The 72089-nt window shown below is 27.8% G+C and overlaps 3 protein-coding genes across 4 annotated transcripts; all 3 read left to right on the top strand.

Moving 5' to 3' along the window:
- Positions 1-12318: 12318 nt before the first annotated feature.
- On the top strand, positions 12319-14074 carry LOC112595735. Its single transcript, XM_025341035.1, has 5 exons — positions 12319-12340; positions 12965-13137; positions 13213-13570; positions 13636-13954; positions 14023-14074. The coding sequence occupies exons 1-5, from the start codon at positions 12319-12321 to the stop codon at positions 14072-14074; spliced, it is 924 nt and encodes a 307-aa protein (XP_025196820.1).
- Positions 14075-22161: 8087 nt separating this feature from the next.
- Positions 22162-33398, top strand: LOC112595725. Its single transcript, XM_025341025.1, has 12 exons — positions 22162-22490; positions 26780-27013; positions 27331-27420; positions 27542-28133; positions 28278-28405; positions 28469-28627; positions 28695-29210; positions 29807-30077; positions 30330-30955; positions 31202-31387; positions 31457-31975; positions 32860-33398. The coding sequence occupies exons 1-12, from the start codon at positions 22473-22475 to the stop codon at positions 33346-33348; spliced, it is 3828 nt and encodes a 1275-aa protein (XP_025196810.1). The 5' UTR covers positions 22162-22472; the 3' UTR covers positions 33349-33398.
- A 10468-nt stretch (positions 33399-43866) lies between these two features.
- On the top strand, positions 43867-66144 carry LOC112595747 (trichohyalin-like). 2 transcript variants are annotated; one of them, XM_025341046.1, is made up of 6 exons: positions 43867-44823; positions 58622-59420; positions 59500-60471; positions 63317-63578; positions 63689-64298; positions 65545-66144. In XM_025341046.1, exons 1-6 carry the CDS (start codon positions 44372-44374, stop codon positions 66047-66049), a joined length of 3600 nt encoding a protein of 1199 aa, XP_025196831.1. In that variant the 5' UTR covers positions 43867-44371; the 3' UTR covers positions 66050-66144. The 2 variants fall into 2 exon arrangements, with proteins under 2 accessions (XP_025196831.1, XP_025196832.1); XM_025341047.1 differs by lacking the exon at positions 43867-44823 and adding an exon at positions 56170-56251.
- The last annotated feature ends 5945 nt before the right edge of the window (positions 66145-72089 follow it).

The raw sequence follows: 72089 nt of genomic DNA, 5'->3' as shown, positions 1-72089 counted from the left end.
TATAATGTAAAAATTATTCATGAAGATTTGGAAACCTCTCCAAATAATTCCTATAGACGTTTTTATGAAATGTAGCATCCGCACATTGGCAGATCTTAAATTCATTCCGTTTTATATCGTGTACACAAATTACTAATTCATTATTTCATAAACTGTTGTTACAGAGAAAACAATTATTTTGTTAATAGGTAGTTTAATAAATAATGAAAACTACTATTTACAAACACCAAAAATACCGAAATTCATTTAAAATTAGGTAATACTTTTCATAACAACTACAACTGTAAACTATAATATTTATTCAATTAAAATTATTTGTTAAGATTTCTTCCACCTTCTATATATTATTATGTCATATAACAAAAATGATTCATATACTCAAAAAAATTATAAAATCTTAATTTAAAAAAAATAGGATTTTTTTATTCATCCTTAATCCTTAGATCAAAAAAGTAAACATTTATCATAATTTTTTTATTCAAAAGATATTAATGAAGATAACTGCCAATTATTTTACAGCAAAATAAAATACATGCCTACGATACACGTTACGTCATAACTATTGATCTGCTTAAATCAGAAGCTCGAATAGGTACGGCGATGAAGATATTATTAAGCTTTTAATCATTTAATAAATTACCAAAATATATAATGATAATAATGTACATATTTTTGAATGTATATAACATTCAATGTTTATAAGTTTTAATTAAACAAGTAAATATCAGAATTTTTCATTTAATTTAATTAATAATGACATACAAAATTGTATTATCTTCTATCTACACTAATTATATAAAGTTCTAAGCACATTTTTTATGTGAAGTAAACTCGATAACTAACGATTCAATTTTGATCGGATTTTTTTTTATTTGTTCCTTAAGATCACGCTAATGTTATATAAATAAATGTAGTCTGATAAAGATAGTAAATAATTATTATTAATAATAAAAATAAACGTATAAACTGTATACCTATATATATATACGTATGGTACTGCGACCAGCGGGTTTCTTGCTACCTGCATTCTGACATTTTTGTCCGTCAAATTATATGTTAATAACATTTGCGTATAGATCTCAATTGTTCCAAGAAATTTATCAATAACATAATATTTATAAATGGAGAAATATAAATCTGTGTTACGCATGTTTTCTAAAACAACTTATCCAATTAATTTGATTTTTTTTTTAAAGAATGAATACATCACGGTGCAAATTTTAAGCATACCTATTTCTAATTTTATAAATTAATTTTTAAGTAATCGGCAAAAACTCACGTATATATATATTTTTTTTTTCATCCGTGTTACCAATTATTAGTTATTATTAGAAATTAGTACTTAAGTAGTGAATAATTTATGTAGTACAACAGAACAAAACGTTTTCATTGTTTTTGGTTAACATTATTGGAACTTTATAAGTTGTTGATTTTGGGTCCAGAATGAAAAGAAAATACGTAAAATTAGAGTTGTTCAATAAAAAAAAAAAAAATGAAAAATAATTTTAAAGAAAAATACTTCTGTTAAATGATAAAAAAACCGACGCTGGATGAATAGTTGTGTAAAGTTGATATGTCGGAAATATCATCAATAAAATTAATCAGAAGACCAAAAATATTATTTATCCCACACATTACACCAAATTTAATACTAGCATTTTATAATGTGGCAACAAAAATTAACACTGACTCATTTTGTACGGGCAACAAAGTGCACGGGGATAGCTAGTGATACCATAATAATTATAATGATTTGTAAGTCATTATACATGGTATTATCGATTTTCTTTAAATAATTAATTGAACTAATTAATAACCTGATAACTTGTTATTTATTTCAAAGAATAATCTGACGTGATAACATCGAGTGAAACTCGTTGCGACTATAATATTATATATTATTATATATTACTATATCATTACTATAATACTGTAATATTAAATATTTGGTCGACAATAGCCAATCTCTCGCTGCACGTTATAAAGAACATTCTTGAACAAATATTAAGCCGGAATCCGACAAACACTAAATTCCATTCGAAATATCGATATATAATGCACAGTGCACACAATATCTTCCCTACCGCCTTCACGCCTCATCGAGGTACAATGTCACTAATGCCAGTAAAGAATTTTTATTCACAAAAGACGACCGTCCGATAAAACACAATATCTATTCTAACCGTTGCACCCTTGGGTATACCTAAGAAAGTTATTGTGTACAGACGAACAAACAGCTAAATTCCGTCCGAAATACATGTGTATATAATATATAGTTAGTACCCTGCTGGGCCTGCTGTTACACAAATTCAACATACGATGTTTTCAAAGAATGTTCTAGAACGATAATATTATATTATAATTTATAGCCACCCAGCAACAAAAACTCCATCTGCACAGCAGATATCGTTTAGATTTCTTATTTATTTATTCATTTATTTATTTATTTATTTATTCTTATCTACGTTTTTAATAACGAACAAACATATTTTTTGATTAAATATTTATTACTAACGTACAACTCGTATGTGATAATTATTTAGTTCTCAAACACTGCTGATCAATATAATATATATATACATATTATATTAATATAAATTAAGTGGTATTGAACCCAGCTTATAATGTGTAATAGCAACAGCTACAATCAGGCAATTTCGATGAACTGTATATTATTTTAAATACGTTTATAATAATAATATTTAATATGAACGATAAATGAACCTTGTTCATGAAATATTTTATTTAAAAACTTAAATTGCTTATAAAAATAACTAGTATGTAAAAATGTTCAATGTTTGTGGATTAAACAATACACATTAATATACAAAAAACCTGATATTTTTAATTTTTAAGTGATTGGAAATGATGGATGATGGTGATTTATTGTTTAATATCCATCGTGACTTATTCAATTTATTATAAAAGTTAAGAAATAAATACAAAAATCAAAAATGTTGGTTGATTTATTTTCAGAGGACTCGCGTCACCGAAAGGTGTTCACGTGCGATATCCCAGAGATAGCGTTGTGCGTTGTATCGACGGCGCCAACAGTAGCTTGTTTCCGCGCGTCACAATTTTTGGAGGTCAATTTGGTAATCGCTTAGGAACATTTATTATTATTTAATTATTTAATGATCCGTCAAACTAGGCGATTGTTCGAATTTCGTTTACTGCAATATGTTAATTTATCAGTACGCACCCAAAACAGTTAATTTAATTTAATTTTAACTGCTGAATTAAATATAAATATGCCAATATATATTATAGAATATACAAATATCATAAAAAATAATACAACATGAATATTATAAAAATATTATTATAATACCTATAATATAATTAAGTACTCGACCATATTGTTGTCTACTGTATTATAATTTAATTTAATAGTAAATAAATACACCACTATTCAATTATATAAATTGTTCGTGCTGCGTCTTTTACTTAAAAATTATAGTATTCTACTATTCTAAACATAGATTTTTTATAGGATAATGCTAATATTTTTTATTTTTTTTTAATGATAACTTTTATAGTACTTATGTTATTAACTACTTTCTTTTTAAAATTGATAATGTTCTAGAATCAATATTTAGCGCCTTTGTTTAAAGATCAAGTCTTATCACTACCCATATCTACTCTAGAGTTACGTATTCACTGAAATTAAAAGTAATTCAACAAGAAAATAATTTTTAATAAAATACTTTTATAAAATATGTACTAATTCAAAATGTATAATTGTATACATAAATAAATATAACATTAATCATGAAAATGACATCTTATGATTGCTTTTATATTCGATTAAGTGCCGTGTATGAATAGTTAAGATTGTTTATTAATTATTAAGCTATAGCCTATTTCAGCATTATCTGACAAAACATTCATTACCGATTGTTTTAATATAGAGTAACTGGATATTTAATATTTATTGTGTAAAGCCGAAAGAGAAAAACTGATTTTCATCTAAGCATAAATGCGTAGTACCTACTATATAATAAATAATAATACAAGTGTGTAATGTTTTCACACGCGGAGCGTTGGTATGAATAACGTGTATTTAAGACTATTTTAAATCATAAAGTGTAATTTTGTACTTTCATATTCTAATAACATGGTTTCTGGTAGATAATTTTATAATATAAACACCTATATTATAACAATTATAGATAGTAGAGAATTTTGTGTAGAACTATAACTTTATGATCTCCCATCAAACAAAATCTAAATAATTGATATAAAATATGATTGTAAATATATTTACAAATGCATTTGACAAAGATGTTACATAGTTTTATAGAAATACGTTATAATATAGAATAGGTACACAATACTAGCTAAATTACCCGACTTCATTCGTGTGTCAGTATGTGGTTTGTACTTTCTCAAAATGACTGTAATGAGGAATAAAATTAAATTGTGAATAAAAGATCACTTGTAGGAGTATTTGATATAACTTAGTGAAAAAAAATAATTGGAAAAATGTTAAATATTGTCGTCATAAAATGGGAACATAAAAAACGCCTATTCATTCATATATATACAATAAGGATATGGAGTATTGAAATATTGTAAAATTTAATTACATGTTTAGTGAAATATTTTAAAACTTTTAAATAATCATTAGTAGGAAGATATAAATAATATGTATTTTACTTATTCACTCAATAGCTATCATATTCAATTTTTTCTTCCTGACCTAATGAAGACAATAATTTTAAATATTTAAAAATTTTAAATAAATAGGCGTACTTATATACAATTTATTTCTAAAAAGAAATTTCATGCTGCCATTAAAATTGAAAATTGAAAATTTTTTAATACTTTTAGATTATGGATAATATGTATATACAATGTATATTATACAATACATATAATATAAATATAATAATTCTGATCTAGTATTTACTGATACTGTGTCCAATAATAATACGAATTATCTTTGAAAATGTATAGCAATTAAGATAAATGATTTCAAATTAATGACTTCTGCGTAGTTATGAATTATAATAACATTGACTAATATTAAAAAATGTTATATAATCGTTGTTCATATTCAAACTTTCAGTTTTTCTAACAATCAATAAAATACGTCCTTGTTTGAAACGACGAAAACTTAAAAAAAAAAAAAATTCAATATTACTCATATTAGTCTTTAAGTGGTTTTGTTTGCAATTTTATATTATAATGAAATTTATTATTTTAATTCGTATAATAATTAAAAATTAAAAAATGAATTACTTATTAATATTATACATTTCATTACTTACCTTTTTAATGAAGTATAAATAATATGACAGTCTAATTAAATGACTAAATAAGTAGGTATACACTATATAGTATAATAGAGTGTTAATTTACAAACTATGCAAAATGACATGTGTTATCTTTATATATAAATCAATAAATGTATTGTAATAATGTAACTTTCACCAAAATTATTTTATGGTTGCACCACTAATTATTTACATTGAATTATCAAACTATCAAAGTACTTAAATATTGAAAATAGACAAGTGAAAACAATACATTATTAAGAGGACATCGCACCCGCATGTGTCTTACATACATACAACATAGCAAATTTTCGTCAGCAGAATTCATTTTATGTTGTTAGCTTTAACATTAGAGTAAATTTACCTATAATCAGATTTAAAGATAAGAATTTTATCTAGGCAATGCCATAGGCTTTTGTTAATATTATAATTTTAAAGTGAGTTATGAGCATTTTAAAGTTTCAATATCTTATATGGCTATAACTCAGCTTAAAATTAAAATATCAATAAAATCCTATGTCATTGCTAGATAAAATTCTTATCTTTAAATCTGATTATAGGTAAATTTACTCTAATGTTAAAGCTAACTATATAAAATGGATTCTGCTGAACGAAAATTTGCTATGTTGTATGTACGTATGTAAGACTGAGACAACACATGCGGGTGCGGCGTCCTCTTAACGCTTAAAAAATGAATGCAATGATTCCACAATTACTGTTCAATTCAGGCTATTATATGATTACAAGATTAAATTTGATATACTTACCGACTTAAGGATGTTCAATATAAGCAATTTTCTAGTGTGCGTATTGGCACATATTCTGTACTTGTTTAGATATGTACATAGTACATGATTATTTGTACGTTTGACAAGTGTTCAAAAAACCGGAGCTTCACTACATACATACACCTATCAACAATGTGCTGACAAGCACAAAAATAAATTTTGTTATTTTTGTCTAAAACTTTTAATAATAGGTAGAGTCTACCTGGTAGACACACAGTAACAATTACGAAACTTAATTTAAATTTGCCATGAAGCTTAATTGAAAACAATTTTCTTACATTTTTAAAAACAAGTTTTTAAATAATTAACATTTTAAACCGTTTAAGAATTCTAATTAATAAAATGGTAAAAAAAAGTTTTCGAATTAGTTTTATGTCGACTTAAATTAGGTTTCAAAAGTTTAATCCAATAACTAATTGAGGATAATCGGTAGAATTGTGGTTTAATTTAATAGAAAAATACTGCCGGGATCAAGTTACCTTAAATATGAGGTGTAATATTGTTTACAAAATCACTATAAAAATGAACAAGGAACTTGTGAAGAAATATTAAGAAGTTGATTATATAAAAAACAAATATGTTTTATATTGAAAATATTAAATAATATAATAATATATATCATTATAGAAATATTAAGAAGTTAGCTACCTAAAAAATAGATATGTTTTTAATTTTAATTTTTTTTAGTTGTTTGTTTGTTAATACACCCCAATGTGCTATATGGGTAAACATGAATTTATAACATTATTCATATATCGTACATAATGTCACGCGACCAGTATGACATTCGCAGTATTCGCACACATTTGTCGGGGAACATATAGACTGTAGAATATAGGTACTTAAATTTTAAGAGCTGCTAAAATATGCTCTTTAAACATTTTTAAGTATTAGTACAGCAGTTTTATATTTTATTAAGTGAAACATGTTAGAATATCATGGAAGATAACAGCTAGGTAGCATAATTTATTATTTTTCTCATTCTACTACCCTAAGTCTCCTCCCACGTTCTCAAACAATATTATATCCAGCAGAGAAGACTACCTACTCTTAAAGAAACGAAAAAGCGGATGGGTCTACAGATGAATGTCGTTCAACCACCCTCTCACACGATTATTAATGATCGATCCTGAACAACTGCAGGTAGTCCAACGTCGTTTCCAACACAGAAGTATATAACATAATATTTTTGAGGTAAATATTTAAATTATAATTTTTACTAATATTATACATTATTTGTATTACCAATGCATTTTTAAATATTCACCAATATGCTTTGAACTCTTTGAATATTAAAATAAATATAAAAGAACATAATATTAAATCAATAATTATAATCAGGGTTAAGAATTATATATATTTGAATATTTATCTTTATAGCTCATATTACAAATTTTCCAATAAAAATATAATACATTTCAGTATATTTATAGTTTTCCTAAAATATTTTAATTAATTTTTTCTTATATTTTCAGTTATTTAACATATAGTTAACGTAAATTTATAAAAAATTAAATGAATAAACATCTTAGCTGCCTAATATACTCCATATTTAATTATCTGCTATATGATAAACTTACATTTCATTACATGAATTTATTTTTAAAATCTTTTAAAGAAATTGAACATACGTAAAAAATTATTATTCATACTTTAATGGTTTAAATTAGAACGAAAATATTTATGTTTTCATCATTAATAACGACCATTATATAGAACATATTTAATTATAAAAAATAGGTATTATACCAGTAATATTTTAAAGTAGGTACCTAATGTGATTTAAATTTGTAATTTATATGTCTATACCAGTGTATCTCAATCTTTGTATTATTAGACATAGTATTAAAATATTTAATTTTAATTGATAATGTAAAATAAAAAAATAAAAATACATTTAATAAACGCATAAATTATTTTTAGTCATTATTATATATCAAATACCAATAACTTTTTATAAATTGTATCAAAAATGTTTGTATATTTTACGTCATATTTTATGCTGGACTTACTTGACGATACACTGGTCTATAGCAATGAGTAAAAATAAATCAACTATACGTACTGTATATTTCCTGAGATCTTTTTATAACTTTGAAAAATAATTATTTTATGATTTTATAATAAATGCACTTTTAGTTGTATTGATTAATACCGAGAAAAATTTTCTTTTAGTTTAAATATTTTTAAAATTTTAGAGAATTTGAATATATTTTTTCATAAGCTAATACAATGTTGGCTGTAACTTTATAAGCGTTAATTGGATAAGACAAAGATACTAATAAAGACCGTATTTAGGATAATAAATAATAATTGTTATTTCCAATATTATTACGACTGCAATTCCGCAATTCGTCTATCGCAACCGTAACTCAGACACTTCACGTTTTTCTTAAATATTTCAAATACAGGCATTTTTGAACTAAAAAAGGTTAGGTGACGTGTATACGTGTATAAGCAATTCAATCATTATTTTTAATTACACATTATCATGCGCTATACCTAACCTCTTAATTACTTCAAAAAATAGTATAATAATTATAATTATTTAGAACATAAAATATTGGATTTATTTAATCTATTCAACAAGATTTTCTATCAACCAACTTATAAAATAACATCACAAATATTATAACCGATGGTCTATAGTAGAGGTCCTGCTACGTAGCCCGCGGGATACGGCTCTTTAACAAATTTTGTGCGGTTCGCACTAAAATTAAATTGTACAATATTTTAAACTTATTTTGTAATTTTAATTATTATTATTATTATTATAATTATTATGTATACGATAAAATGATAAAATTATATCGAGCACCACGGCGGTCGTCATTACCGCACATATTTATTATATTGTTAAAAAGGTAAATTTGAAAGGTTGATAGTTCAAAACCGCACTAATTTGATTGACAGTTAAAAATTAAGCATATTTTATTATAAAAAAAAATAATTTAGTATAAATTAATAATAATTTTATATATAATTAAATTGAAATAAATTTACGCCCTAATGTTTTTAAATAATCAATTAAATTTATTTCCTTGGTCATGAAACGATTATATAACTTTAAAATATATTTTTCTTTTTCTCAAAATACTTTACGTGTACGATTTACGTTGTCATTTCGTATGAGTCTAAATTTGGTTTCAGATTTTGTGATCTTGATTAAATATAGTGTGCGGTACTGAATGATAAAGTTATTTTAGATAAATGTATATGCTATTAAAATATATTGATGTTTGCGGTATTAAACGGTTTAATTTGAGGAAAATATGCGAGATTAAGATATAAAAGTGTGTAGTTTGGTTCTAGGTCACTTTGTACGGTCAGGCATTAAAAGTGCGAAACGCGGACACTTTTTACGGTCGGGTAAAAAGGTACTTTGCAGAACGCGGACACTTATTACTATTATATACATAAAGTGTATATTATAAATAATATAAGTTTTATACATAAGTAGTAACTAATAATTATGTATAGTGTTAATTATTAAAATAGAAAAAATAAAAATAAAATTTTTATAAAATATTGATTGTATAATAATAATAATAATAATCTAAATAAACAAATAATCAATAATATCATTCAAACTACCTGTAAAATTGTGTACAATATAAATATCAAAAAAAACAAAAAAAAAATGTCAAAAAGTAGTATAATATATAAAATAAATAGTATTTAGATGTTATGATTTTTAGATTATTAGCAAATAAAAAATATTATAATCTATATTAAATATGAATGTCAAATGACAATATAAATATTAATATTTGACATATTTCCATATTATACTGTTTTTATTTTTATTAGCTAATATTCTAAAAATTTGTAATAGTAATAACTATTACAGCTAAATATTATTTTTATATTATACTATCTTTTGACATAATATTTATATTGTCATTTGACATTCATATTTAATATAGATTATAATATTTTTTATTAGTTAATAATCTAAAAATCATAACATCTAAATACTATTTATATATTATACTACTTTTTTTTATTTTTTTGATATTTATATTGTACACAATTTAACATGTAGTTTGAATGATATTATTGATTATTTGTTTATTTAGATTATTATTATTTTAATAATAAAAAAAAGTTGTTTTATAACAACTTTATTTTTATTTTTTCTATTTTAATAATTAACACTATACATAATTATTAGTTACTACTTATACATAAAACTTATATTTATAATATACACTTTATGTATATAAAAGTACAAAGTTTCCGCGTTTTGCAATGTACTTTTTACCAGACCGTACAGTGTCCGCGTTCTGCATTTTATACAATGGACAGTACTAAGTGACCGTTTACCGTGCAGTTTTGAACAACCTTTTTTTAAAAGTGTGCGGTTATGAACGACGCCCGAGCACTGCTGTCGCTTTTTATCTTATCTTATTATTTTTATTTATTATCATTAAACATGTATGAGGCCTGCAAGTCGTTTTCAAAAATTACATTTGACCCTTTCTGAAATCCTAGCGAGGACCAGCGATTTACAATAATCTCTAGTGCTTTGTTCTCTAGCGTATAAATGTGGTAAACGATATTTTATAAACTATTCAGTTAGCGTGAAAGGCATTCACATTCAAATATTTACAGTATATATTTCAAACAACAAGTCAAAAAATAAAATTAAAATAACAATTAAGTCAATTATAAACTGTGCACGTGTAATTTAATACGTACACAACACAAAAAATATATTGAGTAAAATATAAAAATAATTTTAAACAATAAAAAATTATCAAACACTTTGAGACAAATGCCCTCGTATAAATTATATGGAGATATAAATAGTCTTCATGAAGGCTAAAAAGAAGTAATAGATTGGATGTCTAATATTAATATCCGTGTTTGCCTTTAAATATAATTTTTCTATATTGTCATTATTTTTATTTATTTTAGTTTGATTTTTAATTTTTTTTTTTTTTTTTTTTAATTTAATTTAATTTAATAATTAATGATTCTATTTTACACTAATATTTAAACTATCGAAATAATAAAAAAAAAACTACTTATTTCAACTCAAAAATATTACTTATTAGATGAATATGCTAGACCAGCGTTTCTTAAACTTTTTTATCCATGGAACCGTTTTTGATATCCTTTTTTATCGTGGAACCCATGTACTTTTGGTTCCGTGGAATACAGTTTAAGAAACGCTGTGCAAGACTACAATATAACGTGTTATAAGACGTACTTTATATCATTAAATTTTTATACTATTGCTATAACACTTAAAACTAAATTTTTAATACATATTTAAATTATGAAATAGTAATTTTACCAAAATTTAGACAATATTTATATGATGAATTATAGTCTAAATACCTAATAATTGATTTAGTGTATGATTTTATTATTATTTGTAAAGATCTACTTACGAACAAAGCATTTTCATCAGTAACATTTTATTTAGTATTTTACAATAAATGGTATATAAATAAATTATTTTATTAATTTTTGTTTAGGTTTTTAGTAAACATCTTTGATGATTAACATTAGAAAAACATCAAATATTCTTTCAAGATTAATACTATAGATAATTACATAATGTATTAAGCTTAAAAATCCCACAAAAAAATCATTTCGGACCATTAATATATATTAGTAGTATATAATTTAAATTCCACTAAAGAAGAGTTTTAATTACAATTTTATTAATACAATATTTGATACGGAAGGGAATTTAGGCTTTTAAATACTTACAACTCTCAATTTTAAAATTAAAACAATTATTTGTATATAACTTTTAATATATTTATACCTAACTGATTAAGTATATTAAATACTACGATAAAATTTAAATGTTGATTCAAAAATTGATTTTCATAAATTCAATATTAGAAACTATTTGAGCGATTCCGTAGACAGGAATTTTATATGAAGGAAGGGCCCTTCCCTTCCAAGGGGGTTATTATAATAATAACATAATATTATTAATAAAAAAAAAAATAATACATTATTTATATTTTTATTAAGTAAAAATTTCACTGCTAGCACCTCTAACATCGGTAACTTAGGTAAAATAATTTTTTATGACGCGGTTTTTTGTTTTTTCGTTAGAATGCATTTTATTTTCCATTTTTTTTTATTCACCTTTTAAACGAGTTCAAAGAATTAACACAAGTTTTCGTTGAAGTTTTCACGTAGTCAAATGATATTTTGTTAATAGTTTTAAAGGTAAAATTGATTTAGTTCAGTGATTATGCGACATAATTTAATTAATTATCACCATGGGCCATGATTGGTATAACAGTTTAAAATATACTATAATAAATACATTTTAAGTCGCACTCTAATCAGTTGTTACCGTTACATAACAATTACTGTGATGATGATTTATAAGCGCGACTTTGGACGGTACACGAAATACCTTACTTATAAGTTATAAGTTATCACAGATATCTATTACTATTATTAATAAAAATTTAAAAATATATAAAATATATTAGTATTTAAATGTTTAAAATACATTTGCATACTTTCCACGTTTGTAAAGGGGGTGTGAACCCCCCCCCCCCCCGTATCAACGGCTCTGTTTTAGAGTTTGGTCTATTAATAAACTTAGTTTTAACTTAAATGTATCATAATAATTTTAAAACTAAAAATTAACAATTTTATTATTTTAGAGATTGAGTAATTATGGATTCTACGAAGCCACCACCGTTAATTAAAAAAATTCGAAGATCGTTTAAAATTGAAAAACAATATAGTTCTTTGAAGGAAAAATATACCACAAGATTATATCAATTAGTATATGATGCCGATATGCAATTTACAAATAATGGAAAAGATTTTGTTTTAGGTATTTATAGTATTAATAAAAAATTTAATTAACAATTAATAATTACAGAAAATGTGTTAATAATATCATTTTAGGGTATGGAGGTTTTGAAGACAGAGTTATACTACTTGGAACAGGTTATTTTTTACAAAAATTATGTTCTGCGAACGCAGTGTTTTTGAGCGGTTTCGAAATAAATTTAGAATCCAAATTATTCAGGCATTTTTATACTATCCATTGCTTTGTAGAAGAAAAAATAATAACAACGGTAAATATAATTTATTCAAATACTAATTTGCTTTTTAACTATGTTAAATAACTAAAAGATAATTTTAATTTGTAGGCATATGCACTGTTATATAATAATAGTAAGGAAGCATACTCGAAAATGTTAAAAATGATTAAAAATTCTGTTAAAAGAAAAAGATTGGATTTTAAACCTAGTACCTTTTACATTGATGTGGATATAAACCTCATGTCTTCTATTGAAGAAATATTTGGGAAGGAAGTAACCATTAAATTATCTTTATACGACTATGCAAATTCTGTATGGTTTAAAGTTAAAAGCTTAGGGCTAGCACAAAGTGATGATAGAAATGTAGAAAAAGCAATACGTCGTATGTGTTGTCTTGCTATTATCCCTGTTGATCAAATTGAAGACGCCTGGATTAAAATTAAAGAAGAAGCCCCACAGAACGAAAGTAATAAAAACAATTTTATAATTAATTTAACTAATATTTTATTAATATATTTAATTAAAATTTAGATTTATTGGAACTCATAAGCTATATTAATGAAGCATTTATGATTTCAAAAGACGGTCATAAGTTTGATAAAAATACATGGAATCACTACGACACAGACAATATAAAAATGATAAACCATCTAGAGGGATGGAGCGATTTTATTGACGAAGACAATAAAAAAACGGATCTGAGCGTTAAAAATTTCATTATTAAATTGAAAAAAAAACAAGGAGACTTCGAAAAAGAAATTTTTGTGAATCAAAAAAAATCTAATGAAATTTCAAAGATTCCAAAAAAATACAAGGCCTTAGAAGAAAAATTTAAACATGCAAAAGAAAGGTAATTAATAATTAAACATTTTATAACAAATTTAATTGTTTTTAATAATCTTTAAATTATACTCGTAGGCTTGAAAATGGGAAAATTTCTGTAATAGAATACCTGGATGAAATAATTTAAAATTTCCTGTTCATTGAAAACAGAAGCAGTCCAAAAGGCGGTTTGGCAATTAGTTTTATAAATACATTCATGTACCTATTATTTTTTTTTTGTAACATCAATAAACTCTATCTTTTTATACCATGAACCAATTCATACTGTTATACGGTAAGATAATATTGACTTAAAAGTTAATAAAAAATAACAATAATATATTATAATATAAATATATATTATGATAATAATTGAATACTAATTATAATAAATGCAATTTTTACTGAATAAAATTAAATCAACATACCGCGATAACGATAGTAAAATAAATTCGAAACCCTCAATCATTCAATCACACAATAATGTCATGAAAAACAGTACACAATACACTTCGCAATACACATTAATTAAATCGATGATTGTAAAAACGACACAGGTCACATTTTTTGTAAAACTTCATGAGTCAGAAAACTTTGAAAGTCAATAATAAAAAAACATCATAATATTATACACAAATTATGTATAATCAATGAATAAAATATTTCTAGGTACAAGTATTCATTTTTAAAAAAAAATTTTTTTCAGAATTATTTAAATTATACACTTTTTATCAATTATCCAAAAGTCAATTATTATACGGGTTATATTGGCTAACTTTTACTTTTATTATGAATAAAGTAACTTATAAAAAATCTATTATTCAATTTTCAAATTTTAGATATAGAAAGAAATTTTCTTATAAATTTCTAACTACAAAATAATTACTTTACAAATTTTCGAGATTTTATGAATTTGGTCAAAAGTTTTAAATTTAAGCACTTATAAATAAATATTAAAATTTATAACATTGTATTTTTCATATTTTTCAAATGGTAAAATAATTATTAAATGAAAAATTTACGAAGAGCTTTGTATTCAATCTTTAAGCATTTTAATTTTATAAAAAAAAATATCGAGTTTGAAAAAAAAAACTAAAAATAATGAAAAATTTAAAATTTCTATAAATTAACTAAAAAAGAAAAACAAAATATTTTGAAAATTATTTTAAGTATAAAAATGATCATACAAATATTTAGTGAAAATTTCATTTATTTATAATTATTCGTTTGTGAGTTAAGTCAAAAAAACTAAATCAAATTTGTCATTTTCCATTTTCTTAATTATTTTGGAAAACACGAGGAATTTTTAATTTTGATCTATAAATCATGAACACAATATATCAATACATTTATTATCGCTTCGCTTGGAATCTAAAATTATTCACTTCAATTTTTTTAAGTTTATTTAATAAAAACTCATAAGGAAACTTTATTTAATGTTCAATCCTTGGCTATTAACATTAAAAATCTAATTAATTTTTATTTAAAAAACAATTTACATGTGTTAGTAATTTTGACGATTTTTGAAACAAAATTTAAACTTTAAATAAAAAATTTAAAAATCTGTACCTATGTAATTTCAATATTTTAATAATACAGTAGGTTAGGTAAGTTATAAATTATAATACTTTTAAAATGTAGCTTTCTCAATCAATGATTCGCCCCTACATCACATCAACAGCTTCATAATACGATCAAATTCAATAAGCCGTAAAACGGCGTTAATTAGTTTTACATACAGAGCATATAAACAAAGTAATTAAACAATAAGCCACTTGTCTTAGGTACCGAACAATAAGTATATCATCATGAGATTGCGACGACGTGCAATGAACGACGATGGCTGACGACTTACTACTAAAGACTTGAAAAATAACTTATTAATTTTCAACTAATATAGATATTTGGATAATCATTTACGCGCGCTAACTTTGTTTTTCATATACAAACTATGCTTACGTGTACATTTTATCCCGATAAAAGAGGGCCTTGAGCTCTAGCAATACAAAAATATAAAAATGAGATCCACTCACCTATAATATAATATAAAAGCTGTTAGCGTCGATCAGCTGGTTTTTGTCGGCGCGAATTTGGTTTTCGTTCCTTGACGTCGCGGTCTAAGCTGTGATACTCGCACTCGAGAGCCTCGTCGTCCGTGTCGCTGCAGGTCGGGCTGCAGGTCAAAGCTAATTTGACGATGAATGCGGTGAGCGCAGTAGCCAGGATTAGAGTCACAGAGAGCAACAACAACACGAATGCACCGGGCGACAGAGCTGTCAGCACCATGTCACCTGTGAAACGCTCATAGACCTTATACCTTAGTATTAGGTCTATGGAAACGCCGGTAGTCTATGGCGTAATCGTGGTGAAGATGACTTTGGGAGAAACAAAGACTGAAGGGTCTGGCGACGTAGGCGGTCTATGACAGTGGACTCAGCTTCAAAAGCTCGATGAGCCGTTGGTTGCCGATAGCGCTTAAATGTCTCACGACAAGAGTCGGCGGATGAAGTTGAACGCCGCGGAAAATGCCTCGCCGATGTGCGCTCGTGTGCCTGGTCGGTTGCCGTCGTTTCAGCCGTAAACCTTCGTATATATCAATTATTTTAGAATACAGTCGCAACGCTCTCGACCGGAATAATAATAATCAGAAAATTATTATCATTGTTGGGAGTGATAACAGATGACAACGCCACAATCGAAAACGCTGATAGTACCTACACTATCGCTGCCGCCGCCGCTACTACTCATCGCGTCCTTGCATACAGCTCTTTACGACCGCCATTTTTATAATCAAATAATAATATTATTATTAATTTCTGATGTCTCGTTTTAGCCAAGTAACAACTAACAATATGACATCAGCTTACTAGACTTTTCATTAATTAAAAATTGCAATCGTTTGGCTCACAGCTGCAATATCGTGGACGATAGTGCTTAACAAAACGAACAGGTATCGATATCGGTGGTATACTGGTATGATACGAGATAAGTGATACCGATAAAATATAGTATATACGCATTAACGCATTTATTATTCAAGTTTATTACATCAAATATAATATAATAAAATAATATTTTTTGAAATATTATTTACGAAATCAAAACGACAGAAATCATAATAAATGTCAATCATAATGATAATTATTATCAAAATACATTTTTACATTAAAGCAAAAAGTTGATAAATTGAGACAATTGAGATAATTTTTTCAAATATAACTCCAAGTGTGGAGGAGAGACCGAAATTTAGTAACATGTCTCAAAATAATATGCAAACAAATAGTATCGCTTTGTAATTTGCTACCTACAAAGGTGTATATATAACATTTTAGTATAAAGCCACACTACATTTTTATCGGCATAACAGTTAAAATGATGACAATATTCTATTATATTCGCATGTTTAAAACAACAATTTATTCTCAAAATTATTTTTGATAAGTTGATTGTAAGTTAAAAAATATTAATCATAAAAATGAAATTTTCAAAACAATAAGACTTATTTTTGAGCATTAGAAATCTTTTAAAACGTTAAGGCTCCATAAAAAAAGTTTTAAAATTGAATGTCAGATTTCTAATAAATTGTACCTATACTGATTTAAAACATCAAAAATATACAACCAATATTTATTATTTTATATATAGATATAAGCGTTTAAATTATGAATCTTGAAAGAATTGGATATTTAAACAGAAAATAACAATTTTAATGATTTTGTTCTATATGAAAATATTAATATAACTTATCTATTATTAATAGAAAAATATATAAAATATTTTTAGAAATATAGACTGACAAATTATTAACAATATACAATTTGTATTATAACATATATAAATATATATATATATACAATGGTAATATTTATTTATAGATCATTGAATTCAAATTTAACATAATATCCATAATTCATGGTATAGTGGTTAGTGACCTACTCTGTAATCACAAAATTAATTTTTAGCATATTTTAAAATTAATCTACTTACATATTTTAAAAACATCATTACTTATAGTAAAATATATAATCAAAGTATAAATTATTTAAGTCCCCATGAATAATGTATTTGAATCATAGCAAAAATAATCGTTATTTGGTAATTTCTTCCAAACTTGAACTTCAAATGTGTATAAAAAATAATTATGATTAAGTATATTTTTTAAGATTTTAAGTTTCAGTATGAATTCCTTATGAGAAACATTCTATTAAATTATCAAACCTTAGGTAGTTATAATTTATAACCAGTGTTTGGAAGTTATAGAACTAAAAAGTACACTTTTAGCGCTTTAATATACATTTTAAAACACTAATTAAACGCAAAAAATAACGCTAAAAATTGGTAAATATGCAAAACAAAATTGTAATAACATTTTTAGATTTTTTTTACGATATAAATTTTATATTTTTTATAGAATGTTGTAGTAATTTTTAGAAACAATTGGTCAGATTTGAAACATAAATACAACAAATCCGATAATTGCAGTAACAATGTGTCTAAGAACATTTTTTTTTTAAATAACCAAATTATTAGAAATTAATGGAATAAATTGTCTTATGGCATATATTTTGATCTTATATCAACCGATAATGTATCTACTATTTAAAAATCAAAGTAAATATGTTTTTTTTCGCATGTTTATATATTTTACTAGAGTTTAATGTCTATTTTCTATATTACCTATATACAAATATCCCTATAAATATCAATTAAAACTCTAAATTAGCTAAATAGCACTATAAACTGTAAATATTGCATAAATTATCAAAATAAAATTTCTTATACGACATTAGAAAAGTGTAAAACAAATTTATATTTTATTTTCATTGTTCTATGACTTACCAAAAAAAAAAAAATATTCATTTGCTAGAACTTTAGAGCCCTGTGAACTAAAAGTTATAAAATTAGCTATAGTTTATAACTTAAAAACTCAAAAATTTTATAATTTTTTAATAACTACAAAATATTAGTAGTTGGTAAATTTTTATAATTTTGACAACATTTGAACCACTAATGCACTAATGCTTACAAAAAAAAAAAAAAAAAATGTGCCTATATCTAACTATTTTTAAACATTTTCAATATATATTATTATTAATAATTATTAACAATAATTAAATTAAATTAATACACTTATATTCAGTGAGTAATTATTATTTGGGTATAAATTTTAATCTCAAAGTTTTCACATTTAATTATTTTACGTTAAGGTCACGTGAGGATAAAATATTATAATATTATAAAAAAATTATTGCGGTTAATATTTATCAATATACTATACAGTACAAATGCATTATATTTAGATTACTGCGTTTCACTTACGTGTATTCTGTTGACATTTTAAAAATTATACATTTTAACAAAATATTAAGTCCAGTATATACATTATATTATTTTAATAGAATAAAATACAAATGTAAGTTTGTAAAAACCAAGATCAGTATTTTGATTTTTGAAATAGTATGAATTTCCTTCTCTTTCAAAAAAAAAATAAATATACAGATCCTCGAGTTTGAAAGTATTTTTTATTATAGTTATAAACTTATAACAATGCAATATCAGAGTGATTCTGCATTTTCATTTTGATAAAATATTTAAATGGTAGGTACAATATATATTAAAATTGTTAAATGTGTATATTTATTATTAAAATTATCTATACGAAACTGCTTAAACTCCTTAAAAACAGACGTGTAATATCATATTAAATTATATATTTAGGTATATAATTTAAAAATAAATTAATCATATACAATAATATTCAATGAGTATATGAACAAAATATTTTTCATAACATAATGATCACAAAATTTCAGTTAAAAAAATTGTTCAATAAGTATGATATTTACATAGATTACCCCTAGAAATAATTTTTAAACTACAAACAGCTGTATAGTATGCCTCTAACTATTAAATTAATATTACAAGCTACGGCCTACTGCTTTCAAATGACAATTTGTTTTCTTTTTGTTCTTTTAAAAATAAAACAAGTGATAACAATATTAATTAGTATAGTAACTATTAACTAGCATTTTGTATTTATTTTAATTTATATATATTTTGATAATTTTGTTTACTCAGCAGTTAGTATAATGTATCGATATATCTATTATATCTTGTTTCATATTATATATTTGTATACTTTATGTTTAATCTAATATTTATCTTGATGATTAATGGCCAATGTCCAATCAATTTATTAAAGTGTTTTTAATGAGTAATAAGTTACTAATGTCTAATGGCTATTATTATGTTGTTATTTGATTATAATATAGAAATGGAATACAATAAAACTGATCAAATAAATAGGTACCACATTTCTTAAACTACTAATCGCCATTGATGTTTCTTTTATTAGATATTAATACAGCTATTGCATATTTTTCAACATTTTTAATTTAACGCTTAAATAATTATTTTGTTTTACTAAAAGTGTGATACTTAACTAGGTTTTTTTTTAATTTAAACTATAATTTTAAACTTTGAATTAGCTCAACAGCTAAAATTATTAAGATTAGACAACATTGTAATTTGTAATTACAAATTACTAGGGCCCGGAATATAATACACTAAAAACGTACTAAATGTGCATACATTTATGCACTGGTTATCATTCAATTATGCACTTTAAAAATGCAAAAATATGCAAAAAACCTAATTAAAGAAAAATCTTTTATTTTCATTAAGTATAAATAAAAAGATTGAATAAAAGTTATGCACACACGGATCATGACAAACACGACGAATGTATGATTCACTAAAATCTACTCAATCACAGATTACTTCTTGTCCCGATAGGTCTCGGATAAGATAAGAAAACAACTGTCAAATTACATGAACTGTAAATATAATAATAAATACATTAATTTTTTTAATTAAAATAAGCAAAATATTACATCCTATGTATTTAAAAACCGTATATATGCAATAAAAAAATATCGTAAAATACAGAAATATGCAAAAAAAAACTTAGTAATTAGGATCTATTGACTACAAATCAAATTTATTGCTTACCTAGTTAATCCGAGCCCTACTAATTACGCTATTCTTATTTATCTATAAACTCGCATCATAAAATAATATATCAAGTTCATTTTTTTCATTTTATTTTTGTATAATACAACTTTTCTTATATTTATACAATTTTAAAATCTTAAAATATTTAATAAGCGTTAGGCACTAAACCACTAAACAGAGATTGCGAAAATATGAAATTTTCTGATAGTTAAAATGTACTTGTGCATCTTTATTATTGTTTAATATCATTTTACTAGTATTTATTTATTTGTTAATATAATACGTATTTTATATTATAATATAATTTAATAATATTTTCGAACATAAAAGTTGTAATATAAGTTAAAAAAAATATATGAAATATACAGATTAAAAAACAAAAATACATAGCGAAATTTTTAATACCTAATTACTTTAATTCACACTGGTGTACAAACGTACAGCGCAAATAATTTGAGATCCTTTGTTGTTAAGTTTATGTTACAGTGAATTGAACTATTATTAAATTTAAAAGTAAAAATATTATTTGTATTTATAGTTTGATTTTTATCAATATTTTAATTTTCAAGCTAGTTATTAATTAATTTCAAGTTGATTAAATAATATAACTATAATAGTATGATACCTACGCTTATTTTACACAACATTAAAAACACTTTATGTATAATTTAATATATGCGTGATAATAAAATTATAATTATTAAAGCTTTTAATATACAGCAAGTAATTGATTATTGATATTAATTTAATATAGGTAGGTACCTACATTTTTAATTTGTTTTTGAAATAGGTAGTTGTCAGTTGAGTTGTTATTCTTTCATAGAATCTTGAGATTTGAGAAAGTTAAACTATATATTTTGGGCCTAATGGTAATATAAGTATATCATATTAATAAGGTTGTCTGTAAAACTGTAAACAAATAAGTACCTATACATTTATCATTTTTGCGGTTTAGTAACAGCGCATAGTGCGTACGTGGTAGGTGTGGACAGCGTCGACATCGTTAAATTCCGATTTAAAATAATTGAAATCAGAAATCTCAACCGTCGATTCCCTTTTCCGCATCGTAACGAGTCGACGGCGCGGCGTAGTGGTGCCAAGGCGGCAAGGCCGGTACCACGTCTACCGACGCGACAAATTACCTCCATAGCGACGGTTAGAAAACGACCGTTGCGCGGCGTTCGCATATCCCCACCGGCATATTGTTTACGCGCAACGCAACGTAACGGCGGCGGCGCACTAACACCGTTTTTGAGATTACCGGACGTTAAATTCGAACGCGAAATCACTGAAAAAGTGAAGTCCCGCGCTTTTATTGTTTCGTCGCCAGAGTCTTATCGAACTCGTTTTGTCGACGCCGACTTTAATGATATCGGTTTTTTTTCCGTCGATAATACCGCCGTGAGAAATCTTTCCTGGTTGAGTTTCGCAGTCGTCTGTTTTCCGTTCATCTGTGCCCTTCCAAATCCCGTGACCAAGCCATCCGGACCGTGACAGTCGGAACTGCAACTGTTCCGTTCAAGCGATTTACCATGGACGACTTTACAGAGGTAAGTCATTGGAATATGTTTTTAATTTAGTACGATTACGATGATAATTATTAATTATACAACAGCCGATAGACGATAGACATAACAGCAAATCGCTATTATGACCGTGTAAAAGATTTAATTTATCTCGTCACTTGTCATGTATGTCTGTGTACGACTTCAGTAGATAATAATTTTTATGTAGCCCATTGCTTATGAAATGTTCGTTTAGATTTTTAGCATATTTATATTTGTTGTGTCCAAGAGAGAGCTACGCTTTTGTTATTGTTGTTTAAATAATAAAACCAACGGTCACTTATCTAGGTTGATTTTTGTGCAATTGATATCTATCTGAATTTCATTATCATTTTTTTTTTAAATCAAATATTCTGTATAAATTATGTCTATCAAAACAGTCATAGTATAGCTCTGTCTAAGTGGAAGTAACTGAAATTTTTTGTAAAATGACATTGTGGAATGTTGTTTATCTTGTTATTTTACATCGTTTTTACCAGGTTATATAGTAATACATAAATGATTAGAGTAATTAGACTGTCAAAATGAGCTTTAAATAGTATCAAGTTTTTTTTACCATAATATCACCGAACAATATCCAAATAAGTAATTAGGTAATGATGTATTTTAAAAGAACTCAGTGTATGTTATGTAGTTATTGTATGTTTATCTGGTAACTCTAAATAAACTGAATAAGGTATTCGTTTAGTATGTGACCTACTGGTCGAGGGACCTACCGTATAAGGTGTTTGTTTTGCATGTGTGACCTACCGGGCCGATAATTAATTTAAAAACATTCAAATTAAAAATTATATAATATTAGGTTATTTTATTATTACAGAATATCAGTATAATCCATGTATCAGTTCCATGCATTTTTCGTAGGATTTTAGTTTTTAATACTCTCCATGAACATTCAAATGCTTGTGTATGAGCTCTAGTAGTTGGATCAACAAAATTTTTTGAATGGTTTACTGTTTTATGATCATAGACTATATTTTTTAAACAAGAATATGCTCTCCATTCATATAATATAGATAATCGTTGTGGTAGGTCACACACTAAACTCAGTAATATAGGTAGGTCACATACTAAACGAATACCCTGAATAGTAAGAAATATCTACCTATAAAACCTATAAAAATGTATATATATAGTAAATACTATTTTTTTATTGTTTTATAATCATTTTTGATTATTACAAATGCTGTATCTATTTAAGTTTTGTAAAAAATAATACAGTAGATTCTCGTTATGTCAAATCTTAAGGGGAACAGAAAAAAGTTCGAGATATCGAGTTTTATTAAGAAATAAAAAAACTAATATGTATGTATAAATGTATGTTGTATAATGTATATGAATAATAAATAATACGAATGACTAAAATAGACTAAAATTTGAATAATTAAAATACTGAAATGACTGAATAAATTATTTTTCTTTAAAAAAATCTGTCATTAAGGTTTGCTTCATATTACTTCTTTCTGCCACGACGTCTTCCAAATTATTTAATGCAGAAAAAGCCTTATCATCCATACCTGTAGTAGTCTCAACAAAATGCCTTAATGTTTTTAAAGCATCTTTAGCTTGTTGAGTTGTTACTTGGGTAAAAATGACTATGTTGATGACAATACCTATGTTAACCGTAACAAAAATATTATTTGTGAACTCGAGATAATGAAAAACGATTAATTTTATATCGAGTTATCGAGAGCAAAACACTATTAAGTGTAAGGGGAATTCAAAGTAGTTCGAGATAACGAAAAATTCGAGATAGCGACGTTCGACATATTAAGAATCTACTGTATAAATAATTGAGTTAACACACACAAAAAAAAAAAGTTATCCAGAACTATTACTGTGGTAAATTACTACCAATTAATGATCAAAATATTATTAAATAATTTTGTTAACAATTAAAAAATTTATAAAATAAGAACTAATTTACATTTTAATAGATACCATCTTTCATTATGGCACCATAGTTTATACTACACATACCTGTATAGGTATTTAAAAAAAAAATAGTAGTATATTAGGAAAGTAAGCATTTATTTTGGCTTGGTACTAAATGAAAATGTATTTTTGTAACCATAAAAATCTATCATGGGTATTTATTATATTGAATTAATTAATCATGAAACTTAGATATTGATTCTTGGTAGTGAATTTGATTGGGATAAATTTGGTTGAATTTAATCATATAATAAATTACATAAAATTAACTCTCATTTTTCTATAATAGCTTAAACTATTTTTAATATGTGGTCTCAGGTGACTGCATTTTTATTATGTTAATAAACTAAACCTTTGGAATGGTAAAATTCTCGATAGAGAAAAGTGCTGAGTCTCTCTTAATATATGCTTATAAATCAAAAAATATTTAATTTTTCATTAGTATCATTATTATTATTTTTGTAATTTAAGCTAAATAAATATGTTTACAAGGTGTAGGTAGGTATAAATATAAATAATACAAATCATTTAAAATAGATAAAAATCTTTACCTACACTAAATGAGTTGCCAATTAAAAGTGATAAGCCCATATTTTATTCAATCATCATTATTAACTCTTATTAGTTCATATTACTTAACATAGGTTATATTTTTAAATGTAAAAGAACCTAACAAAATGACAACCATTTAATAATACAATTTCTATTCTTTTGATAAGTAGATTCAGGTATTGAGTTAATTAATCAAAGTATGTTAAATTATTATAAAAATCAAGTTTGTAATTATATAATACACACCTATTAAAATATAACATTAAAAAAAAAAAAAGTTAAAACATTTAAAATGTATTTCTAGAAAGATTTGTGTTTTTATATTTTATACCAATCTTCCATCATTATGTAATAAGTTTTATAAAGTCATTACTCAATATAATTGGTGTATCTATTTGTCTTATTTAACTAGGGCTAGGATTTATATGCATTGGTATGTTTTTTTTGCAACTTCTTATTACTACTTTTGTTAATAATGCTCATGAATCAGTTCATGACGAGGTAAATGGTGGTATTTTTTTTTATTTTTTTTGCATGTTTTGGATAAAATGCATATTTTTGTATATTTTAGCTACAAAAACACGAAAATTGCATGTTTTATGGTATAATTCTGGAGTATCCAAATATTGATAACATGATAAGTTGTGTGAAAAAAGTATTTTGAAAAGTTCTGAGTCATGTGTTCAAATTTCGAGAATTACTTTTACCTTTATAGCCTATACTTAGTAGGTATACTTACCCGATGAGGAACTTGGCTAAAAGCCACATCATATTATGCTGATAATTTCAACTCAATTAAATTGGTGCTTTTATCTTTAGACAAAAGTTCTGCGAAATCAATAAAGAATACTATAGCTTTATTTTAAAATAGAAATATACAAAATAATTTAGCGTATATAAATTGTAATTTTGGCTTTATCACCCAATCTATTTTAAAATTAATAAATGCCTCACTTTTACTTGATGAGAGTTTGAAAATCGTTGAAAAAACTAAATTTAAACTTAGCCAAAACAAATAACCTATTGCTAAAAAATCGATAACAAATTAAAAAATGTGTTAGAAAAAAATACTGGACTAAAATCTATGTTTAAAATACATAAAATTTTAAATGGCAACAATCTAGGTGAAGATTTCAAACAAAATTTAAATATGCAAAAATTGTGTCGTGTGATGTTGAGCAAAGTTTTAGCAAATATAAAAATTTATTAAGGTCAAATAGAAGATCGTTTACTTTTGAAAATTTAAAACACCATATTATTGTCTTATGTAATTCATTTGAATAGCTTAAATGAAATGAATTCAAAAATAACAGATAAGTTATAGATTTTAGAATTTTTTTTAATGTATTTGTATTAAGTGTTTATTTTATCATATTTTATTGGCTCATTTTAACATGTTTAGAGTAATTTGAAAAAAAAAAATGTGTTTATTTAACAATAATTATGTGGTATATTTTAACATATTTTTATTGCTTATTTTTGCATATTTTTAATTAAACAAATGCATATTTCATCATTTTTTATTGTATATAAATCTTAGCCCTACATATAACATTAACTATTCATAAATCATGATATGTACAGACATGACACTTCATATATTTTATAAATATTATATATTATACTAAACAATTGTGAGGTGGTATATTGGTATATTGGTCAACGTGTTGAATAAATAAGTTAAAGCTTGTAAATTATATTTTCTCTTAAATTACATTATGATGTTGGATTAAAATTCATTGGTAGATTGCACATAGATATATTCTAAACTTTTATTGTTTTTCCAGCGCATGTTAGAAAGGACACAAAGACGTCAAAAGCTTCTTGCGTCCACGTTGTCCCAAGTATCTCAACCAACACCTTCATCAGCCATGGAAACATCGCCAACAATTCAGCAATCGGATTCACCACCTGCACGTCGTCAGCGACGTACTCGTCTTGCTGAACTTGCCAACCAAGTAGATCAATGGTTATCAGATGATCAGAACTTTAAACAAAGTGAAAATATTTCAAACCCTAAAGTAAATTTATTAAAAGTTATACTAGTGAATTGTATATGAAGTGCAATCATTGATTTTAGATTTGACAGATACTCCTTTATAAATTTATAATATATTTTATTATTATTTTTACCATAATTTTATTGATATAATAATTTTTGGTTTATTATAAAATTAATAATAAAAATTATATTATATAAGTAATTGCACTCATACGTATATCTTAAACTATGTGCATAGTAAATGTGTAATTTATATTTAGATGCCCATTATATTATATATATATATTAATAACATTAAAATGAATGTAAATGTATTTATATATTTTTTTTTTTTAGAAAACAGAAAAAATTAATGACATTCAAAATGAACCTAACAAATTGGTAACTGTGTCTTCACAATATGCTATTAAAAAAGATATAATTAAGGTAATGTATAATAATAAAAGGTTATGCATGTTAAAATATGTATTAATAATTTTTTAAAATTTATATACATACCTTGTAATTTAAAATGTTTAGAAGAATGATGCATTTTGATATTTTCTAGACTAATGAAAATAAATCAACTGACATACAGCAACCAAAACCACAGCAGTACAGTAATAAGTTGAAACAACTACGCCACCAGCAGCAGTTAGATAAAGAACCTCAGCCTCAGAAACATTCACCAAATCTCAGTTCTACTACTTTGACAGTTGCACAACGTCGAGCATTATTTGAGCCAAATATTGTTACTCAACAGCAGAGTAAAAAACCAATTACTACTACAACTGTAACCATATCTTTGACTAAAACTACCCCTGCTACTGTTAATACTACAACATCAACAACTGCTGCTAATGAAGCAACTGAAGAATCTGCAGAAGAAGTAATTAAAACGCCACCACGTCCTATTCCACGTAGTGAATCTACCCCACCTTCAAGACGTGGCTCTAGGCCTAGGACAAGTCTTGGTGCTTCTGCTGCCTCAAACAATTTAATTGAACATCAACGCTCTGTATGGACTCCACCATGTATAAAAAATGTGCTTTTAAAAAAGAAATTGATCAACGAACTAGAAGATGATGAACAATCATCAGATAATAGTACTAAAGATAAAATTGGGTTAAAAAGAGGTCCTTTTGATAAATATAATTCAGGTACAATAATTCTGTTATAATATTTTATGTTTTACAATTTATAAAGTTAACTTTGGATATCTTTTCTATATGCATTTGAACATAAAAAATATTATTTTATCAAGATTTGTGTTATTTATGATACTACATTTTTTTATGTTATAGGTTCTATTAAATACAAGCCGGCTTCACCATCTTCCAACTTATATCCAGATTTATCTTTGATAGCAGATGATAACTTAGGAAACGATACTTCACTGACACCATTGGAAATTCAACCTATGGCATGCAAGGTAGTATTGTTTGTGTTTATTTTGTGTATGTTTATTAATTATTTTTATAATTAATGTGTACAGAGACGCAGTAATGGAAGCAGTGCTTTAAATACTTCTACTACATCTTCCGAATCTGTACCCGAAGACTGCGATGATGCTGAAAATTTAGGGGCTAAACGTTATAGGTGTCATCAGAAAGAAAAAAGTCCAGAAACAAATAACATAGCTTCGCTTCAAGAGGTTAGTATAGTAATATATTTTTATACCAATTATATTTTATAATTTCTAATGATATGTACATTTATAGGTAACTTCTCCATCCACACCTATTACAGGATTTAATAGTACCCCTGGTGGTGGTCACTGCTCTTTACTGTCAAGCCATGCAGGTAGTCCATTATCACAAGCTTGTTCTAGTTTTATATTCCAACACGGCAATGAAAGTCTTAGCGGTAACAAAAGTTTCTCTAACTCAACTGAGCAAAGACAAGGGTTAGATCAACAATGCAATGCACAGGCCAATCAGTTACCTGAGTCTCGACTCATTGACAAATACTTTGAGTTTGTGAATTCTGACGGAGAAGAAGAATTAGCAGAACCTATTACTGATAATGTATTTTCACCCAAAGAGTTGGGTTCTTGTGGCCGACTTCAGTTTAATAACAGCAAACATAATGTTGACAATATTGAACCTGACAAACTTAACAGTAGCAGCAGCAGCAGTAGTAGCAGTAACACTAAGCCAGCGCTTGTACATACAATTAGCACATATCGTAAACAACAGCAACAGTTACGATTAAATGGAGCTAATTCTTCTAACAAGGTATTTATTATGTATGACAACCTTTTGTAGTTTGTGTCTACTAAGTACAAATTTAGCAATGAATTAATTGATTTTACATTAATGTGTGCTTCGTGTATATACAATTTATAATGCTTTGATTTTTAATATTGAAGATAGTTTCTAGTTGAAATTGGATCTAGTTACTAATTTTGATAGGTTACAATTTTAAAGTTATTTGTATTTTTCAAAATAATTTTAAAACCTGGATTTTTTATGTTAAACCTATTATTATTATTCATTGTTACTTAAGAAACTATTTTATATATTTACAATAATATTTTAAATTTTATGAACAGCAATTCAACTTTCCATATTACTAATTGTAAATTAAATAACTATAATAGAAAAATTATTATAGCATTAAATATATTTAATATTATGAATAGTTTCTAAATAATATTTCATAATTCAATACATTTACTGTAGTGGTGACTTACTATAAGATAAAATATACTTCTTATATCCTATTTTTAAAATTGTTATTTATAAATCATATCTTAGATTAGTAGTATTTATTACTGTTAATATCAATTAATAACTTGACTATTAACATTTAAATTCATATTTTATTATAGCAACAAATAAGAATTCCAGAACGAGTAACTGAAGAACAAGACGAGGATACTGACGAAGAAGAAATACATTTACAAGAGTTGGAAAAAGTAGCAGCACGAGCTAGAGACTTAGAACGGATAGTGGTACCAGAACAAGACCGCATAATTGAACAAGCCACCCAAGCTTTGAATATTTGCGATGTATACAGGCAAAAAAACACTCTTCGCCCAGTGATTTCTAATCAATTTTCACCTGAACATATACATGCTGAACGACTTTTGTTGATTGCAGGTATATGCCTAGTTATGATTAGTTTAAAATTGCTTAAGTTAAAGCGTTTTTAGAATAAAAATCAATAAATATATTAAATCATATTATTATCTTAAAACATCAAAAATGTTTGTTTAAATTATTTTTATAAATACTAAAAAAATAATGTTTTTAGTTAATGGTAATAAATGTATTTATATATATTTCTAAATATTTTGTCAAACAAGTTATTAACAATTATTGAACTAATAATTAATTTTGTATTATTTATAGGTCTGAGGCGAACGGATGCAGTTCGTGAGGCACAGAGGCTTCGTGTTGAACGCACATTATTACCAGGTGGAATCATGGGGGAAAGGTCTACTTACTTAAGTGCTCGTGGTAATGGTAAAACACTTGTTATTCAGAGTCTACGTGTTCCCATTTTATCATCCTTAAATAGTGGTGGAAACCACAATAAGATGAAGCATAATTCAGGCGAGGGATTAGAAAATCTGACCAGATGGCCAGGGGGGTATAGGTATTTTGTGTGTGCCATTAGAGCGGTGGCTACAGTTCACCGTCCTCCAGTGACTGCTGCTTCTCGACCAGCTGATGCTGTTGAAGAGTCAGTGCTTCGATTCTCTAATGATGCTGCCATCTGTCGTAACATTGATGAAATAAATTATGGCTATGTTGAGTTTATTACTAAAAAAAGAGTCAAAAACTCTGGTAGCCGAAAATGTCCAGCTCCTACCGAATCAGAGGGTGCTCCTATATTGATCCATGGATTGGATGACAGAGGATGGAAAATCACTGTTGAGTTATATGGTATATCCCCAACAAGCAGTGGAGAGCATGACCACCATAATGGTGGTAATGTCAAGGAACATGATGGCCACGAAAATAAGAGTGTATTGGTCAGTATGTTATTGCAGTAATTGTTTATTTAATTAATCGCTATAATCTATATTCTATGAGTTTTGAATATTATATTTTAGTAGATACTCTTTGAATTTTTTGTATTTTATTAACTCTATGCAATACTGAAATATTGAAAATAATTTTAGGCGATACTGATAGAAACTAGAAACAAATATTTTAGTTGTTGTTTATATATTATAAATACTTTTTGATTCTAATATATAGTTATATGTTTTAAATAGGACAAGTTATGGTCTACAGTCACTACCCCAAGTAAGGATCCCAAAAAACATCATGGTTCAACAGCAACAGCATCTATTGAATCGCCAGGTGGACCAATGGCTGTACGGAATACAGTGTTTCGACAACTTGGTTATTTTGTTTTTTCTGACGGCCAGGTGGACCGGAAACAGTTTACTTTGAATAAGGTTTTTATTTCATTTGCTCTATTAGTCTATAATAATAAATCATTATTTATTTTGTTATTTTATGCCTAGGTCCATCAATCAGGTGGTATTTCAAGCAGTTCGAGAGTTACTACAAATGCTGCAGTGGAAGAAACGGTGCGCATAAACATGAGCCTCCTAGAAGAAGGAGAGAAATATACTTATGAAGATGATATGGGTGAAATTAATTTGGATAACAAATCTTCGGAATCCAATTCATATGCTTCTAGTGGCATTAAAGCTGTTTTGGCACCTAAATCACTGAAATTCCCATCTGAATGCAAAAGATTGGAAGGATTTTTAACATTGTTTGACGACCATGAGTTACGAACACATAATTTTGAGCGGGAGGGTCAGTGGAAACGCCGTGCAGATATTGGTGGTACTAAAGGTGGCACTACTTCATGGCGCCGTCTTTGGTTTCGGGCTGAAATAATTGCTATGAATCAACAAAAATCTATAAATAACAGTGACAAATCACAAGAACATCAAAACGATATCAAATTTAAGCAGCAAACCATAGTGTTACGTTATTGGATGTACCCAGAGTATGCTGAACAAGAACGAGAGGTACTTATAATTATATATTTATTAGATAGTGCACTTGAATTTAATTCAAAAATAAACATTCCTATTCACATTAATTATTTCATTAAAATTACTCATTTTTAAGGGATTTTATTTAGGTAATTTTAACAAATTGTTGAGAAATATTAAGATTTTAAATTTTAAAACTATTCAAAGTAACTTACAAATAGTCCCATGTTTATACCATCGTTGGTTATTGCATGTTTACCAGATTGTATAAACAATTCAAGTAAAACTATAATACTTGCAAGTTTTATCATATGTACCATATATAAATTTGGTTTCTGAATTAAAACTGTAAATTAAATAGATTTTTTTACCTCAAATGATTCTTTTTTTATTATTGAACTTAAGCCCGGTGACTAGGGCCATTATCTGTTGTAGGGGTTATGAACTGTGAGTAAGATTAGTACGGTAGGTTGTTTTTACGATTGTTACGGTTGTTATGGTTAGCAAACACATGTATGTGTGGCAAGGTTTTTAACCACTATGAATCCATGTGGTTACACGTTCAGGAGTTAGAAGCTATGGCTGTAACTTAGTCGCATTCTATGACTGGTAGCAGCCAACACGTCACGTCTAGCCACTCAAATGATTTGTATACTCAACGAGTATTTAATATTTTTTTTAAATTCAAAAATCTAATCGTAAAAAATATTTCTATTTACACTATTATATTGTCTAATATATTTTTTCTTGTATAAAATAGTATAATACTAAGTGTTGTCAATTAAATACTTATATTTTAAATCATTTTTTAATTCATAAACAAAAACAAGATTTTTGAATTTTTTTTATTTTTATTTTTGGAAACTTTAGATTAACCTATAGTGGTAATAAATATTTAATTCATACAATATTTTTAGCCTCTAGGTAGCATAGACTTAAACTGCTGTTTGCCACCACCCCCACTCGAAGAGGAAATCACAACTGCCGTCCCAGCTCAACAGCTAAAACATAAACAGAAGCCAATCCCTGCTGCTCCAGCTCTTCCAGACCTATGCACTCGGCCAAACACTCTACGCTTGATTTTGTATAATGATGGTGAATGTGATAACTTAAATAATGGAGATCACGATGATGAAAATTCTCGTGAAGTTCTACTGCTGGCTGCTGACAATACAGATGAACGGCGTGAATGGTGTGAAACTATAAATGCAGCAGTAAATGCTATTAGCGGACACCGTGAACAGATCAGATTAGCTATGGCTACTCAATTAAAGAAAAAACAATACAATAATGAAAAAGAACAAGAACAAATTCGACAACAAGTTGAACAACGTACTGGTGCTTGGCCTACTACGCCAGGTGGTACTCGTCAATATTATGGCAGAAAAAAGAAATTTTACAAATAATTAATTACTTCAAAATATATACCTCAAGTTGTTTTATAACTTGTTTCATTTTAAGTATCTTATTAATCATTATATATATAATTATTATTATTATTATTATTATTATTATCATTTATTATCATTATTATTTCGTTTGTTTTTTAAAAATACAATTTAATATTAAATTTAAGAAGTTTTACTTGAATTTTTAAAATTCAACTTTTCATAATATATTTTTAGTATTGTAGAATTTTTTTGAAGTAATGATTTCAGTACAAGCTAAAATAATAAGATAAATATTATTTTTTTCATTATTATTTTTGTTTAATAATTAATATTTTAACTTACAACTATGATTATGTTCTATGTTATTGTATCATAATTTATTGGTACACAAATCGTAGTTTGTCACTCTATGGTTTTACGAATTATTATCATTATGTATTTGAAACATATTGTAAGAATTGAATTTACACTTATCTTATTTTATATACATTAAACATATTAATTATTTAATTATTTTGAGTGTTGTTGCTATTGTATTTTAGGGATGAGGACCAAGTTTAAATAAGTTCTTGAAAAAATAATTAAAATACGAGTTGGTACCAAACATTATCAAATATATAGTCAAATTAAATTTATAAAATGTAGTACAATATCATTACTCTAAATTTTTACACGATTGATACCTATTCCAAAATTGTCAATTTTCAGTTAGAATAAGTAGAGGTTGGTTTAATAAGAAAATATATACTTATATTGTATATTCTAGTAATTTTACTTAACCAAAAATAAATTTATTACATTTTTTATATTTGTTTTTATGATTTGAATAAATAAATGTTAGAAGTTAGAACCTATTACATAATTATATATATATATACTAGTTATATTCATCAAAACATAATAATACTTGTTTCAACATATAAAAAATTTCAAAATCTATTCATGCTAAAGTTGTCATTGTTACTAAAAAGTATTTTTGAATAAGAAATGACAATTTTTTTAAGACTGTTCGAGACTTTTTATAGTTTTGTTATGGTTACAACGGTTGTGACTTATGAATATACAACTATGTGTTACTTGAGTAATCAATAATTTGTTTATTGTGGTGTCTATATTTAATACATACTTAGTGTATTATACTGTTCAAATTAAAATCAGTTTTACTTTTTAAAAAGTTTTTGTTCTGAACAGACAGGCAATGTCTGCTCATCACTAAGTCTATTATCTGTAAGCCTGCACCGTTGTGAAGTGAGTTTGACGTGCATTTGTGCATAAGGATACACGGATACGTTTTTTATTCTAAAGATAATATAGTCAAGCCTTGGTATAAGAAAAATTACTAAGGAAGTGTTACTATAGGCACAAAATATTGAATTTTTCAGCAATACAATTATTTTATAAACAGTACCAGATTTTAACTGATTATAAACTTATAACTGTTAAAATTCTTAAAAACTAATTGTTGTTGGAAGTATACCAAATTGCTTTTAACATTTTATTTTAGATCAATCATAAAAATGTATGTGCCGCTATGCCACTGGACACTCAAATTTGGTTTTCATAGACTTATTTAGTATATTTTACGCGTTCAAAACGACACCGCCCAAGCGTAGAATCGGCAAATCAGTGGTACCAACGTATCAAACATCGTTATCATCGGTTTCGTCACGAGACTTAATTATTGACTACTATAACTTTTCTAACTACGGTTTTTCTCAAGCGCTGTCTCCGATCTAGGGTATTCTCTTTCAGCGAGTTTCACCGACTGCTGGTATATAAAAAAATCGGAATTCACTATAAGCTTATAACATTTTGACGATGTGCCACTTGCTTATTACTTATTAGTTATTACTTATTATTGCTTTTAGGTATGGTTTTACAGCTAAAACATTTTTTATGATTATACTATAACAACATTTTCAGAACATGTTTTATCGGTCTTTCGCTGTGTCAAGTACTAAGTACCTATAAGTATAATATTTTTTGATAGGTATTTCAGTATTTGATTTTCTTAATTGAAATATTTTATCTAACGATTATAAGGTTTTGTTAAAATAATATTAAAAAATGCATGTGAGACGTTTTTCAAAATATTGTAGTCTTTCATTTTTACAATAGGGGTAGTGGATTTCTTTTCATAATTATTGAGCCAAAACGTTTCTAGAATATTTGTATAATTTTTATACAAGAACTGAGAATTTTTCTAAGTTATTAAAGTTAGGTTATTGTAGGTACATATATCACGCAAAAATATTTAATCGAGTTATTGAAAAGTTAAAAACTCTAAATCACTAATTCATCATATTATCTAAAGAAATCGAATCAAAATTATCTTCAAAATATATCTAGGCATATTATAAATTGGACAGTTTATTATTAATAAATATGTATCATGTGAAATTATAATAATTTTAGTTCGCACAAAACGTTTTTTATTTATTTCATTATCATAATAATTATGGTACATAATTTCTTTAAAATTGTTCAATTAAAAATCAGAAGTCCTTATTAAAGAGCTGGTGTATGAGTATGATTTACTGTTAATGCGGTTTTTTCTTATTTATTTATTTTTTTTTCGAAACATTTTACTGTAATAAAACTCTTGCGTACTAACAGTTGAGGATAAAGCGATTTTACAGTCACGAATTTATTACAAATAGGGTGCCGCTCGAATGTGTGCAGAGTTGTCAGATTGTGCCGTCTCGTGATGAACAAAGAGCGACGGGACGTGACCGTTAACGGGGTTGAAGTAGAGGGGAAACCATCACCGCTGAAATAACAACTCCGTCGGCAGAACGTTGGCTCAATCGATTTTATGTGTAAATACATTTTATCGAGGGTGCCTGGAACATTGTGCAAATCTTTGTATAGTCGCTCATGGCAACCGTCGCCAAGCAACAGCTTATTACTATTATTTTTTCATTGGAATATCTACACCGTCGAAACGAGGAAGAGCAAGCGTATTATTTTAAAATGGTTTTTAATCACATCAATAGCGTTTGAAGAATGAATACAAATTGAGTAGTTTCAATATATCTATACACGAATACGTTTTTAATGACTAATACATGTATAATCCTGCGTGTGAATGCGTAATATAAGTTTACTCGAATTCAATCATGTGATTAATTCATATTAAAATATATTAATTAATATATATTATTAATATTTATTTGTATTTAAAATACGATACGAAATGGTGGCATTAACGTATCCGAATATTTAAGTACAATCTTAGAATAAGGGCAAACGATTCTATAAAGTGACCAAAAGTATCACCGTTTCAACCCTTTAATCTGTAGCATGAAAAAGAAAGTATTTTTTTATTATTATTCTGTGAAAACACATACGGGCATCGGAGTGTTTTAAATATTTTAAATATTATTTTTATATTATTTTTTAATATTATTGTTAAATGATATTTTTAAAAACCGTAATACGATGTTACCTTTTAAAAGTATATATATAAATTAAAAGTATATCGAGTCTGCCGTAACTAACATTTATTTCAATACATTTTTAAATTAATTTTGAACGAACATATTATATTTCTACGATTGGGGCGATGAGTATTAATAATAAAATTGGCAGGTGTTCATATATTTTTCAATATCCATATAAGAATAAAATACTGTTTCAGCAACCAGCCGGCTGCTTATTGATTTTTTACGCGCACCGGGCTGGCAAGGCATTGGTATCCTAGCAACGACTACAGGAGCTGCCGGCGAGGGTGGCCGCAACTGCCTCCGAGGGAAGCACCCCTCGTTAATTCATACACAATATTCATTTGTACTTAAAATATGATACGGAATGGTGGCATTAACGTATCCGAATATTTAAGTACAATCTTAGAATAAGGGCAAACGATTCTATAAAGTGACCAAAAGTATCACCGTTTCAACCCTTTAATCTGTAGCATGAAAAAGAAAGAATTTTTTTATTATTATTCTGTGAAAACACATACGGGCATCGGAGTGTTTTAAATATTTTAAATTTTATTTTTATATTATTTTTTAATACTATTGTTAAATGATATTTTTGAAAACCGTAATACGATGTTATCTTTTAAAAGTATATATATAAATTAAAAGTATATCGAGTCTGCCGTAACTAACATTTATTTCAATACATTTTTAAATTCATTTTGAACGAACATATTATATTTCTACGATTGGGGCGATGAGCATTGATAATAAAATTGGCAGGTGTTCATATATTTTTCAATATCCATATAAGAATAAAATACTGTTTCAGCATCCAGCCGGCTGCTTATTGATTTTTACGCGTACCGGGCCGGCGAGGCATTGGTATCCTAGCAACGACTATAGCAGCTGCCGGCGAGGGTGGCCGCAGCTGCCTCTGAGGGAAGCACCCCCCGTTGGTGAATATAATTTTACACATGTCGTTTCCAACATTCAGCGTTGAATTTCGGATTATATTCAATATAGAGGGTTGGGGCATACAATAATTACTTCACGAAAAATCGTTATAAATAAGTTATTGTACTAGACATATTTACAAAAAATTTATAATTTTCTTTTCGTTTTAATAAAAAGATATATTAAACCATTTTTAAGTTTGACAAAAAATGTACAACTAATAGAAAAATTATAAAAGTTTTTAATTACTTGTTTTAGGCTTGTTTTTTATAAACAAAACAAATTTTATTCTATGTATACTTAAATATTATAGAGATACAAAAATGAATCATGGCAAATAAATATTTATCATTATAGTTATTTCGAGATAATATCATAAACGATCAATTAAATTGATAATTTTATATTGTGAATTTATTGAGTAATTGCAGGATCAATCTAATTAAAAAATTTCTAGACTTACAATCAGTTTTCGTAAATTCAATTTCATAGTTAAAATATTTTATTTCAACTATTAGAGTTTATTATTATACGATGAAAAATATGATCAACCACAATATAGCTTAAAATACTATTATGACTTGTAAGTAGGAAATATACATCATAATTTTTGTATACTTAGTGACATGTATTACAGTGGCGGAACTAAGGGGGGGGGAATCCGGGGATTGATCCCCGGGCGTAATTTTTTGTGGGCCATTATTTAATGTTTATTGTTAGAAGTTATAAAACTATTTTTATTTCTCATAATTTGTTTATGATATAATAATAGCTACATTTAAAAGAATGAAAAATATTAAATAAAATCATACACAGCGTAAAATAATCATCATTCTATTATTAATTATTATTTATTAAAGCACGTATAGCTGCGCAATCAGCGTACATCGACGGCACATATTACATATAGAGACAGACAAATAATAAAAATTAAATATAAACATATATTTTAAATAATAAGTATGAACGTTATCGACTATCGTCGACGAACAACGACGACACTGACAAAAATAGTACAAAATTAATTTCCAGTGATAAATGCATTATTCTGTCATTTTTCATTTATATTTTGTATGTAATTTTACTGTGTTGTCGTTTTGTGCATATTTTTTAATATTGTAATATTATATTAATAATCCGGATTCGTCATTTTGATCATCGAACTAGAGATTTAGACATCTATTTAACGGTAAAATTATGAATAAATTCGTATAAGTATACGTGTACTGGTATATATAGGTTCTATAATTATTAAGATTCTGTGTTAAACTAGGTACATGTATTGATATTTTATGCTGTGTTTACATTAAAATTACTTATGCCTACACAATAACTTTTATAAGCGTATCAAACAACGTACGATATATTATATCTGTAGGTATATTAAAAATTATGTTAATATTGTATAATATTATGCATTATAATATTTACCAAGATGTTTATACATTTGTTTATGTTTAAAAAAAAATATTTGGTTTTTATTTTTACTTTTATAAATTGTTTAATTAAATTAAATTTTTTATTGGTCTTAAATGTGTACCTTTATCAAAATAAGAGATTTTATATTTCACCAAAAGGTCTATTATAATTGAGGCGTATAGAACTAAAACAACAAAAGAATTTTTATACAAAACAGTCAATAATTAAAATTTGATTATTTTCAACATTTTTTTCTCATAAAATCTGTTCTATGGACAATAAGAAACTCATTTTTTATATATTAATCATACATCTTTTTTTAACAGCATTAATTTTTATTTTTTATGTAAGAATTATTTGAATGAACAATTTTTTAAATTAAAAGGTTTTTTCATTGAATTAAACAAGTTTATTATTAATAAATTTAATAGTTAGCAAATAGCAATGTAAAAATCAGAATAACTTTTATTTAGTTTAATTATTGTAACACAAGCAATAACATTATTCTATGAGTAAGAACTAACTCGATATTTTGAACTTTGTTAGTTAACATTAATGTGTTTAAAAGTCAATAAGAATGTAGTAAGTTTGTAATTTGAATTCCAGTTATTAGAAAACAATCGTAGGGAAAGATATTTTAGTCCTGGTCTATGATTGGGCGTAATTTTAATATTTTCCCCGGGTATAAAAAATCTTAGTTCCACCTCTGCATGTATAGTAAATTTATACATTTTATGGTATATGTATATCATACACAAATTAAAAAACCATCAACTCAACCATCGATTGGTTATTACTTATTAGATTAAGTTATTTTAAATTAAATTATTGCGATATTGAAGAAATAAACCGAACCAATTTGTTTGCGGCTTTACCTAAGCTGCTTTTTATAAACTTAATGTGAAATTATGTCCTGGTATATAGTACCGGTCTTGTTCTTAATATAAACCAGCGTAAGCCCGACATAAAATAAACCTAATATAAAATATATAGTTTTTGTTAGGATGGTGAGATTGGAGGTGATATATATTTTACTAAACTCAAAATTTAAAAACAGAAAAAATTATATTAAACTTAAAATACTCTGATATTAATTTTGAAAGTATATTTTGATTACTTATGTTCTTATTATATGGTTGGAAATATAAATTGTAAAATATTTCTGGAAATTTACATAATTTATTTTGTTTTGATCTATTATATTATAGACTTATAAGTTAAATTAAAAAAAAAAAAAAATTATTTCCGACATAAGACGTACTCTCAGCTTCACTTGGATTTAAGCGAATTATTGCATAATACGTCACTTCAACATGCACGTGCGTGGAATATTTTTATAAACCGATAGTTGTTTAAATACGATAATGAATTTATTATGTTAATTTATTGTTCATCCACAGACCAGTAAAATAAAATATGCAGTACCTAATGCATATTTATACGCTTATTTTATTGGTCATTTCTAACTATTATTTTTCATTATTATCACAACTTCTAGTATTAGTTTGTTGAATAAACACGTAATTTTGAACCAGCCTAGCTTTTGTCTATATTTCTAATAACAATTTTTTAATTTGATTGTTTAAAATTATGTGTGTAACACAGATATCGTGGGTTTAATAAAATGTAGAATTGTAAAACGGAGGGCACTCAAATAATACTATAACGAATTCATAATAATCAACAGATAAAATAAAATAAAAATAGATATATTTAACAAAAAGTAACGTACAACGAATGTTTTACTTTGCCACCAGTATCCTGTCACTCTCGGGACTACCTGGTGTAAAGTCTTAAGTATATTTATTCAACAGACACAGTAAAATTAAAAGCGATAAGTGATCACGGCGACACTTCGAGTGTACACGGACACGGAAATATTAATAATAAAATAATAATAAGAATAATAACAGTAATAGTCATCGGGAATATTTCGCTACAAAAAATAAGGAATTTATTGTTTACCAAAGTTTTGCATAAACTTATTTGAAACAGTACTAATTCAAAAATTCATTGAAAAGTGCATCCATTTAGGTAAATTAAATATTAGTAAGTAATATAATTAATTATTTTGAAATTGTATTTCTTTTATGTTTATTCTATTGCTATTTAAGTGTTATTTTACTTTAGGTATATTATGAACACGTGGTCAGATAAAATAATTCGGTACCCAGGTAATAATATCACGACATAATATATATTATAATTTATTACATATCCGACGTTCATAAAATATAATATTGTTAAAATAAAATATGATACCTACAGGCCCCAACCTACAGCCATGCATGACATAAATGTAATACTAAACGAATATGACTCAGACACGTACAATAATCACTTAACTATAATGCATTATATTGTTTAAATTAATTGGTATCGGTTTCATTTAATTAACAGGGAAAATTAATACCAGGGCAGTGTTGCGTTACGGTGGTACGTGATAGATTGTTTGCCGAGTATTAACACCGTGTTATTAATTATAGCGGTTAGAAAACAATGTTGTATGTACGTTGATGGATACTGTTAATGAAATAATTTAATTAAAAAATGTTCCGATCGATAAAATGCAGTGGCGGCGCGTGAACAATTTCGTAGGGTAGACAACAAGACAACCAAAGATAATATGGTGTTATATAAAATTTATTTAAAAATTAGATCATCATAAAAAAAAGTAAATTACATAAAATAACTATATTTGAATATAATTTAAATCAATTCGCCGATTTTGTTTTGTTGCGAAAAAGAACCAAGACCTTTATTTAAAATAATATCAATAATATCTGACATATTAAGTTTTAAATGTATATCACTTCATTAAGAAAAAATGATAAACATTAAACGTGTGCCATTAACCACAATCGGAATGCAAATGTGCAATTAAATTACTAAAATATTACGTTGAGACATGTCTCGTCCATGCATATAATTTTGGTAATACCCCACTACGTCCCCGTTTACCATGTCATAAGCCCTCGTCATCAATAGTGAGACACAATTCAATATGTCTCGACCGATTTGACGGCGACAACGGAGCGATTACATAATTATTGATAAGATATAAATAAAATTATACTATATATATTATATATATTTATTATTTAGTCATACTCGTTAGTCGTTACTCACACAGACATTGTAGAGACGAATCAGTGTAAATAACATTTTATTTATAAAATTATGAACAAATAAAATACTTATATAGTAGGTATAGTATCATATAATAAATAACTAATTTTTTTAATTAAATTGTTTTATATTTTTGGGATTTTTGGGTAGACTATGTCTCATTGTCTACCCTAACGCGCCGCCACTGATAAAATGTCACTGAAATTTCGTGATGAAAGCACGAAATATTTTATGTACTTAATATTTTATTAATATTTATGACAATATAGTTTAATCGGAGAAGCGTTGCATCGAAATGAACGTTCAATTAATATCAAATCAATCAAACTGTTGAAGTTCTGACGAGAAAACGTATAAGTTTTGAAAAAAGCGAATAGAGAAAATTGCGTGTATTTCACGCGTATGACTAAGTACTCGTTGTTTACATAGATAGTTTTTAAGGGATTTTATGCAGTCAGTTTCAACGAGTTATTGAGAAAAACTAAAATCTAAATCTTAAATAGGTTTATTTAAATAATAATAATGATATAATATAACGCATAATGGTCCTGTGCCAGTAATATTGTAAACGTAATTATATATATATATATATATATATATATATATATATATATATATATATATGTATGTAAAAAAAAATGTTTTTGCGTAAAAAATAACCTCAAGGTTACATTCAAAGTAGCTAATTAATTAAATGTATAGATATTATACTATACAGAAGTCAATATTTTTGTGTTCCGCGGCGTTTTAATTTTTTTTTAGTATCACTTTTATAAAAATAATTACCAATATTTAAATTTGAAAAATAAAACCAACGGGTTTAAATCGAACAATAAATGTTTTTGTATTATTTATGACATCAGTGAGAAACAAAAAACGTTATGTTATAACACAGAAAATGTTGTTTTCGGTATCGCGGATGGATTTTGGTTGCTCGACCGTGATTATTGATTTTTAACTCGCGCAGACGCTCTTCCAGCGCGGCTCTTTTCACTTTTTACACGTATAACGAGTGCGTGGCGCACAGCTCTTTACACACACACGCATCACACCTCCAACACTTTTCCGCCGCACACGACGGTCACCACCATCTCTGGACGCTGGACACTGTACAATCGTTTGCCGCTGTGTCGTTTTCACAACGTTTGCGGGCACATTATTTTTATCAACGACGTACAGTCGTATTTTTATAACAACGGCAATATAATAAATCTCTCCCGTTTCACGCGCTACCATATCGCTGTGCGCACACCAATCATCGTTTATTTTCCTATTAGCTTTTATAATAATTACTATTATTATTATTATTATTATTATTACTATTTATTTTTCCACTCTCGCGTGATTCCCATGTACCAAAACTAATCCATCAGGCTAGCCGTTACAGGCCTACAGTTAGTGCGATCTCGGCGACGGCGGCAGCTGCGTAGTTATTTTCGTTGGCCGCCGTCACCGTAGCCGTTATCCCCGCAGTCGCTCCAATCCTCCACGGCGCATGCGCGCGCGCGAGCCTATAGTGTCGCGTCCCTTTCTTGTGCTCACGTATGTGTGTGTGTGTGTGCGTCTGTGTAAGTGACGAATCAGCCACGATAACGTGTCTCCGACGCCGGCCGTTTAAATCGCTGTCGTGAACCCAACGTCACTGCATCAGCCACAGCCACCGGCGTAGCGCGTTTGTTGCTCCTTTTTTTGCTCACTCGCTCTCTCTTGCTCGGTGTCTCTTGCTCGGTGTCTTTTGATCGGTGTCTCTTGATCGGTGTTTCTTGATCGGTGTCTCTTGATCGGTGTTTCTTGATCGGTGTTTCTTGATCGGTGTCTCTTGATCGGTGTTTCTTGATCGGTGTTTCTTGATCGGTGTCTCTTGATCGGTGTCTCTTGATCGCGAGGTTAAGTTACCAGAATAACAACAGTGGTTAATTTATTATTAATATCGTGCGCGGTTCGTCAACAAATTCAATAAGTTTACTATACTCGATAAAATAGGCGGGTATCTCGCACTCCACGCGCCACGCCGTACAGTGGCAAAAGACAAGGCAGTAATACCGAACGTCACGCGTGCTCATCATTTGCTCAGGCCCGACGGTAGTGTAGGTCCCGCAGAGCGTACCACAATGCTAGTGACGCCGATAGACGCAGTGGACCGACCCGACGACAAGAAACGGAGTCGTCAGTCGAAGAAACTCGAAGATGGCGGCGGAGGCTGTGACGGCAACATTGGCGGAGGTAATGGCAGCAACATTAGCGGAGCTGATGGCGGCAACATTGGCGTACGTGATGGCAGCAACATTGGCGAAGGTAATGGCAGCAACATTGGCGGAGGTAATGGCAGCAACATTGGCGGAGGTAATGGCAGCAACATTGGCGGAGGTAATGGTGGTGACATTGGCGGAGGTGATGGCGGCGACATTGGTGGAGGTGATGGCGGCGACATTGGTGGAGGTGATGGCGGCGACATTGGCGGCGGTAAGAAACCCCGCAGGCGGCGGAACCGTCGGAAGCGTCAACGACAACAGACCGAAGACGACCAGGCGGCCGACGTCGTATCGCACAAGTCTCCCACAGGGTGAGTATCCAATACTGTCTATTTCATGATGTACAGCCATAGGCGTAACTAGACCTTAAAGTTAGGGGGGGCTTCACCCCTAGAATTTTTATTATAAGTAAATTAAGTGGGAGGCTCTGCCCCCAACCCCCCTCCCACCAACCCCCTCCAAACACCTTACATTCATTGATTATACATATAATATGAATGTAAATTAATATTTAATTATAAAACAAATAATAAACCAAGTGGTATTGAGGTTAAATATTTATATATTAACATATTATTAAGTATTATTTTAGATATAAAGAATTTAACGATTTTTAGTTTATTGACAACTTCTTAGTAGGGAGTATTTGTGTAGTAAAAATTACACAACATGATACGTCTTACACAAGATCATTACATACAATAATATAGTTTAAATTAATATTTTTCCAAGATATTAAATAAAAAAAAATAAAATGATATTTTAAATTTAAGTTTAAAAATGTTACTAATATTGGCGGGAGTGTGGGACTAGGAATTATGACAGGAGGGGCTAAAAATTATGTTGGGGGACTAAGCCTCCCAAGTTCCCCCCTAGTTACGCCTATGTGTACAGCGTTCAGGATTTTTATAGCATAACGCGTTTATATAAGCCCCATTTGCTTAGAAATTTATAATTACACATTTCCTGTATAATTACGTCGTTTTTAACGTATAGAGATTAGATCAGCATGTAGATTTTCAATGTATAACTGTGTACGACCGGTACTTGAATTGGAAGAAAAATAAAAGTAGAGGGGCAATGTAATTTAAAAAAAAATAATTGATAAAATATTTCATAAAGAAGGTTCATTTATCGTTCATATTAAACATTATTATTATAAATGTATTTAAAATAATATACAGTTCATCGAAATTGTCTTATTGTAGCTGTTGCTATTACACATTATAGACTGGGTTCAATACCACTTAATTTATATTAATATAATATGTATATATATATATATATACATACATTGATTATATATGCTCAATGATATATATATATTATATTGATCAGCAGTATTTGAGAACTAAATAATTATCACATACGAGTTGTGCGTTGGTAATAAATATTTAATCAAAAAATATGTTTGTTCGTTATTAAAAACGTAGATAAGAATAAATAAATAAATAAATAAATGAATAAATAAATAAGAAATCTAAACGATATCTGCTGTGCAGATGGAGTTTTTGTTGCTGGGGTGGCTATAAATTATAATATAATATTATCGTTCTAGAACATTCTTTGAAAACATCGTATGGTGAATTTGTGTGACAGCAGGCCCAGCAGGGTACTAACTATATATTATATACACATGTATTTCGGGTGGAATTTAGCTGTTTGTTCGTCTGTACACAATAACCTTCTTAGGTATACCCAAGGGTGCAATGGTTAGAATAGATATTGTGTCTTATCGGACGGCCGTCTTTTGTGAATAAAAATTCTTTACTGGGATTAATAAAGAATGTTCTTGACCATTCTTTGAAAACATCGTATGGTGAATTTGTGTGACAGCAGGGTACCAACTATATATTATATACACATGTATTTCGGATGGAATTTAGCTGTTTGTTCGTCTGTACACAATAACCTTCTTAGGTATACCCAAGAGTGCAATGGTTAGAATAGATATTGTGTCTTATCGGACGGCCGTCTTTTGTGACTAAAAATTCTTTACTGGGATTAGTAAAGAATGTTTTTGACCATTCTTTGAAAACATCGTATGGTGAATTTGTGTTACAGCAGGGTACCAACTATATATTATATACACATGTATTTCGGATGGAATTTAGCTGTTTGTTCGCCTGTACACAATAACCTTCTTAGGTATACCCAAGGGTGCAACGGCTAGAATGGATATTGTGTTTTATCGGACGGCCGTCTTTTGTGAATAAAAATTCTTTACTGGCATTAGTGACATTGTACCTCGATGAGGCGTGAAGGCGGTAGGGAAGATATTGTGTGCATTATATATCGATATTTCGAATGGAATTTAGCATTTGCCAGATTCCGGCTTAATATTTGTTCAAGAATGTTCTTTATAACGCGCAGCGAGAGATTGTCTATTGTCGACCGAATATTTAATATTACAGTATTATAGTAATAATACAGTAATATATAATAATATATAATATTTTAGTCGCAACGAGTTTCACTCGATGTTATCACGTCAGATAATTCTTTAAAATAAATAACAAGTTATCGGGTTATTAATTAATTCAATTAATTATTTAAAGAAAATCGATAATACCATTTATAATGAATAACAAATCATTAAAATTATTATGGTATCACTAGCTATCCCCGTGCATTTTGTTGCCTGTACAAAATGAGTCAGTGTTAATTTTTGTTGCCAACATTATAAAATGCTAGTATTAAATTTGGTGTAATGTGTGGGATAAACAATATTTTTGGTTTTCTGATTAATTTTATAGATGATATTTCCGACATATCAACTTTACATATCTATTCATCCAGCGTCGGTTTTTTTTTTTGTTGAACAACTCTAATTTTACGTATTTTCTTTTCATTCTGGACCCAAAAGCAACAACTCATAAAGTTCCAATAATTTTAACCAAAAACAATGAAAACGTTTTGTTCTGTTGTATAATCTTTAAATTTATCTATGTACCGCACGGACTAAGCCTCCCAGGCTCTCCGATACCCTTATTACCACAATTAAGTTGTATGAAAATATATTTACAATTTTATGATACAAATCTTTAAGATTCAATCTATATTACTTACTCTAAGTTTAAAATGAATCGTATTGTTTATTTAAACGTAAAATTTAAATAAATTACTGTTAAGAGACCATAGTACTTTCATTTGTTTTTTAAAACATGAAAATACACTATTTTATGAAATTATTTTTTGTCAATCACCATACCAGTCATCAACTGTAATTACTAAATAACAAGTTGAACCAATAAACAATTAACTATACATTAATTAAAAAATCAACCATTATAGAGAAGTGGTTAAAGCCATTTAAGTAAAACAAAAATAAAAACTACGATCAATGATAGATTAAGGTAAAACATAAACAATATAATACTAATTATTTTTAATTAGTACTATTGTAATTCGACCGTTAAATATACTATTATTCATAGAATACTTATCCCTTGTAATTGTTATCTTGGTGCAACATTGCGATATAAATGAACTTACAGAAATATTATATAATCGCGCTTGTAACTTATAAAGTTATAAGTAATATTACCAAAATACTAAGGATTATTAAACAGCTTCCTGTCGACATATATATATTTTTTAATTATGATTATTTGTTAATAATAAACGATGATGTCTGGTATCTGGTGCATTTTATAATTAACGAAAAGTTCAAAAATTTGAACACTTAAACAAAGTAGTTTAGAGGTAGGGACGAAGTTTTTGAAAAATTAGTTGAGGTTAATACGTTTTCAGCTACATTTCTTACGTACCTAATATGTATTATTTAATAACATTGCTGTTGTTTTGTATACATATAGTAGATATGTATTAATTTAGATATTGGAAACAATAAAAAAAAAGTTGAGGTACTCACAAATCTTCCCCTCAATTCAAGTACTGAGTAAAAGGTAATCACCAATAATCAAATATTATTTAATACTTACATTTTATTGGTTAGTAATAAGTATTAGTATTAATATTAGTATTCTTAAACATATTTTAAGAATATTAATTTTTGGATATAAAACAAATATAACTATGTACAAGAGGTATATACCTAAACATAATATTATATTTTGTTTAAAATTATTATTTATTATTCCATGATAAATAATCTATTTTAAAAATCTAAGTGACAACTATTGTACATTGATAGGTATTATAGTAGATAATAACTCTCACTTCCGCACAAAACTCTATATCTATAATTCTTATTATACATTGATATTAATTATATAATGTTAGTCTAATCGGTTGGAAATGGCTTAATAATACAAGGAACTATCGATGGTGAGTATAATTTGGAAATCCAAAGTAAATATTTTGATTAATGTTGTATTTGCAGCCTTTGCAGAATATTATAGATAATATGATTATAATAAACTAAACCGCTAACTATAAAATATGTAGACAAAGAGGTAAAATTATTTTTCTGGCAAGTTGTTGTGGGTTATTGTATATTATCAATTTTTGTCGTTAACATGAATTAATATAGTAAAATCAATATTTAGTATACGCAAACAACTCAAATAATAAATTTAAGTGCTACATTAATCATGTGTCCTGATATGATAATATACTGATCCCACAACTAACGTGGCGATTATTTAGTCGGATGTTATTTCTTGCAGTTAATAATCTAGTTTATAGTTTCTATACAATTATAGGAGAAATATTCAAACACTGTCGGTAACCAATTATAATTGGCTTCAAAGATATTTAGAATTTTTGTACCTTGGTGCTTAATTCCTTTTAACTTATTCTATAAATGAACTAAGTTCAATATTGATGAAAATATTTATTACGATTCTAATTTTTAACTTTCAAATTTAATAAGCTCAAGTTGATCGTGGTATAATTTTTGCCACTCCTATTATTATCCATATTGTACACATAGCACGGTATACGTTCGTTAGCTGTTAAGATTTTGATACTGCCTATTTTCCTATTTAATATTACTTTGTATATGTGTAAAAATAAATTAAATTGTTGGAACCATGATAATATTGATGTTTAAAAATGAAATATACCCGTAGTAACCGCAGTTAAAATCTATTGTTACAAAATAAATTCTATTGACAAATTATCATTGTCAACGCCTATATTCTAAATTTTATCATTTAAATCAATGCAGTATAAGTAATTTATGCTTACAGCTTCGCGAGTTTAAAATGTTTATTTTATACTTAGTATAAATGTGGAAAATTAATGAAAAAAATTATTCTGAGTTATTAATGCTAAGGTTACGTTAAAAATAGTAGATTATATTATATTAATAGTTCAAGAATATTATGTTTTACGATAAAATTTAAAATTCAATAAGAAGATAAAATACAGTAGAGGGTCTCGTTGATTCGAACGAGATTGGGAAAAGAGATCATTCGGATTAACGATTTGTTCGAATTACTTATGACTTGAAAAAAAATCAATTTTCTTGCAGTTTAAATTTTGAAATTAATCTTTATCTATACTGCAGTATTAATTCATAAAATTCGTTATTAAAAAGCACAATGAATACAATAAAAAATAGATAAAATCATTATAATTATGTATAAATAGCCAGTTAATAAGTACATGTATTGCATATTATTATTAATTATGATACACGTGTATGTATATTAGTATAGCGATGCGGCAATTTCCAAGTTCGTTCGGATTACTAAGACCCTACTGTAAATAAAATTTGACGTAATTATAAATAAGGTATCTAATTATTTTTTTTTAATTACCGCTTGGGTCTTATACTCATACCCAGTGATTTTGCAACTTCAAATTTTTTGTAATAATAACTTGGGTACCATTTTGGTATAACAATTCATCCTACTATTCTTGTTTATTGCACAATAGATGTGTTGTTTTAATTGAGCGTACACTAAATTATTTAATCAATACATTTTAATATCTTTATTTTTATTTAAAACCATTGTTATACTAGATAATTAATAAATAATAATAAACATACGTATTGAATTAGTTTTTACTTATAAATCACAGTCATAGATATTAAGATGATAATATGACGTATAAAATATTAAAATATTAAATAAATATGAATTTAACTTGACTTGTTATTTTCTTACGAATTACTCGAAAGTGAGTACCATAATATTTGTATCAAAAGTTAAAATATTATTTTGCGGTGACAAGTTGAAATGTCTATACATAAACTAGCTATAATTAATCATTCGGTGACAATTATTAAATACTTACTCTTTAATCTTAATAAACTTCACTTTTTAGAAATAAAAATTAGTTATGTATATATTATGTAATTTAATTAAATAGGAAAAACAAATTAAAAAAAAAAAAATTAAACAGTTATCTACTAAATTTAGATTAGCAATAGCAATTAATTTACAACTTAGAAAGCATAAAAATAATTACATATTAATAGCAAATTGCTAATAATTATTAAATAATAATAATTGTCTTATATCATAAATTAATATCTATAGCTATTATACTCGTAATAAATTATGTACACAATTATGCTTAAATAAAATAATGCTACCTCAGGAAATTACCTCCCTCTCTCTCTCTCACTCTCTCGTATTTACCTCTAAACACGCATCCGATTGCCGCGCTGCATATAAATGATTACTATAAAGGAGGTAAATTACTTATAAGTTATATTACTTTATTCATACATTCATTGAACTGAAGATTTATAGCATTACTAGATAGTCATTAGTCGCCTTGGAGATACTAGTGAAGTCCATAGTGTAGTCGTTTTGGCGTTTTTTCTCATCTTAAAAGTATATTTTTACACTTAATTTACACTGATAAAAATTGAAGAACGTTTAAAATTAGTTTATGACGAAAAAATTATTTTAACAGATGTACAGACAGAAAATAAAATTAACTTTGAAGCATAAAAGTCCATTTTGACGGCGTACCATCTTATTTTGTAAACATTAACCTCTTATGTCTGATATGAGAAATTTAAAAATGATCCAAGGTGATTTTAATCGCCTTCAATGTTTTTATATTGTTTTTAAATAATATTATGAAATAGTGGATCAGATATCTAGTATGTTTTATACATCTACGTTCCACGACTTACCTGTTGGCTGTCAGCCAGTCGCGGTATATCAAAACATATTTATTGTCGCGTAATTTGTTACGATAAAAATATTAATAAATAAAATGCATAATAAATACATAATTATAATATACGCACGAATCGACGCGCATGCACTAAATTTAAGTTTAAATGTTTAATGTACACCGGCTAGATTCATAGTCGGTAACACTCGAGTCTCCTGCGCACGCGTCTAATAATAGTTAACAGCGGCGACAAGCTAGGACCGCCGAACACCGCCGTTGTCGAAACATGAGATATACCGCCGCCACGAGTTTATAATTAATCGCATTCGCGTGCTTCGTTAATATATAATTATTTTTATGACAATGTATTATTTTGTAAATTATTTTAAACGTTATTGTTATGCGCACGTGTGGAGACTGATTTGTGTAATTTGTGGACTGAAAAACATTTTTAAAAAGTAGGTCTTTCCTATGAATTCATGAGTATAATACTAAAGACCTATTTCAATTTTCAATAGCATAGTTGGAAAACAAGTAGCGACATTGCAGTAAAAATGATTGAAACTTACATAGTTTTTTAATTACTTGTTTTTTTTCTAATCATAGATTACAATAAATTTAAATACATTGAACAGTTATTAATTATAAGTCTACATAAGTTTAGGGACCGACATTATATGCATTAAAAATTTACGAAAAATGCGCGTGCATTTATGAATTTGTCATTATAAAATACAAGACTCCACATAAGTTTTTTATATAGCAATATTAGAAATACATCATTATTTGCATAAATGTTTAGAGTTCAAATTTTGACAATATTAATTTATTTTGTTGTATTTTTTCTGCTCTTAAAGACAATGATATATATGAGTAAACTAAAAAAAAAATATACACACCACTGTAAGTTATTGCTACATTTAGAAACTAAATTGGTAACCAACTATTTTTTAATCGTATTCCGTTCAGAATTATTTTTTAAAAGAGATGAATATTTATTATTGAATTTGAAAACAATAGCTATTAAGAACAAACGAGTTTGCCGTCTATGAGATAATGAAATTCGATACTTGTTACATTTTTTGATTATTATAATTTGCACAAATTTTATTAAAATTATGTTCCTCAAGTATATATTAAGACAAATATGTATTGTTAAATTTTAATATTATTAAAATATATGCATATTATGCAATATATAGTTTATAGGCAAAATGTACTATGTTTATTAGCAATATTGTAAGCAAATATGCATTAGAAATAATTCAAAACTTTAAATAACTTTTTAATTATTAAAAGATAATCAAAATAATTATTTTTTGTTGTATAACTAATTTCGTTAACATTTTAAATTTTAATACCTAAAAACAAATTGTGCTTTTATAAATATTTTAGATTCTGAGAGGAGTAATACTTTTGTATTGATATTTTACAATAATGTGTTTGAAAAAGAAAATTTTTCTGTCATTTACATTTGCATTTATTGATTTGTAAAAATACTTAGATTTTTAACTTGAATATGTTTTTTGATAAGTAGCAGGGCAATGAATCAAATTGGTGCTTTGTTGTAAATGAATTTTATTAAAATTAGTATATTCTATGCATGATATAATTTTCAAAATATTTTAACTAATTTTGAGCTATTTATATAAATTTGAAATATTTTAATTTTATTTCTATACATTTTGATAAAAAATATATTTGGTCGATATAGAAGCAAAACAATATTAATAATATAGGTTTCTCATAAGTTGTTACTAAATTAATTTGAAAATACTAAAGGTACACACTACATAGGCATATTTTGATGATGAATTTTATAAAATTTCAAAATTTTCAAGTTATGTGAATACAGAATATGTGATTAATATATATCGTTATTTAAAACTGTAAAACCATGTTTAGTAATAAATAATTTAACGTTATTTATTTATAATTATTAATTCCATACCGACATATTATTATACCAAGTATTTAAAGTCAAATGGTGTGCTATGTTCGTAGTACTTATTTATCATTTAAAATTAGTCGTCTTTGACAATAATATTAGGAAGTTAATAATACGAACATAATATGACGTTGTATACGTAATAGTGAAAAGTTTCAAATTCCCGTGAATAATATTTTTTAAATTATAACAAAATATCTAAAGTTGTTATTTTTTATTTAAACACACTATTTTTTCAACAATTTAACTTTAAATGTTTATAAAAAGTAAATGGGGCATAAATAATTTTGTTATTTTTAGAATTATGTTAAATTAACTTTCAAAAACCTTATATTTAAAGTTACAGTGTCTTGGCTAATGAAATTGAATAGTAATAGTAACATTGTTACCTAAAAAATCTTTTTTATATTTTTGAGGATTTGATCAATGAAATCAACATTTGAACTTTAAACTAAAAACGGTTAAAAACTTCGAAAATGTGAAGTAGGAACTATAAATAATTTAAAATGTATCTAAAAACTATAAAAATTAATAATAATAATATATTATAAAGAAAATAATTAATTTAAGTAATAGTGAAATTAAAAGTTTCTAAGGTTTAAATTTTTTGAATTATACCAGACCAAATTAATAATAGTTAAATATCAAACGTACTCAACATAGTATGCCAAAACTTTATGGAAAATAATTGTGGGTTTTTACTAAATGTCCTTAATAAATCGATTAATAACAGTTCTTGTTATAGCTAGTATTATAATTTTAAATAATGAGTGTAATATTATTACTACTTAAATACTATACTTAGTAAATACTTTTAAGTTAAATACTATTAAATAAGTCATAACATTTATTTTGCTTAAGTCTTTAGCGGGTAATATACTTCAAATTTGATCACGTATTTATAAAGATTGAATTAAATAGTAATTATTTTCAGAGAATTTATTTAGATAGAGTCGTATTATTTTAGAATTTTGATTCAGAATGAAAATTGTGTCAAAGTAAACTGACTAGAATTTAATGTGAGTTAAATTGTTTTATAAACTAAAAGTTTTAATATACATAATAATATCATAATAATTATTTATTGTTTATTGAACTATTTAAGTCTACCTATACTAAATAATTCTATACAATACATCAATCGTCATGTATAACTAATGACAAACGTTTCGACCCACAAATTGATACTATTTAGTTTTGTTTTCGTTCGAAAGCATAAATCGTAAGTTCTATACTCATGGATGGCAGCTACCCAGTTTGTCCAGGCAAACATGTTGGCAAGATATTGCAATTTCTCGCGGAGCCGCTTAAACATTATGTCTATACAGTTAACGGTTCCATACTTTTTCTTTTCTTCCTACTAAATTTTGAGATAGACTAGATCGATATCGACCGGTTTGGATTACACGCATTTATTGTGATACAAATATCATGTGATCAGGATTTTCGTGGACAAAGAATATTGATTCGTTGGCATCTAGCTGTCATCGGCCCACTTGCGTCGTTTACAAACGCATTATGTCACGAAACCTTTATCAGCAAAGTTTTTAGTAACTTTAAACTTCGAGGAATTCGATTGATTAAAATCAGGACTGTTAATTTAATGCACTTTAAAATTATTGAATGTGCATAAATAAAGACAAACTTACATTCTAAAGCACTTAAAAGACGATAAATTACAGTATTTAAAAAATAGTTAAAATAATATTTCAAATAGATCATTGTCGAAATTTATTTATCTATTAGTTTATGCTATTCTGTCGTACATAATTTAACTATTTATAGTACTCACTATACTATTTTTTGTATTTAAAAATAACTATCGTATTTCCAAAGTAGAACGCAATTTTTATTTTTTTTTTATTTTTATCGAAATTCGTAAATATTTATTTAATTGAATCAACGTTCACAAGTCGAATTCATTTAGTTTCATATTAACTCGATTGATTATTGTTGTGCATGCATATTATAATAATATAACTACACTGTATTCTAATATAAGATATACAACCAGTGATTAAACCCGCATCCATATGGTCAAATTATGACCACACACACACACTCACACACACACACACACACACACACACACACACACACACACACACAACACATTTACTGTCTGTGTAATGAGTATAATATTATGATATAGTGTGTACATGAAATATACACAAAGCGCTTACACTTTAAATTCGACGACGATCGCCGAGACTGACGACGGAGGCTTATAATATATACTTACGACTATAACCGCAAGTGTGTATATAATTAGAAAAACACTGCATGTCCCTTCACCCCTTCCATACTCACCCGATGACCGCCGAAACCGTCTTCTTTTTATCCGCCGTTCACTACTGCAACAATACGCATATGTATATAATATATATATATATACAATATACATGAACGAGTAAAAAAGTACATTTCGTATTGTGATATATATCTATATTATACGCGTATATCGCACTCGTTTATAAATTAGTTATTATTAGTAAAGTGCGGTGGCGGCGCGTATTGGCAGCCGGCGGCGGCACGCCCGTCTTAGAACTTTGGCGCTCATTGCCATTGACGTCGTCGGCATTGGATATATTATAATATTAGGTACCTCTACGCGGCGATACGAATTGATGCATCGTTCCGCAATCGCTACACCGGTGTTAAGTCCGTCACTTCGGTCGCGTATCGTCCGTCGATTATAATTCAATAATACACCTATACAAAACACGATATCGTCACATTATTATGTAGGTACGTATTATTATTATTATTATTACCATAATATTTTTATTGTCATCATATTCGATCGAACGTCGATACTACGATATTACACATTCGTGATTCGATACGTTTTTTTATTACATAGATTTTGATTAAATTACTCGCGTCTTCTGTTATTAAATATTGATAATAATTAATAAACGTCGGCGTGCGAGTATAATCAGGTTAATAGTTTTTAATGGACGACCACGACCGTAAAATTATTAAGAAATACGAATTAAATAAAAAAAAATCTACGACAACGAATACTGGAATACAATTAATTATACTGTTACAATGCATCAAATCGAGCTGAAGTCTCACGTAATATAATATTATGAACGTAGGCATTATTGATGTTATTAATTTATATATATGTACCAACACACGATTTACTAAATATTTATAAGTACTATGATTTATGATTGGGCATTAAAAATAAAATTGTAAACAGTATTTTTTTAATTTGATAAATAAAAAAACAAAAACAAAAAAGTAATAATAATCAACTATTACCTTAATAAGGCAATTATTATTATAATAATATAAGTATTAGATGTCAAGTAGGTTACTACGATATGTGTGATAAATTTTAATTCAATGATATAACATTGTATAGGTAGGTACGAAAAACAATTCTGAGCTAAGTCAGTTTATATCACTAAATATATTGTTTGCCAATATTATTTTATCTAGTTTTAAGTAAGACTATGATTTTTGTATTTTTTTTTTTGTGTGTTTCTTTAATCGTGGTTTCAGATAGATAATAGATAATTTGATCTATCAGACTTTTAGTATTATAGCAGATTTATATAATTTTTTCAAAAATATTGTATTTATTATATAATTTGTATTTCATTATTAAAATAATATATGTTTTTATCACATTTTATCAAATTTTATAACACAATATTAAATTTTAATAACATTTTTCTGTAATTGCCATAAAAAAATAAAAATATACTTAAGTACCTACTTAAATAATATTTTTAAATAAATCAAAAATATTATTGTGTATAGTAAAAATTCATATTAATATAAAATACATAAAAATTTAAGTTCCCACAAATGATGTTTTTAAATTATAATCAAATAATTAACATATTATTATTGTTATTTATCGTTTAAACAAGTAATTTCGTCCAAATTGGAACTTAACATGTCTATGAAAAAAAAAATTGACTATTCGTAAATAGGTATATTTATTAAATTTCATGATTTCAGTATAAGCTATTCATGAAGAATCTTGAATTAAATTCATATTTTTTTCGATTATGAAAATAAGTACTTGGATTTTTAAGTTTAACTTCTCTAAAGTACAAACTAGATTTAATTTTATAACTAAAACCACCCTCATTTAAAAAAATTGAAATATTTTATTGACAAATCAATTTATACTCATTCACAAAAAAAAAAGAATACATCGTGATAAAATTAATTTATTAAAGCTTCGCTCAGAATCTAAAATACAATAGTGTATTACACAATATAGCATTTATATTAATGGATTAGGTTTTTTGGTCTTTGTAGTGTACAGAATGAGTGTTTTATTTATTATTCAGTTAAATAATTAAATAATAATTACCAATAATATGGTAAAATAGTCCATTAATTTCTCTTGAATCTTTATATTAAATAAAGTACATTATATAAAACAGTATAAAGGTAAATTAAATGATTTGCTTTATTATTTAAATTATTTCCTAAATTAAATTTTTATACTATAATTAAAGGAGTTTTGGGACTTTAAAAAAATTATAGATAATTTTATTAAAAAAAAAGTTAACTTATGACATTTAATTAACCGTGTAAAGTTTAAAAGTTAAAAACAAGGCAATAATTTTGTATATAAAACGTACATATACGTTGTATATGTATTAAAGGGTTAGCAGTAGTATTCAAAGAGTCTTATATTTTAATAAATTCTTAACAGTATTGAGCAATAACTAATAAGTTGTATTGATGCTATATAGTTTTTTAATTTTGTTTTAGTCTTTTGTACGTAAAATATCAAAACAAGTTCATAAAAAGTAGCGAATAATACAATAATGTTATGAATGATTGACAAGTGATTTTAGAGTCAAAAAATTCATTGTAACAAAAAAAAAAAAAAATAAAATAATGTTTTTGAGTAAACCAACATTTTTACCAAATCAAAATATTTAAATTTCAATCAACTCAAACTGCAACAATTTTTTAAAAAATTTGGAAAATTAAGTCAATTAAAAAACTGTAGTTATCACTTATCAGTGGTGTTCTTGTAGATCGTTTAATATTATGATACATTACAACCAAGAGAAAATGTATTTCATAATATATTAACACTATTATTTTAATATTTATTTTTTTACCCGTAGAGACAATAACTATAATCAAACTACCATTACGGCTGAAATCAAAGACGGACCCATCGAAGCCACAACGGGTGGTGCTGTCTCGGAGGCGGCAACACCCCAGATCGCGGTGCAAGTGGTCAAAGACGCTGGCAGTGCCAACGGTGTAACCACTGTAACAGAAACCACTATAGAGAACGGCACCAATAATATGGAAATGCAGATTGATGATGAGATCGATGAAGACGACGGCGAACGGTATTCGTCGTATTCAATGTCATCGGCGGAAGACGAAAACGGCAGTGACGGTAGCCATCAGGTCCCTGTTACAAAAGTTACGTGCCACGAAGACGAAATTGACTGTAATAAAGACTATAAAACTCAAAGCAAAGACCAAAGTTGTAACGGTGCTGCGGCAGACGCGACCGCTTCGCCACCTCCAGACGTCATAATGCATCACAACAGCCACGATGTCATCAAGCGGAAAGGTTCGCGACGAGGCCGTCGCAAGCGCCAGTCGTCCATTGCCGTTGCGGCCGTAAGTGATCCATCAGACGTCCAGATGATGCCCGCGGCCGGTACGGTAGGAGAAGAGGAAACGCCGGTAGAGATGAACGCGACGAGTACTGTAATCGACACTACTACAACCGACCCGTCGACCAACGAAGATAACACTAACATGAAATGCAGCAGCGACGACAACACTGCCAAAATCGTCGACAGCGATGCTATCGACGATGGTACGACGGTCGTCGAAACCTCCTCCACTAATGACGACAGTAATCACCAGTCCACGTCGACGACTGAACTGCAAACACCAGAGGTATGGTCTTCGGACAACGGGTTAATTGTATTTCATTGGTTTCCCCTTAATGACACGTTTTTTTTTTCTTTCTTTATAGCGGGCGCATACGGCAAAAATATACCCAACTTACGGAGTGGCGCTTTTGGAGCGGACGGAAGACATGGATGGCGCCGTAGCACATGGTATCAACGTGGATACTTCAATATTGGAAGACTTCGAGTGGAAACTCAGCGAGGTGCACCGGCAATGGAAATACCGCCTGTTGGAGCAAGAGCGTAATCTGTCTAACGAGATGAACAAGCGGCAACGCAACGTGGATGAAGAAATAGAACGGCGGGCATTGGTGCTTGCGGATGAGATGGTGAAACGCGAACACAGAATGGCCGAGGATATAGTGGAACACGAGCGGCAACTCAAGAGCGTGTTAGTAAGACGGGAACGGGATCTTGATGAGCGGACGCCCTCGGAAGCGATCAGACGTAAGCATGAGTTAGAGGCGTCGGCCAAGACCCAACTAGACGAGCGGAGACAAGCGTTAATGGCTGAGGTGGAGGCAAAGGCGGCCAAGCGAGAGAGGGAGCTCAAGATGGAGACAGAAGAGGCGATGGCAGTGGCGAAACGTGAGCGCCGGTTGGCCGCGGTGGAGGCTGCGAAACGCGAACGGGACGCCGTGACGACGGCGTTAACGGAAGCTGCGAAGCGAGAGCAACAGATTTTGGCGGACGCGGAAAAGCGGGAGCGGGATATCAAGGCAGAGGCGGAACGTCGGCAACGGGAAATGGTCGAAGCAGAGGTGGCCAAGGCGGCTAAACGGGAACGCGAACTTCGGGCAGAATGGGCGGCCCGGGAACGGCAACTGGCCGCTGAGTCGGAAGAACGTGAACAGCGTGCGGTGGAGGCAGCTGAAAGGCAGGTGCGTCGGCAGTGGCGACAGTCGGAGAGGGACGCAAAGGCTGAGAGCAGGAAAGCAATGGAGGAACAACAGGAGCGGGCTGAGCGTGAACTAGCCGAGGCACGTTCGGCGTGGGAACGCGAAAGAGCTGACCGAATCGCCGCACTGGAAACAAGAGTATGTATACGTTTTGTATTGCCATTTCAGTGTGTGGTATGATAAAAGTAGTTTTGTGCAAACCATCAACTAATCGTTATCATTGTGGTTAGTGTTTTGTGTCGATAAATACCTGCGGTGCTAAAAATACTGCACGCGTGACTAATTTTTCTTCTTCTTTTTTTTCTTAAATTTCGTCAATGTCATCATAAATTTTTAAGAAAGTCAAACAAAATTATAATAAAAATTTGGGACATACGTCGTTTAGTATTATTGTACGAGAAACACAATTCTTTAGTAACGTTATACTTAATATCGTCGGAGTTCCCTGAAAGAAATTTTAAAATATTTACATTTTACAATTTAAAATTGTTTAGCCAAATAATGTTCAATGTTATGCTCCTTATAATCGCAATTATAGATATGTTATCTATAGTGGAGCAAAAAATCACTTAACAACATGTTATGGTTACAACAAAATGTTGCAATAATTAATTTTAATGATTGATGACTATGAAAATATCAAAATATAACGATTATAAAATAGTTATCGCTTGAATTTAACATCAATTTATTAAAACAGATATAATTTAATTTTTAAGGTGGAAAGATTTAATGGTTGATATTATAGTGATATGTTTTGAAAATTGTCTTGATAGCTGTGGTTAAAAAAAATGTCGAATTGATATAAAATATGTCTTACATTTTTCCCTCATAATTAAAATATGAATATTTCTGAAATTAATATTAATATATTTTTTTTTTGGCTAAACTAACATAAAAATATTTTACCAAATTCTGTACATAATAATTAAATAGCACAGATTAGATTTAATATAAAAAATAAAATATCATAATATTTTTAAAGATCTGAGTAATTTGTATTGCTTTTATGTATTAATTTCTTTTTTTACGTTTAACATATTGTATAATTTCAGTAATTTCTAAATAATTTCGTTTCCTTCTTTAGTTCTATTACTAAAAATTGGAATGGTATAAAAACATTTTTTTATTTCATGTTACTTTATTAAATTTATTTATAACTCATCTTAAGTAAAACTTATTAAAGAGTTAATTTATAATAGATATAGTGTTTATCTATATATTTTAGTACTGTTTTCAATTTCTTTCACCAAATAATTGACACGTTAAAAATTGACTCGTGAAAACAAAAATAAAAACGTAATCTTATTTTGTTTCAAAATAGTAACGATGTATTAGGTACCTACTTATTATAGTTTAATTGATATCATCTATGCTGATTCAAATAACATAGAATTACAATAAATTAAAATCAATAAAATAACTTTTTTCCATAATTTAATAATATATGATATCTAACTAATAAACTCATATAAAATTTAAATAATAAAAGGTATGTATATACTGTAAATATAAAGAAATCTAAGTATATATATTGTATATTATATTATCAACTTTATAATGGCTTTTTCTAAACATGTTACGATACTAGAAAACAATTTATTGTGCTAAAACAGATTATGATTTTGTGCTCAAACGTGTTGTGTGTTGGAATAAATTTCTTAAATGTGTTGTAGTCCTTTATATATTGTCAAAATTTTAAAATTTGAACAATTAAAATATAATTAATTAATTACCTACTAAATGATAATAAATATCTTCAGAAAATGTACTATGTATTTTTTTAGTTATAGTTATTCTATTATAATTATCCAATAATTGGTAAATGTTTTTATATGATACTTTAAAATTCATAAGTTCTAAGTATTTATATCATATTTATAATCATTTGTAAAAAGAAAAAAAAAATTAAGGTGTAATTTGACTAATTAACGAGTTAAATATACCTTTGTAGGAATAGTGTGTTTTTTAATTAGGAAATTTAAAAAAAAATTCAAGCATTAAGCAATATCTTTTATATTTAAATGTTATCATACAAAGTCTTAAAATTATATAAAAACCACATTATATAAATAAATAGATAAAACCATACATTTTTTTTTAAACATTTCATCACTTTCTTGGCATCAATTAGCATAATATATATTGTACATATGGTTAATTCAAGACAGTCTTAATTTATGCGCTAATAATAAGTATATTTGAAAATTCAAAAATAATTAATCTAAACATATTACTCAATATTGTCAACTATTCAATATCATTATAGTAATGAATACTTATTTTTTTGTTTTCCCTTGATATTTTAAAACAAAGGAAAAAATATTTTTATTTTTTTTAAAGCACTATACTTAAATTTGATTATCGTATTTTTATTTCTGTTTGCGTTCAATGTAATTACTATGTTATGATTGAAATATTTAAATTTTAATAACTAATAGTTACGCTTAAAGTTATACTAATACCAAATAAATTGTACTAACTTAATATATTTTTATTAATTTTATAATTCTTAAAAATTTTAAAGATTGCTGTATAATGTTTACGTATATGGTATATAGATTTATTATGGGTAAATTATTTTAAGAGAAAACTATGTCTCCAAATAAAATAAAAATTGCTTCAAGTTAATCCACTTTATTATACCTTGTGGTAGGTGTGTAATAAATTATATTGATTATTTAACACTAAAATATATGTGAAAATTTATTAATTATTGTATATTTAATAAATATATTATACTTATTATACAGCTATGATTTAATGAACTTCAGTATTTTAATATTCTTTTGATATATGTTTTTCATAATAAAAATAGTTTTACTTTCAAAGAAAAAAATAGTAAATAAAACAATTTTCATAAACGTAGATAAGATATTCCACGGTTTGCTATACTTAACAAAATCACTTTGTATTTTACACGTCAATCATGCAAATGTGATCGACGAATGAAGTTTATATAATTACAATTGTTATTGCGCAGTGGGCTGAGCGCATGAAGGATGCTGTTCAAGCGGAACAAGCTAGGGGAGAGGCAGCAGCGGATGAGTTACGGCGCACCATTCAAGAGGAACATAAGCTAGTTGTGGCTAGTGCCAAGGTAGAGGCGGCCGCCGAGGCTTGTAACAAAGCTCGGGCCGAAGCAGATGCCGAATTGATTAAGCTGCGCCGAGCTGTAGACACGACGGCGCTGTGGTACGAGGACTTACTTGACGAGGCTCGTGCTGAACGGGACCGATGCATAGGTAAGTAAAAGACGGTCAAATAATATTATTACGACAGTGAGAAACTGCTTCAATCGTTAATTATTTTAAAAATAAAGCATTAACTGATTGTACTTTGTGTCTTTGCGTAGAAAGGGCTGATGAAGCGGAACGGAAACATTCAGAAGCGGAACGTCAACTGTTAGAAGCGGAACGGAAACAGTCAGAAGCGGAACTGAGACAGTCAGAAGCGGAAATGAAAGAGATAGAAGCGGAACGGAGACAGTCAGAAGCGGAAGATAAAATGAGAGAAGCAGTACAGAAACAGCGTGAAGCGGCATGGATCCAGTCTGTAGAGGAATTGAGGGCGCTGGAAGCTGAAGATGCCCAAAAGAAAGCAGAGAAAGATATGATGAATGTTTCCAGATGGTTGTCGGAAGTGGAGAGTGATCTAGCCATAGCTAGGAACAATAATGTCAGCCTGGAAAATATGTTAGCACAGTCAACCAATCGGCAGGTAGAAGCTGAGAACCAATTGCGAGAGGCAGAACAAAAAGTGATCGAATTGGAAATACAGTTGGCCGCCACCCTGGCGGGGAAATATGCTAATAACCGTAACAATGATGAAGACAAGGAAGAGAATAACGATGATGACGATGACGGGGACATTGAAAGTACAGTTACAGGCTGTGGTATGGCTACCGACGAGGATGACATGAATGGTGAAACCGAGCCGAAAAGCTGCTGCGCTCGGGCTGTCAAGTAAGCTTACTTGTTTACATAAAATAATATTATGGTCGTGTCATTTGGGGGGGGGGGGGGGGCTTAATATATCAATTTTTCTTATATTTTCTCGTTTACCTTTGCTCTTAACTATGTAAGGTCAGTTACCCTATTATTACTTTTTTATAGTATTCTGTGCTCCATCTTTTTTTTTAGTCAATTATAATATAATATACTAATAACAATGGCTATTTATAAATACATTTAATTCTGCTATACTGTATGCCGAATTCGTCAATTATCTTTGTAGGGTCTTACAATAACTCTGAACTAAATTTCCTTTACAATTTTTGATTGATATCAATAATAAATGATGATGACCCGTAGTAATCATAGATGTCTGATTCTTCTTATTGTCGAAAAACTTCTTTCCGCTGATTTTTTTATCATATATTAAAATAGTTATTGACTATTCGTTAATGAATGTTTTTCTTAAAAGCATTTGAGGATCATCGATTAATTTTACATTTATTAATGGTTTGTAAAGATAGATAATTATTTTCGACATTAAATATGTTCGATATACTGCTCTACGTGTACTTACACAATACTCGAATGTATTCACATTTAATAATCAGAGCCCAGTATATTTAATAAGATAAATAGATAAAAAAATTCTAGTTTTTAATTTAAAAATGTATATTTTGGGTATATTTAAGGGTTCAAAATTAAGGGTAGGCTCGGACATATCAACTAGACATGCTTTTGGTCATTTTCATTGTCTTTGAGTTACTCATTTTTATAACGTGATCTATTCGTTTCAACCTACTTTTTTATTTTGTATATTATTGACAATTTACACAATTCATACACTTTCACTAGGTAATAAATTCAATTTTTATTTTATTCTTCCTAGTTACTCCATATATTCTCACGTTAATTTTGCTTTTATCGTTAAAATTCGACATAAAAATCTTGCTATTTATTTTAAATGATAGCTTAGTGTTTACCAAATAGAAAAGTGTACATTATATGATACAGTTTGATAATTATGGACTCATAAAAAATAAATTAACATTTAATATTTCTATAGTTTAAAATTTTATTATGCATGAGTACAGAAGGTAACTTAAAGTAGGTATGTGATAAGAATTAAAACATTCTGATAAGTTACTCGTAGAATGGCTGTGCATAATCAAAATTTTTTTCATACCACTTACTAAATTTTAATTATTGATATAATAACTGTACAGTGTATTAAATATAAAATGTTATGTTGACCTAGGAAACGAGTTGCACAACTGATTGTTTCACATGGTCAGCGTATGGAAGAGCAGCGTGAACGGCATGCGCGGCAGATGCGTCGACAGTTGGAGATGTTAATGGACCAACGCCAACAGCAGCAGCACCATCAGCAACAAAAGAACGAACAACCCGAACAGTCCCAACACCAAAAACAACCCCAAAACCAACAACAGCAAAAGGAAGAACATAAGCAGCAACAGCAGCAGCAGAAACAGGATGAGCAGGATGAGCAATGGCAACTTCAGCAGCGAAGACGTCGACCCCGCGGAGGTGGAGGCGTTAGTACAGAAAAAACGGACGCAGGCAGTGACCGCAGACAACAACCGCGTTCGTCACCGCCTCCTTGCAATGGCGGTAGCGGAAGTAGCAGTAGCAGCCGAAATAGCCGACGCCGGAATAAGCATCGGCAACAGCAACAGCAACAGAGCCCAAATCATCAGGGACCTTCGATTCCGCTTAGACCATCTGACAGACCAACCGCATGACAAACGACGAACGCCGCTAATTTTTCATATTTTGTACTCGTATGATAATTGTTTTTATTACGTGGCATGAGCCCACGTTTATTTATAATTATTTATTTACGATTTTATTAATTTGTACTGATTTATTGGGTTTTTTTTTTTTTTTTATAATGCGTGTATTTCAAAATTACTTATTTACTATTACTACTATACTTATTATATTATATAAACATAATTATATTATAAGTACACCGTGGCCGCTGTCGTTAATGTAAACCGGCCACGAACACGCCCCTCAGAGACGATGAGTTTCTCAACCCTCACCCTAAATCACTTTCCTTTTTTCATAATAAAAAACTTAAAGCACATGGAATACGATTGAATATTGTTTGATCTACACACGGCTTTTATTTTATTCAAGCAGCAACTAAATCTATATACACATACATTATAACTATAATTCATAAGTAGTCATATTAAAATAGTTAATATTTTATAAAACTATTAACAGTAAGATGTCTATTGCCTATTTGGCTAATCGAATACCGTAGACTGAGTAAGAAGAGAGTATGGCTGATATTAAACGGTAAAATAACAAGAGGAGTAAATATACTTTTTTGTAACATTGGTCTAATATATTACATCAAGTAAAAAAAAGTTGTATAATTTTAGGTACCACAAAGGCACGTAATCGTTAAATTTTGAAATGATATTGGTAAGTTTATAGAGATGAACAGTGGCTGTTTATTTTTAAAAATAAAATAATTAATTGTTCTTGTATTTAGTCATGTGAAAAATATTAATAGGGATATTATCATTTAATTTTTAAATCATCAGTTATCACTCTAATCTCTAAAGTATAATCGGCAAACGAATTGTGATATCTAAATTAAAAACAAGCGCTGCCGTTGGAAACTGACTCCGTTGAAGTTTTTATCGTGTAGATAAATGCTGTATTATATAATATTAAATACAGAAAATCAGAATAATTATTCATTCTCACGAGTTTACGATTATACATTTACAAATGTATAATAGTAAATTTTAATTTATAATAATTATTAATTATAATTGTATTACTTTTGTGTACTCGACCACCTATGACAATTAAATATACAATTATACCGAGAGTAATGAACGTTAAGGCGTTGTGTATAGGCAATATGGTATTACATTTATGGAGGAAATGAAAAATAAATAATTTTGATGGTACTCTATTCGAAATGTGAGTTAATATGTTCAGGAAATGATTCACGTGAAAACAATAATGTAAAATGTAGAGGTAAAGCTTGATGAATGCAATGATTTGCGATATTAATAATTTACAATATCGTATTCAATTATTTAAACATAATTTTATTAGACATACACATTTACAAATGATTGGGAAAGTAAATTTTTTTTTCGGATGAAATAAATACAAAAATTATAGAAAAAACAATTTCGATCTATAATTACATTGTGATGTACAGCTCAATTGTGCCATATCCATTGAGTTGTTTACAAACAAATTCTTTAGGTACATATAAAAATTATTTCATTATATGGCTTTAAGTATCATAAAAAAATAATAATTCATAGTTACATAGAAAAAAGTAGTTTTTTTTACATCTACTATGTAAGACAATACATATTTATGCCATTTGTCACCACAACTACATGAAGGTTTCAATTAAACCGATAAACTCAATGCGGTATACACATATAAAATTCACAACTGACAATTTATTGTGGCTCACAACTTGGAATCTCATTGTTATAATATATGCGCGGGGCTGCATTTATGGAGTGATTTGGGAAGAGGAAAGAGGAGCAATAGTCCTATCATATTATGTTTGGAGGTGATATAATTTTTACGACAATTGTAAAAAATTTTCGAAAAAATTATTATTTATATTATAAATCAATTTTTTTAATATTAGTTCCCAAACTATAAACGCAGAACATTACTTTGCAGGTCTCCGATAACCGTGCTCGACGTGTATTATTTATTTTTAGCCATAATGTCGGAAAATTGATAAGTCGTTAAAAATAAGGGTTTCTTAAAATTTTGAAAAATAATTATAAGTATCTACAGTGTAGATTCTACACATTAGATAAGTACTTTAGGGAAGTATTAATCTGATCTACAACAGCAAATGACGATGTCGATAACGATGATTGAAGATATCGTTTCAAACAAGAACAACCTAGCGCAACTGCAACGTTCTGCTTATTACCGTGAGCACACAATTTTATTGTAATGTTAAGTTTTAAAATTGAAAACGGAAGTAAATTAATGCTGTAGAATGAATATTCGTATAAATCGTATGTAATTTTAAGGAAAAATAATAATACTATTAGGTGAAAATGTTTAAAAAAAATACAACATTAAAATGTCCGAGGAAAATTACTACGATTTATTATAAATCTGTGAGAAAACTAAGTCATCTAAAATATATATTTCGATAATTTCAGACGCTCGAAACGTTAAATGTGGATAACGACTTCCGAATCGCCGTCAGCAAACGATTTGGCAGTCTCAGGAAATACTTATCTAACGAATTCCTAACGATGTGACCGAATGCGGAGCGCTACTTTCCATTTTCAAAAACATCGCATTTTTAATAATATTGATAATAAATAATAATACTCTACGAGTATAGCGAATAAAATATATTACATAATAGAGATATGAAATTTAGGTACCGGTAAAAACATTTTCAGCCAATTTACTGGTAAGATTCGGGGAGTTATTAGTTTTTTTAAATTATTTATTTTTAGTCATTTTATCTACTTTACCTATTCCTAAAATTGTTAATTAGTGGGTTTAATTTTATAGTTTACATCATCAGTGAAAACAATATAAAATATATTGAACGATATCTGCGATATAAATGTATAATAATAACATAATATAATATAACTATAAAAGTATTAAATATTATATAATCTAATCTAACGTGTAAATTTAATGAAAATTTTATTAATAATGAATAACAGTTCATTTGTACACAAGTAGATATATCGGAAGTTACTCGATTTTAATAACGGCAAATAAAACTTCTGTACCATTTACCGAGCTCACAAATCGATGGCTATTCAGAGTTCACAGTAGGTACTTACTTTAACATCATTCAATAATTTTAATTTCACTAACAAATCTTTAGATCTTATCCATTTATACATTTAATACATACATTGTAATTTGTAATATTGTTCGCGTTGGCACAATCGGTTTGTTTTTTGTTCAACTATTAGTAATAATAGGTAGTGTTTATTAATTATTTCAATTGTTACGTAGGTACTTACTTGTCTGTTTTTCTTGTGCTTCAGTGTTGCGCTTCCGTCATTAAATGTTAACCGCAGTGCGCGCAGTTGATGCGAACTGTTTTCACGATTTTGAAACTCGCATGTTCAATAATTTATTTATCGGTTATTATAGCGAGTTCTATTTTTTGCAAAATCACTGTAACAATGTCATCAAAAGTATCTTAATTCTTGTTTTCTCGAAGTTATGTAGGTGGCACTGGAATAACGTTTCTATGTTCCGTCTAGTACATAATATTATGCTATTAAGCTTATGAAAACCGTTATTGGCCGCGGGCTTTGCTTTGTGATTTCCTCGTTTTTGGCGTCAAATAGCCCACACGAGTTTTTTTTTTCTGCGAAATTTACCTTACTGATATTTGTTTTTCGAGTTCTTTATTTTTTCTCTCTGTTGCTCATTTTCACTACCTAGTTCTTTAGGCAGCCCACTCTACTAGCCGGCTTGGCGAAAAAACTCATGGCCTTCTAAACACAGTTTTTCGTGTTGGTTAAGTTCGTTGGTTGTGAAAACGCGGTATCGTGCGTACAATTACGATCAATGTTGTGCGGTTAGCGGCACTCATTCGGTGTGCGAGATCACACCTGTGTTTCTTTTCATTGTAATTAAGTCAACTTATGTAATTACAGATATCGGCACCGCATGACACAATAACCATAACTTACAGGTACGTGGTGCACCACATAATAATTACGGCCAACAGGTCATATCAATATTATTTTGTATTGGATTTTTTTTATGTATAATACTGTAAAGGCAATTATTTTTTCTGTACATTATCTATTTACCACTCTTGTGATTTTTTATTGAAATTATTTTATTATTATACAGCCCACTGCCCTTAAATAATTGTTCATATTATTTTGGAGTCTCCTCGCTTTATATTAATATATTATACAAAGGACAATCCCTTCATTTATATCGTTGTAGTTGAATTGATTTTGGTTAATTAACGTTTTATGCGCGCGTTCCAATACATACAATGCACTTTATTATTATTATTACGCGTGCAAGTTTGTGAATACTTTTTAATCGTTTACCAGATCAAATAATAAATAAATTAACAAATAATGTATCGTTTTTAATAAAAAATCTTACATTAGATTTTTACTCAATAAAACAATATAGGTTTACAGAAATTTAAATTACAGTGACCTACTCATTGATGTATATACTTGACTTTTTTTTGATTACTACTGATTTTAGATTTATTTACTTGAAAAACCGTTTTTTTGGTGAGTCGATAAAATTCACATTAATTTGTGAATGTGTGCACTATTATGTCATGTGTTGATATTGTATACGACTTACTTTAATCCATGTGTGGGTAAGCAGGCTAGCCTGTATTAGAACCACATAAGTTGATTTTATAAATTATAATATATTATAAGATTTATGTTATAACACTTGTAACAATATCATGCAATCTTTACTTTACTCTACCGCGTGCATTGATAACATATTACATATTACATATTTACATTTATATGTTATATCATACAAACTAAAAAAATAAAAAAACGCTACACTTGGAATTTTATATTTTTTAAATATGCACATGTGTGTGTGTGTGTGTATGTGTGCGTGCGTGCATGCTGTGTATATATTTATATTAAATATTACTCAGTTTTAGTAATATAAAAATAAATGTACACATCGATGACTAGATCGACTATGTCTATACCACTGTGGTAGTATTGACATGACCTACATACAGATAAGTTGTTGTCGTCGTAATATACGTAAAACCTATTTCCGAAGTCGTCTCGGCAGCTGATGTTGCGTCGTCGATATGGTCATCACTCACCATATACCTACTCATAATTTATTAAACAGTCACACGTAGTATTGTATATTCAACCGGAATAGAAACCACCCAGTAGTGTGATGTGTAGCAATTTGAAAAATTGTCTTTTCGCAGTTTTTCTAAAAATTAATGATGTGTCAATGGTTTACCATGAAGTTAGTTGACTTTTTGTTGTTTAATATTTTAACGGTTATTTATAAAAAATTTCAGGTATTGTACACAATGCCTGATTAAAGTTAATTTCTTATTTTAACAATCGTTATAATGGTTATTATTATAAAAAATAATATTAGGTAATAGTTATTATTATAATAATATTTGTTTTATTTATTAGTTTTAAATACTACTTTTACTTTGTTAAATACAATTTAAATGTACTAATTTCAATATTGTATTTATTGGCCCGCCATTATAATGGTCATTATGCGCAATTTCCGAACAACTTAGACTTTTTTCTATATTTACCACCACTGTGCATGAGGCCTGATTTTATACTTTATCGGTAATATATATATATATATATATGGATATTATAGTTGGATATATTCTATGAGTCTGCATGTGCATTTTCTAAGTGCTTTAAGTCTTTAGGCTTTACGTAGTGCTAAAATTCTTTATCTTATTTTTATAAAAATTACTTGAACGCAATAAATAGCATATAATTTTAGTGCTGAATCTTCTTATTATAATATTTAAAAAAAAACCATAGTTATAAATGGATAAATTTGATTCCGATGTCATAAAAAATACGTTTTAAAAGATTTTTAAATTTATTGAGTTGCCAATAATATAAGTATATATTATATTATAATATAGGTATATGTGTGTGTGTATGTCATAATAATGTATTATAATTATATAATATAATAGGTACCTACGTGTATTTATGTTATATGTATCAGTTAGAAATGTTGATTATTATATTAATGCTAAGTAATTAAATATAT

Source organism: Melanaphis sacchari, unplaced genomic scaffold (genome assembly GCF_002803265.2).
Source record: "Melanaphis sacchari strain LSU unplaced genomic scaffold, SCAv2.0 Contig29_pilon_pilon, whole genome shotgun sequence".
Classification (NCBI taxonomy): domain Eukaryota; kingdom Metazoa; phylum Arthropoda; class Insecta; order Hemiptera; family Aphididae; genus Melanaphis; species Melanaphis sacchari.
This window is presented reverse-complemented; position numbering and strand designations above follow the sequence as displayed.

What these genes read in the sequence shown, in the direction of transcription:
- LOC112595735 (XM_025341035.1), top strand. Translation starts at nt 12,319, where the DNA reads ATGGGCCATGATTGGTATAACA. An exon ending in GGGCCATGATTGGTATAACA is followed by an intron (nt 12,341 to 12,964) that starts GTTTAAAATATA and finishes ATATCATTTTAG; the next exon opens with GGTATGGAGGTTTTGAAGAC. An exon ending in TTTAAACATGCAAAAGAAAG is followed by an intron (nt 13,955 to 14,022) that starts GTAATTAATAAT and finishes TTATACTCGTAG; the next exon opens with GCTTGAAAATGGGAAAATTT.
- LOC112595725 (XM_025341025.1), top strand. An exon ending in TTTTGATAAATATAATTCAG is followed by an intron (nt 28,134 to 28,277) that starts GTACAATAATTC and finishes TTTATGTTATAG; the next exon opens with GTTCTATTAAATACAAGCCG. An exon ending in ATGCTGAACAAGAACGAGAG is followed by an intron (nt 31,976 to 32,859) that starts GTACTTATAATT and finishes CAATATTTTTAG; the next exon opens with CCTCTAGGTAGCATAGACTT.
- LOC112595747 (XM_025341046.1), top strand. Translation starts at nt 44,372, where the DNA reads ATGCTAGTGACGCCGATAGACGCAGTGGACCGACCCGACGACAAGAAA. An exon ending in TCGCACAAGTCTCCCACAGG is followed by an intron (nt 44,824 to 58,621) that starts GTGAGTATCCAA and finishes TTTTACCCGTAG; the next exon opens with AGACAATAACTATAATCAAA. An exon ending in TGCTGCGCTCGGGCTGTCAA is followed by an intron (nt 64,299 to 65,544) that starts GTAAGCTTACTT and finishes ATGTTGACCTAG; the next exon opens with GAAACGAGTTGCACAACTGA.